The sequence below is a fragment of the Papio anubis genome, chromosome 6 (genome assembly GCF_008728515.1).
Source record: "Papio anubis isolate 15944 chromosome 6, Panubis1.0, whole genome shotgun sequence".
NCBI lineage: Eukaryota > Metazoa > Chordata > Mammalia > Primates > Cercopithecidae > Papio > Papio anubis.
In genome coordinates, this window is record NC_044981.1 from 71,938,444 (window position 1) to 72,010,532 (window position 72,089).

The window sequence follows — 72,089 nt, forward strand, 5'->3', positions numbered from 1 at the left end:
GTTCTGTATTTCCTCCTGTCCTCTTATCTCCTGCTGGTGCCTCTCATTGTCTGAACTCAAACATCAAGGGAGCCCAGATGAGGCAGTTCATAGATGTCACCTCTCAGAGCACAGAGTAGGTTGGAGAAAGGTGGGAAGTGGCTGTTGAGGACAAATGGAAAATATCTACTCCTCTTGTCCGTCAGCCACCATTCTTATCTAACTAGAAGAAAACACAATTATGTAATCACAGAATGATATCACAAGTTTTAACCTCACATTTTACTTAATATATTAGGGCTACCTGCGCCCTTCAGATATACTAGAAGAAAAAAGGGGGAGGGGAATAAATGATCAATTTACATAAAACATAGCTGCTATTGTCCACTCTTAATGTAGTTTGTCTCAAGGATTAAGTCAATAAATAGCTCTTTGCTTCCACGACCCCTTCTGTCTTTCTTGTACTCTCTACTAGCATGTTGACTGGTTGGATCTTCAATCTGGTGGGATGATTAAAACTTTTATTCACAGAAGATCTGAGTCCTTAGTGGTCTTGTATTTATTAGTTCCTGTAGCTCTCTATTATCAATTGAGCATGGAAGTACCACAAGCTAACCTAGTGAATCCTCTGGATTTCAGAAATAGTAATCCTTGAGTCTATTGTGCAATTTCTCCTTGACAAAAAGGATTAATCATCACTTCTAACTAAGTGACCTTGGTTTCTGCCAATTAGTTTAGCAGCAGGAGGAACCTCAAATAGCCAAGGTACACTGTGGTTGGCAGAATAATGTCTCCCCCAAAGATGCCCATATCCTAATCTCCAGAATCGTTAAATATGTTAGGTTACACAGGAGAGGTTGTAAATGGAATTAAAGTAGATAATAATCTGACTTTATGATAGTGAGATTATCCTGGATAATCTAAGTGAGTCCAGTGTTATCACAATGGCCCTTGAAAGTAGAAGAGGGAGGAGAGACAGAAGGAAATGTGACTATGAAAGTGTGACTAGAGAGATGCAGCATTGCTGACCTTGAAAATGGACAAAAGGGGTCAGTCATAGGACTCACGCCTGTAATCCTGTCGCTTTGGGAGGCTGAGGCAGGCAGATAGCCTGAGGTTAGGAATTCAAGAACAGCCTGACCAATATGGTGAAACCCCATCCCTACTAAAAGTACAAAAATTAGCTGGGCATGGTAGCAGACACCTGTAATCCCAGCTACTTGGGAGTCTGAGGCAGGAGAATCGCTTGAACCTGGAAGGCGGAGGTTGCAGTGAGCTGAGATCATGCCACTGCACTCCAGCCTGGGCGACAGAGTGAGACTCTGTCTCAAAACAAAACAAAACAAAACAAAAACAAAAGAAACAAACAAAAAAAGATGGACAAAAGGAACCATGAGTGAAGGAATGCATGTAGCCTCTGGAAATTATAAAAGTTAAGAAAAAATTATTCTTCCTTAGAGCATTTGTAAAGAATGCATCCCTATTGGTATATTAATTTTAGCCACATGAGATCTATGTTGAACATGAAACCTACAGAACTATAAAATAATAAATTTGTGTTGTTTTAAGACACTACATTTGTGATAATTTGTTACAAGAGCAAGGGATAATAGATATATTCTTACTTCCAATTTAATGGATCTTTGATTGTGTCTCCTAGTACAAGTATTTCTCTCTTGAGGAATAAGTACTCTAAATCCACTGAGCTCAAGGTTGGTTGCAAAGCAAGGAATAAAAAACTTTTTCAGTGGAATGAGCCATTCTGGCCTTTGGTTTTCAGATCCATGAATTCTGGATTTGGGAGAATAATGACATATATTGGTTCCTGGCTGAAGACATTTTTCATATTCTATTGGAAAATGCCTTTTTTTTCAGTTTTATTTCTTAGCTGACAAATAACAAAGGCTTCAACAGGCCATTCCATTGTTCTATCAATTCAACTGCTCCTGGAGTTGATACATATTTAAGACTAGCTAATACTCTCGCTGTAAGCACATTTCCATGCTTTCTTCACTGTATAATACATTCCTTTGTTAGAGGTAATATTGCTGCAGTTTTTTAAGGAATCATGTAAATCTAGAAACGGCAGTGCTGTCATAAATTTTGTGGGCAGAGAAGGAGGTATAAATATTTAATATGTATCTCCTCCCAGGAAGACAAACACAAGACCGTTTTCATTGTGGAAGGAGTTCAATGTAATTAACATGCCTCAAAGTGTCTGGCTGATTTTGACCTGGAATGCTGCCATAACCAAAGCTTAGCAGTGTCCTTTGCATTTGGCAGTGTGGATACTTATGATATTTAGACCAGCTCTGTTGAACTCATAAAGAGCTTTTATCTCTGCCTTTGCCTAGTGATTATCCTCTGAAATGTGTGTAAATGTTGGTACTGAGTAATAAATATAAGTGTGAATCTGATTTTACAATCCACTCCTTGTGCTATCACGCTCATCTTCAAATATTCTTTTATGTGTTCCTGACCAACAAGTTAGACACTGCATCTGAGTAAGTGTAGATTTGTATCTCAGAGTATTTCTTCCTATAAATACTAAAATAAATATAAATATAAAATATCCAGTTTTTATATTCCTATAAATATAAAAACTGGAAGCCTACTGTTTTATTTCTGTATTTTAGGGTTACCCTAACTAGAAAGATAATGCAGCAACTATTCATTTCTAGCTGGCTCCACATTTCCCATGCAGACCCATCTGTATTGCTGGCCTTCACTTTTCTTCCTTTCTCCATGAGGACATAAGTACTTATGAAGCTTATTTTTGCCTTTTGGAATAGCTGGGGCCAGTTGCCATACAGTGGGATGCTGCTCTGCACATTAAATGTTATGATTTGATGGATCAATAACACCCAGTCCAGATAGAGAATTTAGGTGATATAGTTATTTGATGTGCCATGATCCAACACTGAGTTTCTACCATTATCCACTTTTCAAATAGAGAATAGGTATGAGCAGAATATGGCATGGCCTCACTCTAAAACTCTAGGGATTTGTACCATGATTCAACTATCAGGGCCTGGAAGAAATTCCACAGAACCTCTCTGTCTAGACTAGACACTGCTCATACCACCAAGTCTGTTGGATCATAAGGTCCAGGCGTTAGGGCAGCTTGCCAGGTAGTCTAGACCTGCTATACAGCCCTCTTTTTCTTCTTTTTTCTTTTTTTCTGTGTGTGTGTATGTGTGTGTTTCTTTTTTCAAAACTAGAAGCCTCACTGGCTGTCCAGTTAAGGGATCAGAAAGTCTCTGACCATTGTACTTTTAAAATTTTTTTACAGTTTGGCATACTCCTATGGTGGCCTTCTACTTCAGAGAAGGCTCTTGAGAATTGTGGGATTTTCTAACTTCTATCTGATAATGAATCAGTGTAAGTTCTTTGAGATGAGAAGAAGAGTGTATTTTTAATAGACTCTATAGTGACAGGGGGTAAGGGTTGTTATTGACTTGAAGTATGATATTGAGGGTGTATTGCTATCATGGACATAAGAAGGCAAGGTGCTTCTGATTACCCTTACCAAGCGGTATAGAAAATAAACATTTCATAGGTTAATAGCTGCCACTAGCTGCCAGGAACTGAGTTGATTTGCAATTTTGTTTTTGCTCAGCAAAAACTGTAGTTTGAATTGGCTTTATCCACCTGATTAAGATTACCAAAATCCATAGTTGTTGTTTAGGAAATGAACACATCTCAGTTTTCCAGTGGTTAAAACATGTATTGAGTAGGAAAATGACATCTATCACCACCTCTGCACCCTTTGAATCTTTGAAAATGGCAATAATCTCTGCAATACCCCCAGGAACATAGTGCTGATTTTTAGTTTACTTTGATAGTGATGTGGGTGAAGGTTAGTTCTTGGGACATCCTTCTGTTCCTTCCCACAAAATTAATTATGACTCCGTTGGTGCAGGAATGAATGCAGGATTCTGCCAGTTGCTAAATGTATCTGTTCTCAGTATGAATTCCGGGAGTAGTAACTACAGGAAAGTTCTGTAGTCCCACTAATATTATTGTGAGATGAACTAAGGCCAAAACTCCATCTGTCATCTAACTTCCATAAGCCCTAACTCTGACCCTGTGGTCCGTGATGGCTTTTTGTTTTCTCTGGAGACTGGAAGAAGTTTGGAGCCAATATCTAATGTCTCTTAAAATGTTTGGGTTTTGACCTTCCCCTAATGCATAGTCACCTTGGCATATAGCTGCAGGTCTCTCTGGGGAAAGAGTATAAAAAGATTTAAAAATATATACATTTTAGCATCCTTCATCAAATAGACATGCTCTAATTTTTAACTGGAGGAGCTTTAAGTTGTGAACTGGGAAAATCTTGAGTCCTTACTACTGTACTTGAACTTAGATTTGTCTACTAAATCTATAATTTTTCCACTAATTTTTGTCAAGAAACACCTTCATAGGCTTGGTAGTCTTGACATTTATTTTATTCAATGATCACACAGCCATTGCCACAGAAGCCCACTATTCAAACCACTCTGATTATCATTTTCCCCATGGCCTTGGTCAACCCTTCTGGCTGTGATTGCAATTGCTGCTGTCTGGCATCTAGTACTCTAAGATCCTCTTATTTTTACTGAAATTGAAGAAATAATTTTCACTGCACTATACACCATCATCACTATCATCTCAAACCTGCAGAGCTCTTCAAGGATGCTTGTGGCCTCTCTGCAATACATTTCTTAATATCTTAGTAAGGTTAGTATCCTATGGGCTCTCCCATGAGAAGAGATTAGGAGGTGATTGATTGGATTGCATACAATGGATACATTTTATCTCTCTGAGCTATAAGACTTTTCTCTGAGATGCCAGGGGAGTTCTGTCATCTCAAATAACGGTAGGCACTGTTGGGTCCAAGTTTCACTTACCAGTTCAGCGGATTGTTGACACTACTACCAGGTCCTTTTTTTTTGAGACAGCTTCTCACTCTGTGGCCCAGGCTCTAGTACAGTGGCATGATCATGGCTCAGTGCAGCCTCGACCTCCTGGGCTCAAACGATTTTCCCATCTCATTCTACCAAGTAGCTGGGACTACAGACATATGCCACCACACTTGACTAACTTATAAATTTTTTGTAGACACAGGGTCTCGTTATGTTGCCCAGGCTGTTCTTGAACTCCTGGGCTGAAGTGATTCTCCCACCTGGGCCTTCCAAAATGCTGAGATTACAGGCGTGAGACACCCACAGCTCCTGCTTGAACCAAGACATTAAGTCATAAATCCGTAGTAAGTGTACTCGTTTACATAAATTTGACCTAGTATTTTGTTTTCCTTATATTAAGGAAAACATTGTGGTGTAGGAAGACATTGTGGTACATGTCCGACAGATACAAATTGACAAGATCTTGCCAATTGAGTCTATAAGATGTGTCCATAAAGAATATGTCTTATGTATTTTCTGAGTAATTTTGGGTTCTAATTCTGTTTATGAGCCTGGAGGCAAGGAGTGATAATGAAGGCCCCCAAGGAGAACCTGTATGACTTTTAGAGACAAATTTCCCAGGTGAAATCAGTGTATCATTTTTTTTTTTTTTTTTTTAGATTTTTAAGGGCAGGAGGTATTGCTTTCATTAGCAAGGATGTTTCTTTCTTTAGCACAAGAGTCATTGAAAATTAAATTGATGCCAAAACTCTGTAACTCTTTTAATTAATTAATATGTGAACTTGATTGTCATTCACAAGTAATTTGCTGTTACAGACAATAATATGTTCCTTTAAAGCTGGCATAGTTTTCCTGATTTTCCATTTGTGCCTTTAATTTTGAATTCATGACTTTCAATAGAAACTTTTCTTTGTGTGCTTTCTCAAGTGCAATCAGAGCAACCAACTCCCTACAATCATAATCACCATTGTCACCACAGTGACCATATGCTGCAGCCCATAAACTGAACAACCATGATTCGAGTCTGTGCCACAGACTACCAGTATAACCTCAATGTGATCATTGAAGACATGTGCAACCAAACCCCAGAATTCCATTTTGATGGCTGTTTCCTCCCTCAGGCTACTTCTGGTAAAAATTACTTTATTGATTAGGAAGCCCATCAGGAAAGAAATGGCACAATTGTAAAGGCAGAGAGAATTAAATACAGCAACAATTTGATCAAATAGTACAAAACTGCAAGACGAACAAGTTCTGGGAATCTAATGTACAGCATGGTGATGATGGATGTTTTAGCTAATTTGGCTGTGGCAATAATCACACTGTGTACATATATCAAATATGTTGAGCACCTTGAATATAAACAATCTTTATTTGTCTATTAAGTATTCTAAAATAAAAAAATTACAGAGACAAGTTGCAAAGGTGTGGGAAGGTTAAGGAAACAAATAAGTGCTTGCAACGAAACTAGAATCTTGCAACAGCTGGAAGCTATGAACACCCCTTAGTTTGAAGACCTGGAGGCAATACGCAGTTGTCAGAGTCTAATGCCTTAAGAGAATAGCATCCAGAAAATAGCTGTGTTTTGGGGTAGAAGAATACTGTTATTGTCATGCCTATTAATGACGACTGAAGGGAATACATTCTCTGATTTCTTTTCTCTGATCTACTGCTAGAGTATCCCATTCAAGGATCCTACCAGAAGCCAGAGGACAAGAAAGTCCAGATGATACAGTGCATTCTTCCCACACCTCAGGCCAGAGAAAAGGTTCATTAGGTGGAAAGTGAATGTTGAGGGAACCAGCAGAGAATATGGAGAATGCCCTATTTCAGTGAATCTAAGTTGTCATTGAGTGTAAGACTCATTTGAGTTTTAGAGATATTAAAATGGGAAAGATTAGCTTTAAATGTGTGTTTAAACTTAATAAAATACCATAATACAGAAATACGCAAGGATACAACATTTAAAATTATTTACATGGTTTAAAAAAACAGCAGGCCCTTGAGGTAGTTATTTATTTAATGGTACATTAAATGTACCATGTTTTCTGACAGTAGCAGAAAATTGAGTACTATACTTTCAAGACAGTAGCAGGGGGAAAAAACCCTTGAGCAATACAAATTTTATTATTTGATGAAATGAAGCAAACAAATTAATCTGGAATTTTTTTCTTTAGGTTAATCTATTGAAGAATTAACCATATCAGATCTTTGTTTTAAGGTATAATGATTCTAGTCCTAATGTGAAGTAGATCCTTCAGACAGGAATTTGGATATGAGAGCATTTTCAGTAGAAAAAGAATGGCTTTAAGCAAGGCTAATGAGACAACTCTTGTCTGTGACTTTTTGTATTTTTATACATTAGAGAAGACTGTTATTTGATTTTATTTCTATGTCCAGCTCAAGGTAAATTTGGGAGTCACCTTCATGTGACCACTTTCACCTCAGCTTTCTTAATTTTACCATTATAAGATAATAACTATAAAAATTTATCTTGATGAAAATCAAATAGTGGGAAAAGGGAGATCTAAATAGGAAGTTTGAGAAACTGCAAAATCTATGCCGGCTGAGAGACTAGTCAAGATGTTGGCTTATAAAATTAATAAATTGTTAGAAGTGAGCAGAAATATAATTTAGAGAGATTTGGCGCTCATCGTATACCACCAAGTACTGAACAGGAAAGATACTTTCGTACTGGGAACAAATTGCAGTTTCTTTAGAGGAAAACATAAAAGCACCCTCAGGAGAAGGAGTGTTGAAATCAAATAATAATTTTAATTTATGTTGCTTTTCATTTGAAGAACTCAGTCACATTTGCTTATCAGCTTTCAGAATGTAGTTGTAAATCGTGTTTGAATTATTTTAATCCTTTTTTTGTTACAAATAAATTGAGGCATAGATAAATTGATATGTAGTAACTGCTATTGAGGTTATTTAAAGAGGGTGATTTCTAGGAATCATGCTAGTTTTCGTGTCTGATAGAATAAGGGACCTTTCAGACAGAACCTGTCCTTTCTAGAATCCCTATTCATAATGGAAGCTTTAGAAAGTCATATTTTTACTATGTACTCTCCTTCCTTCTCCTCATACTCAGCCATGTCTGATTATATCACCAGTGGGTACATGATCCAGGGATAGGTAGATTTTGACTGGTAGCCTGGTCAAGCTGGGATGATCTCTTTCCAAGCAACGCTTCTGGTAGAAATTGCTAGAATCAAGATATTAGAAGTAAAAGTAGAACTGATGAAACACATGTAGAGTAATTGTGGTACTCATTCATAGTATTTGCAGAAACAGCAGTAAAATAGACTTTCCAAAGAATTAAAGATGAGATCCATTCTTTAATTATTTTCATATTTTTAAAATTAAACCTCACTTAGTACATTAAAATACACATATCAGAATGTCAAGGGTCAGAGAGTTTATTCAATTCCAAGGCAACATGTTAGCCTGCCAAAGTTCATGGATGCTAGTCAAATACATGAAACTCCTGGAATAGAGAAAAAGGTTTATTTATTACTTACAGCAATAGCAGTAGGTAGAGTATCAGTATTTTTGTGCTAGCTTGACAAGTTGCAATTCCTACAAGGTGACATTAAGGAAGCAAGATGACATCTGTGTGTGCAATGGATAGCATGACAGAACTCTGAGCTGAGGAAACTTGAATCTTTTATAGTGGGCAATGCACATACCTGTCCTTTTTTAGGAGGCAGACCCTGCAAGCTGTAAGCAAACCTGTCCTTGCTCCAAGGGCGATACTATCTCTGTCTTCCATGGCTGTTTTAAATGCAAACATACTTAGAAAAATAGTCTAGAAAAAAGACAGATAGTGCCTTTGCTCACAAGTTGTACAGAAACATGAGATACCACAGAGAATTGTCTCTCAATATAGTTTAGCAGATATATAAAATTATTTATTAATATATGAGATATAAAAATCAATGGAAAATATTAAGAATCTTAATCTTTGTAATACATGTAAACATTTCATATACAGAGAAATGGTAATTAAGTTAGGTTTTTTAGTATTACCAGACTATGTACTTCAATTTATTTCTAGATGCATGAACTTATTAATGCAACTAATGTAATATGTAAGATCTTTAGTCCTAAATGATTAAACTTTGCTTTAATTTTTTTCTGTGCTTATTCCACTAAGTTTAATACCTAAGTTTTCATGTTTCTAAATTGTACATAATACATTTTAATATGTAAAATGCTTTGATTCTGAAACATACTTCTTCATGTAATGATCAAGTAAATAGATTAAAAAAACATAATCTGCATAGACATTGATCCACTCAAGGATTCTATTAAAAGTTATATTGCTTGAATGTATAGTTGATATTTTCATTATTACTCTCTTTGAGTAATCCTGAGTTTAGGGTCTAATATCCAGAAATGTAGCCCTCCAATTTATTAAACATCATAAAAAATTTATTTTACTATGATGAGTAGATGTTATATAGTTTAGGGTATTATAATCTGTATTTCTATGTATGTCTATTCAGGATGCTCTAGTGGTTTCCAAAGGAGATACAAATAGTTATTTCAAGGGTATTGAGATACTCCTTGCTGCTCAGTTTATATGACTGTATCTTCTGTTTTCAGCAACATGTACAAAAACCCATGAACTTGATTTTTTATTTTGATAACAGTAGTCAACATTTTAGCATTTTTAACTAAATCTAATCCTGAGAATATGAATTTATTTTGGGGGAAAAATGATTTAATGGATGCAAGATTTGTCCATATCACATTTCCATAAAGTTTCTTTCCAAAATTTGTCTCCTGAACATCTTCAAAAAATTATCATCAGTCCTAACAATTCCAAATGGTCTTGGCTAAAGCCTCACCTCTCAGGTGTGCATATTGTTTGTTTTATCTTAGTCATCAATCTGTTGATTTATATTGGAATCTAAGCATGTCCTGCCATATAAACATTACTATCAGGAGAACTTAATGTATAATAGAATATTATAGAACTTCGCTCAATTCATTAAGCTCTTACACCTTATTTTCCTAGTGAGCTTGGAAGGTATCTCCACAGTTATTCTCCACAAACACCGTGAGTGTACAAAACATTCATATCTCTGTACTCTTTCTCGGCACTCTTCTGAAGCTAGAGCCACCCCTATTATCTCATAGCTTGTTTTATTTGTTCTTATTGCAGTGTCTTCTGTCTTACTAAGCAGACAAATTATTTTTACTGTCATATAACACTTATGTTTAGTACCACTATTTTAAATTGGAAATTGTTATCCTGACATCTGCCCCTTTATATAAATGAGAAATATTTCTCAGATCTCCAGGGCCCTCTGTGTTTAAAGGTAATTAATCCCTACAAATGAGTCTAAGATCATTTTATCTATCTATACTTTTCAAATAAATATTAATTGTGGATTTTTTTTAACAGAACTTGTCTCCACTGATTACTCAAAATCACAGAATAGTTAGGATTAAGGTGAGCCTAAACTTGTTCCCTCAACAATTCAATAAATTAGGTATCTTAATCTTCTGTAAATTGATATTTTCTAAATTATAATTTGATTCTCATTACTGTTGAAATTTTCATTTTTTTCCTAGACCTTTCCAATGTACAGAGTTAAATAAATATAAACTCTATTTGAATCATTCAGATTATAATTTAGATATTCTGTTTAGTATTTGCTGCTCTTATATAAAGTATTGGGAAAATGTGTGGTTGGATAGCAAGCATTCTTTTTACACTGTTGTAATGCTATGATTAAAAACATTTTAATTATGTGAAATTTTAAATATGCACAGACATATACAAGAGTAGTATAAGTCCTCTGTGTACCCATCACCTACCATCAATTCAGTGACATACTTGGTTTAATTATATCCCTACACTCAGCCCATCTGTATTGTTTAGAAACAAATTTCAGACATAGCATTTTTCATCTTTAAATACTGAATGTTTTAAAAAGATAAATACCCTTCAAAAAGTATAATACCATTCACCACCTAGCAGTAAATAATAATTCCTTAGAATAAGTTTGTGTTCAAATCATCCCAATTGCTTTTTTTTTTTTTTTTTTTTTTTTTTTTTGCCAATTTACTTTTCATTACTGTGACTTTGCTTGGCATGTTCCTGGGTTCCTTGCCTTTTCTGTAGATAGATAGATAGATAGATAGATAGATAGATAGATAGATAGATAGATAAAGTTTTATTAGATTCAGGTTTGATTTTTGAAAATATCATGTGGCCAGAATTACTTTATGAATGGAATTTTGTACTTCCATCGGAAGGTACCTAATATCTCACTATCCTTCATTTTACGATATTAAGAAATATTGATAATAACTCTTTAGATTAATTATAGAATTGCAAAATGGTAATGTTCTAATTTTATTTTTTTACTTCCTTTCATTAAAAAGCTGGAATACTATTATAAAGAGAAGCTTCTTGCTTATCAATTATTTGATTTAGTTACTCCAAAGTTTTGTAGATACAGAGAAGGATAAATGCTTAATTATTTCCCTCAGTGTGCCAACTTTCATCACACTTAGTTGCTTTCCTAGAATCCTTCTAAGGAGCTGACCAAATGTACTTTTAAAATATACTTGTAAACTCATATTTAGTTTGTTTCAGTCCACTGTAGTTATTATACTTATCGAGGCTCAAATAACCCCACCTCTATCTAGGGGAAAACTCTTCAAGTTGAATCTCTGATCTTTTTGATGTTTTAATATTTTTATTACTTTCTGCTGTGTTCAGATGTCCCCAGACTCATCTTGTATATTTTCTTTTCTAGCCTTATAATTACCTATTTCTTTATGAGATTTTGGTATAATCTAGGCAGTAGGGATGCTCTTTACTGTTGGAATTTTCATTGTTTTCTAGACCTTTTCAAAGGACAGAGTTAATAAATTAAACCTTTTTAAAACATAAAAAAGTTAAGTTTATACTAATATTTCGGACTCAAAATTTTATTACTTGTTTTTACTTGAATTTGCTGATTTTATATTTATTTCTCTTAAACCATAAACTTTGATTTTTTTCTAATGATGCATACATAATTGTTTGTCTCACCATTTTATATATAAAACAATTTCAAAGATGTTATTTTGAGTGATAGTCTTCCAACTCTGCAGAAATTATTAAATAATGCTTATTATTTTGAACATCCCCACCTGACACAAACAAAAAATCACTAAGTAGGGACTTGGAAATGAAGGACATGGTCTATGATGCCTTCCTGGCAGAGCATTAAACTTTAATTGCCGTTCTTGGTTATATTCTAGAAGCCACTATGACTTTGGACCATTGGGATAAAAAAGGCATTATTAGGTCAGTTTTTAATACCTATGTTGCTCATGACTACAATGCTATCTTTGCTTACTGTGTATAAAATTTATATTTTACCAAATATTTGTTTTGTTAAAATTGCTCTATATCCTTTTGTGTGTCAGCTAGTTAACTCTTTTTTCACTATAAAACCTATGAAGACAATAAACCAACCTACGTATAGTAAAATACAAATTGTGGGATCTAATCCCTTTGTGTATAGCAAATAGCTAGGAGAGGTTGGACTTGATATTCATTAGAGAACTTTCAAGGAACCATGTAATTTTGAAGAGAATGCTTCTTGATCGGAAGGTAAAACAACTAGAATATTTTTTAAAATTTGATATTAAAATTGTGATGAAACAACTAGAATATTTCTTCAAACATAAGTTTTCTTCCTGTGTTAATCTTCAAGCCATAACTTTATTTCTTAATGTGGTGTACAATGGAATTCTGAAATCTAGGCAAGATGTTCCATTCAGCCATCCCAGGTCCATTATGTTGATGTTAAGAGGTTTTTCTTTTTTGGATAGTTTTGAATTAGCAATTATACAACCAAAGAGAATGATTACTGCTTAATCTTGGGACTGTCATTATAAACTTAACAATCTATCTCACTTCTTCACTAGGGAACATTCTTTTTTTGCTGCTTGCGGGTAAAAATAAAATCACAAATGTGTTTAGTGCTTTCTTGTCCTTCACATTTCGTTCTTTTTACGTGAGAGAGAACAATTGACTTGGTATAATTTAATTGAATTTTAACTTTCTAATAATTAAACATTTAGTTTTGAGCTAAGAGTTTTTATTACTATGGTTTTATTATGCCTGACGCTCTTCATAGGCTGCAGATAAGTCTTTAGAGGGACTATAGAACTGTTACAGGAAAGCAAAAATATGAACAGCAAATGAATGATTCTGTTGGTCTTATGACTTTTCTTTCAACATTACTTTCTCAAATAAACTGAAGAAATAGGACTATAAAATTTTCTTTGTAGGATAATAGCTGTAACAGCTTGACTAGTTGAATAGGTAAATTATATTTTAAAAATTCATTTTTGTAGTCCAAGCAGGAGCTTTTGATCACTATAGTAAAACAGAAATATCAGTGTTTTCAAAATTAAGAAATCACTCATATCACAGGTCCAATCCTCAGCAACACTATGATATCCTCCTTAAAATATTCATCTGCTATCTCAGATGTCATATTTTAAAATTAAATTTTAAGCTAATTATCCAGAAAGTATTACTAGAGCAAATGATGATAATACCCTTGGGATGAAGATGGAAATGGGACAGATTTTATTTTAATAGGGGATCAAATATCTGTAAGTTGTCTGAAAATGGAACTCCAATTTTGAAATTTTGGTCAATAACCTCTAAAGGAAGGTTTTTCCACCTGGCATACTTCAGATCAAGTACTCTTAGCACTAATATGAACTTTTTTTTTTTTTTTTTCTGAGATTGAACAACTGTGGAAAAACTAAACTCATCTACATAAACTTCTAGTACCAGGACTTTTAACTGCTTCATTTTGTTTCATCCATTTTGAAATCATATGTGTATTCACTTGATTTAATAATTTTACAATGTATACATATATCAAAACATCACATTGGACCCAGAATTATATACAATTATGTTCTGTCAATTAGAATTTAAAATAAATAAATAAAGAAGAAGACGAAGAAGAAGAAGAATTTTTTTTAAATGTATTGTTCCTGCTTTGGCTTATGTCATACTAACTCTCAGGACTTTTTTTTTTTTTAAAAGGCATTCTATACATGAGTATGACTAATCCATTTGCTAGAATTGTGCAACAATTAAATATTTAATTTAAGAAATAGCTGATCTTTTTTTCTCACTAATAACTTGGAGGACTTGAAAAAAGAGAATTTTCTCATAATTCTCTAAACACATCGTAGACACAGCTCAACAGCATAATGGAAAACCACCATGATTCAGCCTTACGGTTGGAGGTAGAGATACGGCTAGTGTACCATGTGAATGGATCAGTTTAGGGGCCTTTTAAATCCAAGGAATGGGTGAGATTTAAGATAAATTATTTTAATTGAATAAATTTAGTTGAGTAGGGGCAATGGAAAAAATTAAGATCTACAAAACCAGAAACATCCTATTAACCAATAAAACAGAAAATAGTGAGTGATGGAAAGAAAAGCTGACATATTATCTAGAACTAGAAATTAGAAAAAAATCACATTTACAATAGTTCCCCCCCCCCCCCCCCCCGATTTGGAGTCTCACACTGTTGCCAGGGTTGAGTGCAGTGGCACTATCTCGACTCCCTGCAACCTCCACCTTCCAGGTTCATGGGATTCTCCTGCCGTAGCCTCCCAAGTAGCTGGGATTGTAGGCACTCGCCACCATGCCTGGCTACTTTTTTGTATTTTTAGTAGAGATGGAGTTTCACTATGTTGGCCAGGTTGGTCTCGAACACCTGACCTCGTGATCCACCCACCTCAACCTCCCAAAGTGCTGGGATTACAGACGTGAGCCACCACTCCCAGCCTACAATGGCATATAAAAAATACTTAGGGATAAATTTAAACAAAGAGATAAAAGATGTGTATGTACACTGAAAACTAGAAAACATATATGAAAGAAATTGAAGGCACAAATAAATGAAAAGATACCCCATGTTCAGAGATTGAAAGAATTAATGTTGCTAAACTGTCCATACTATCCAAAGTGATCTACAGATTCAACTCAATTTCTATCAAAATCCCAAGGACTTTTTTTTATAGAAATAGAAAAAAATAATTTTAAAATTCATATGAAACCACTAAAGACCGCAAATTGCCCATGCAATCTTGAGCAAAGAGAATAAAGCTATAGTAATCAAAACAGCATGGTACTATACAAAACAGGCATGTAGTCCAATAGAACAGAATAGAAAGCCTATAAACAAATCCTTGCATTTATGGTCAACTGATCTACAACAAAGTTGCCAAGAACACACACTGGGGAAAGGAGAGTTGCTTCAGCAAATGGTGTTGAAACAACTGGATATTTATATGCAAAATAAACTAGACCTTTATCTTAAATGTAAGACCTCAAACTGTAATACTTCTAGAAGAAAATGGGATAAATGCTTCTTGACATTGACCTAGGCAAAGATTCTTTTTTTTTTTTTGTATGTGACCTCAAAAGCACAAGCAACAAAAGCAAAAATAGACAAATGGAATTACAGCAAAGTAAAAGCTTTTGCACAAGAAAATAATCAACAAAGTGAAGAGACAACCTATTGAATGTGAGAAAATATTTGCAATCCATACCTCTGATAAGGGGTTAAATATTCAAAATACTTAAGAAACTCAAACAATTCAATAGCGAGAATGCAAATAACCCAATTACAAATTACAATTAATAATTGAGTTATTTGATTTCCTTGAGGATTTGGCAAAATACCTAAAATAATTTCTCAAATAAAGATATACAAATGGCCAACAAGTACATGAAAAAAATTGTTAATATCAGTAGTCATCATGGAAATGCAAATCAAAACTATAATGAGATATTACCTTATACTGTTAGGATGGCTATTATCAAAAGGACAAGAGATAAGTGTTAAGGAGGATATAGAGAAAAGCACCCTTGTACATTGTTGGTGGGGGTGTGAATTAGTATAGCTATATTGGAAAATAGTGTGGAGGTTCTTCAAAAAATTAAAAATAGAGCTATCATATGACTCAGCAATTCCACTTTTGGATGTATCTAGAAAGGAAATGAAATCATTGTGCTGAAGAGGTATCTGCACTCCCACTTGCATGGCAGCATTGTTCACAGTAGCTAAGGCATGGGAAAGACCTAAATGTCATGGATGAATGGATGGATTAGGAAAATGTGGGAAATATACAAAATTTTTAAGATTGAATAATATGCAGTCTTAAAAATGAATGAAATTCTATCATTTGAAATAACATGGATAAAACTAGAGGAAATTGTGCTAAGTGAAATAATCCAGGCACAGAAAGACAAGTACTGCATAATCTCATTTATATGTGGAATTTTTAAAAGTCAAATTAATAGAAGTAGAATGTATGATGGTAGTTACTAGAGGCTGCAGTGTAAGATAGAGAAGATGTTCAAAGGATACAAATTTTCAGTTAGACAAAATAAAAAGTTCAGTAGAGCTATTGTAAAACATGGTGACTACAGTTAAAAACAATGTATTGCACACCTAAAAATTGCTAAGATAGTAGATTTAAATGGTCTCACCACAAAAAAAATGGTAAATATGTAAAGTAATGGATAGATATGCTCATTAGTTTGATTTAACCATTTTACTATATATATATATCTCAAAACATCACATTGTACACCATACATACAATCTTTGTCAATTAAAAATTAATTAAAAGTCAAAAAATGAAAACCAAAATGACCCCCTAAACAAACATACAAACAACAAAGGAATAGCTGACTTTCATATATAACCAGACCACAAACAAATTTTAAGTTTAAAACACCATAGCTAGGGTTTTGTTGGGTTTCGTTTACTATCTAAGAGTCTAGGTCCCAAACTTACATTCCTGCTATTTAGTACATTTGAAATTCCACTATTAGAGACTCATTTGGAATGACAGCCAGGACAGGTTTCGAAGAAGTAAAAAACAAATTTGTAAAATTATTATTGATCTACATGGGATTTTTTTATCTCTTATTTTTGGACTGGTAGAGTGGTTAAGGGGGAAAACATGTTTGTGAAATATAGCCTTCCTCATTTAGCAGTTTAAGTGAACTGGAGGCCAAGGATTACTATTCTCCAAGGAAGCAAATGCCAGTATTTGGAGAGGGAAGTGGGAAGAGGAAAAATCAAACTATTATCCTTCCTAGAAGGTTGCTCAGGCATCCTGCAACAATTGCTGCTTGGCAGGCTGAAGCCAGATATCCTTAAACAGAAGACAACTTTGCATTTCACAATTAGAGATGAAAGCTTACAATACAAACAAATAGAACAAGCAGAGTTAACACAGAGGAAATTTGGTTTTTTTCAAAGTATAAATGTATTTGAATCTTTCTCAGTTTAACAAGGAGATTTAGAAATTTGCTTGCATTTGGAATGGAGAGTTACAGATGGGGACAGAGGAGAAGAAAGAGGTTGTAGAGAATTTGCTTCACAAATTTATCTGTGCAGCTCCACTCATTTTTCTTGGTCAGTGATATATCCAAACTATGGCTAGAATGCACGTAAGCAGGACTGAAGCTGTTAAAGTACCTGCCGAAGAAACTAGTGGATATTCTTAACCATATTTAATCAATACAGAAAAGATACTTGATAAGGTGATATGAGAAAAAATATCATAGACTTTTCAAGAAGAAGAATGAGGAATGGCTCTTGGAAATTACATTTCACCTATATGATGCTTTTCTCTTCTTGCCTATAGTTAGGGAAATGTAATGTCTTTTTTCTTTTGTTACCTAGTTCTCTGTCTTCCATTGATCTTCTTTATATCCATAAAGTCTATACTCTTTACCTAATCTATGCCATACATATCACTTTCTTATACTAGGTCTTATTTAATACAAGATAACCTTTGTTCTTTGAATTTACTCAGCTCCTGGATTTATATAACTTGTTTGGATAGTTGTGTTCACATGGTAAAGGATGCTGTGATATCTGAATATCTGAATCTATTTGGTTCCCTTTAGATATGGGACAGTGAGAGGTTTGGATAATGATGAATTTTTCCGAAAACTTATTTGAATCTATGTGAAAATAGAAAATAGAGTTCAACTAGTAATCATTAATTGCAGTTCTGAAGAATTCTTAGTCCTCTTGTCAGCAATTTGTCAGTGCTCATAGTGTGTTTGCCGTGTTATTGGTGGTACTGATGATTTCAAAACAGTGAGCTTAGAGAGAAAACATATCCTACCTGAATAAAGACTGGAATTTAAAAGCAGAAAAGCATGTGTAGCCTGCCCCTCCCTTTGTCACCAGCCAGGCTTCTCTCTCCAGCCAGACAGGCCTGTAGGATACTCTGAGGATGTGGGATGAGGGTCTGGGTCAGCAGGCAGGCAGTGACAAGGTTGAACTTCAGCACTGTCCCCAACTGCAAGGGGAAGAGCAAGGAGTCTTACCTGGCCTTCTTCAGGTTCTTGGGGGTCGGCCAGATGCCAGGAGTGGGTGGAGAATTGTAGCAGAGAAGAGACTTAGAAGATAGAACACTTGATCAACTAAATAAACATTATCAATTATGTGCCAAACAATTTGAGAACTCTGTGATCTGTAGACCTTGTATTTACAGGGTAGTTCTTTGAGATAACGCAATATCCACACAATGTGCTCTTACTAATCATTTAGACAATCCACATAGTAGACGCAGAAAATGAATAAAAGAATTGAGTGAAGATGAAATCAGGACATGGAAGGGGCCGGGCGCGGTGGCTCAGGCCTGTAATCCCAGCACTTTGGGAGGCCGAGACGGGCGGATCACGAGGTCAGGAGATCGAGACCATCCTGGCTAACACGGTGAAACCCCGTCTCTACTAAAAAATACAAAAAACTAGCCGGGCGAGGTGGCGGGCGCCTGTAGTCCCAGCTACTCCGGAGGCTGAGGCAGGAGAATGGCGTAAACCTGGGAGGCGGAGCTTGCAGTGAGCTGAGATCCGGCCACTGCACTCCAGCCTGGGCGACAGAGCGAGACTCCATCTCAAAAAAAAAAAAAAAAAAAAAAAAGGAAAAAAGAAAAAAAAAAAAAAAAAGACCAAACTTCTCAACAGGAAAAGGAAATAACATAAAGAAACTAGTAACAGCAATGCTCAGAATCCCAAGTGCGGAAGGAGTTGAGGACATTTTATCTCTAACCCTTGAAGAGAAGCAAAACAAAGAATACCTAAAATTTCGATTCGAAATTTGTATTCTTACAGGAAAGCAAAACATACCTCTGTATAAATATGAAGCTGATGAAATCCCAGGTCTCTTTTCTCCTGATAACTTCTACGAACTGCTGGAGTGGCTGATAAATTCTGGCGAAGAGGTCCCGAGAAAGCACTTTGAGACAACTGCAGTTAATGCACTGTTCTGCTAAGAAACCCATCAGAAACAGATGCTAGAGATCTGCGAGAGCTGTATTCAGGTAGAAATGTTCAGGGAAGTGAGAATCTCACTCTTCTTTCCCTTATCACTGTCAATATAGAGGACATAGTGGGGGAAGAGCATCACCTGTGTTGGCGAGGTTTGTCCATGAATCTCATAACCTGAAAGAGGATTTTGTAGGCTTCCCAACTTAGGAAGTTATGCACAAATTTTGGCTGTAAAATTCCACACTGTGGCAACTGAGAAGTGGGGGCTACAAATAGAGTATTGTTACAGGCAGGCTTCCATTCTGTCCACTGAATTTTCTTCTAAAATGAAAGTAGTTGCTTCTAGACTTTTACAAAAATATCCCCAAGATATCGACAGAGGAGATATCTCTCTTCTCCTTATGCCTTAAATATGTGGTTGGTGGAATCACTGACTGTTATGGGGAGTTTCTGTTGCATTGGGAACAATTGAAGTTTGTTCATTTTTTTCTATCAATCAATTACCACAACTGCTTTTAGAACTTGAAATGTAATTTTTTTCTTTTTCTGAAGAGTGAAGAAAGGGGTAAAGAACTGAAGGAAATTTGACATTCACCATGGACAGGAAGGCAGGATGCTTTTGAAATTTTAGTGGGCCTCATGAAAGCACTTGTTTTATGTTTGCATGGTACAAATAGTGACAAATATTAGATGCAATAATAATGCATTTGTACCGTGAAGTACAGTAACAGGTTTTGATTTCATTGTTACCATTGTTGTTCTTTAAAATGTCCTTTTGTTTGTTTGTTTGTTTTTGTTTTTTACAAGAGACTTTTGGAAAAATCTCTAGGGGCAAACCTCTGAGGTCTTGTCTGCAACCAGTAGCTTGACTGCAATACTGGAGTCACTCAGTAAAGTGATGGAAAAAAAATTGAAGTTTATAATGAGTTTTGGTTTGAGGAAGTCATAATATGACTATCCAATTTGATATTCAAATGAAATTCCCTGAGAAATTCCACAGAATTCAGCAAGGTAACCTGAAATTCCAACTACCCTATGAGAGTTTTTATAAAGAAAAGCCATGTTCGGCCAGGCGCAGTGACTCACGCCTGTAATCCCAGCACTTTGGAAGGCTGAGGCGGGCGGATCACAAGGTCAGGAGACCGAGACCATCCTGTGAATGGTGAAACTCCATCTCTACTAAAAATACAAAAAATTAGCCGGGCATGGTGGCGGGAGCCTATAGTCCCAGCTACTCGGGAGGCTGAGGCAGGAGAATGGCGTAAACCCGGGAGGCGGAGCTTGCGGTGAGCCGAGATCGCACCACTGCACTCCAGCCTGGGCGACAGAGCGAGACTCCACCTCAAAAAAAAAAAAAAAAAAAAAAGAAAAAGAAAAAGAAAAAGAAAACGCATGTTCAACAGTGGAGTACATTATTCAGGAACTTAAAGGTGGGTTTTCAGAACAGCACCTCAAAGCTCGTAAATGCTTATCTCTGTTACCCTCAGTCACAGGTCAGCTCAAATTTTATACATCAGAGGAACACTATACTGGCGTGTGTAGAAGTGACTTACCCCGTCCCAATATGCTCTCAGCCAAACTGCATTGTTGAAGAATCAAATGGAAAGACAGAGGGAAAAATATAGAGCTTCCATCCACCATTTATGAAACTCTCCACTTGACTAAATCAAGATTTTACTAATGTGTATGCGTTGCTGAAGGTCCTGTGTATTCTTCCTGTGATAAAAGTTGAGAATTAGTGGTATGAAAATGGACAAAGCATCTCAAAACATACTTGAGGAACCCTTCGACAGACCAAAGGTCGAGTAACTTGGCTTTGCTTAACATACATTTTGATCTAAAGCATGTTCTGGATTTAATGGTGGACACATATATCAAATATTATCCCACTAAGTCAGAATTCCCCACAGATAATTCAAAAATCATTACAGATACTTAAAAGCTTCTTTAAATGGACTTTATCTTACATTTGATATTTGGAAGGAAAGCTGTAAGGTGTATGCAGGTCACTCAGTCACTGAATATCTTTGCCTATAGGCTTCCCATTGAATACATTAATTACTGATAATCTTACTATTTAAATGGCTCCTGTTTGAAATCTGATGCTTTGAGGACCTATTTTTTCTTCCAGAAGCTAGCATTGAAAACACCCTGTTTTATTTCTGCATGATCTCTGCTACTGGCACTCTGGAATTGTTTTAGTTAAAGCATTTTAGGTATAACATTTATTATCACTTTGGATTTGATTGTTGGATATTGAGTTATCAATTATTTGAAGAAATATATTTTGAGGAGGTGTAGGAGTAAGGAGTACATCTTATAATATGTTAAAATAAACCTTATAATTGACCTTTGACTAAGAAGAGTTTCAGGTATGTTGTTAAAACTCTGTAATTGACAGTTAAAGAATGACCAGAGTGAGAAGCTTGTGAGATCAAGAAACAGGGACTTTAGAGCAGGTTTTGTCTTAGTAAATGAACTTAAAGGAACAAGTTACAGTTGAAGTTTGAATGGAAAAGCCTGCTGTTGTTGTTCCACATTTGGCTGTTACTGTTTATATTTCTTTGTTGAAACTACATCATCATATGCTTTTTAACAGGAGTATGTAGAACACTTTATGGTCAAGGCAGAATCAGAGGCCGTGAATACTGACAACTGACTTGTATGTTTTCTTCTGTCTTTTTCCATGACTATATCTTCTGCCTCATCTTGATTTGTAAACAAAAGCTGGAAAACTACAAAAATAAGTGTTTTGTATTTTTTCTAGAAGTATTACAGAAAATATTGCTATTTTTGGTGAGGAAAATCAATTTTGTATAATTTAGTCTAAATAAAATGTAAATTGTGTTTAAAAAAGAAAAATATTCTGTATATTGTTTTTTATTATATATATGTGTGTAGCAAGTGATATTTCTTTTATTTCACCAAATAGATTCAATTAAATTAAACTGTTTTCTTCCTATTTGAAAAATGGCAAGTGGGAATGTCAAAAAGAGAGAGAGCGCGCCAAGCTTTCTTTATGTGCTTGTGAAATTTTTATTGAACAAGCCCATCAGGAATTTCCTTGGCAGTGTTTTGGCACATTATCTTCCCTACCCACTTCTCCTGAAAATCATCTACAAATACATCTATAACTGCATTGCTGATTCAGAAAGAAGTCAAATAAATCCTCAAAAGGGAAATATATAGTGAGGATCATGAATCTAGAGTTGGGTGAGCAAGATTCAACTCCCTGACTGTTCTAAGGAACTCCATTTATCCATGGTTTGTTCCATAAACTTCATTTATATGGCTGTCTAGCACTATAGAGTCAAAAGACAAAGCCTAGGTCCTGCTGTGTCAGAAGTTTAACAAGAGAACCTCTGCATAAAGTCAGACCAGCGATGGTTACACTGTCTGTAAAATAATCAACAAGGAATAATTACTCTTTGCAGAGGTTCTGGGTTCAAGGGTAAAATATAATATCTCTTGAGACAATCTAACTATAACTCTTGTGAGATTTGCGGTCAAACCAAAGATCCATCCTACTGAAACTGAAGATGATCAAAGATAAAAAAGAAAATCTTAGAAGCACCCAGAGGGAAAAGACAGATTAAATACTGAAAACAACATTTAGATCAGCCAAATATTTCTCATCCTCAATAACGGAGCCAAAAAATAGCAAAATAACATTTTCAAAATGTGATACAAAAATAAATCTTAACCTAGAACAGTATAACCAAGGAAGAGGGAGATAAAAAGGCATTTTCAGTGAGAGCTAAAAAGAGAGTTTATTACTAATAGTTTCTTACTGAAAGATTTTCTAAAGGATACACTCTGAAAGACTAGAAAATAATTCCACAGTGAATATCTGTAATTAAAAAAGGAAAGAGTTACCAGAATATGTGATAAAAATGGATAAATTACCACAAATGTTGTTTGAAAAACCAAAAGCAATAAAATATGATTTGTGAAATAATAAAAATAACTAAAATAGTGGAGAATAATAGCATGTAAGTCAATGCTTAGATGTTAAATTATTTTGTTTGAGAGGATAAAAATAATAGTCTTTGAAGAGTTAAATATGTTTCTAACATTTTAGGGTAAACACTAAGAGTAACTTTCAAATTCACAGAGAGAAAAAAATGGGATAGGAAGAAAGTTCTCAATCCATTCAAAGAAATAGAAGAAAGGAGGAGGACATGTACACGTATTACAATTTGCCAAGCATTATGGCTCCTCTTGTTGTTGACAATTATACTTCTCCACCACCTTGATGTCAGATTTATTCCTGTAATTTGCTCTGACCAATGGAATGTTATTGAGGAAGCTTTCTGGGCCAGGTAATGATTTGGCATCTTCCTTCTACCTCTGCTGTGAGACTGGCAGAGGCTGCTTCTGAGTCCTGGAGGTAAGGTAAGTGGAGAGACTGTGCATGGACTTACAAAGTGAGTGTGAAACACATCTTTGTAGTGGCAGGCCCCTGTGATTTTAAAGATTAATTGTTGCCAGAAGTACAATCTATCCTATCCTGACTGATAAGGGAGGAAAATCTTTCATAACGATCTTTGGAGCTAATAGCTGTGTGACTTTGGGCAAGTCACTTCACCTTTCTGGGTCTTTATTTCCTCTTCAGTGAAATGATGTATTGTATAGACAGAAAAATCTCTTGAAGATATAAGGGAAAAAGAAAAAGCAGAAAATATGTTCCAATTTATGTAAATAAAACCTTCAAAACCATAACCATTTCAAATCATACATGTGCATATCTGCATCTATACCTACCTGTTTGTAAATGTAGAAGAATAAATCCAGATGGATACAAACTGAATTGTTGACAGAGATTATTACTAGAAGGGGTGGGAGGCTTGAAGGAAGATAAAGAAGGATGTAATTTTTAATTCTATTAATTTATTATTTGAACAGTTCATACTTGATTTTTACATATTCAGTATAATTTCTTTCACAAAGTGCAGTAAAATGAATGTTGGTTAAAAAACAGCGATCCATAGTGATTAATGCATGAGAGAGAGAAATATATCTTTCAGGTAATATCAATGGTTGGATGTTAAAGTTATATTATTTCATTCGAGAGGATAAAAACAGTTAATCTTTGAAGAGTTAAATATGTCCCTAAAATATTAGGGACATAATTAGGGCGAACACTAAGAGTAACTTTCAAATTCACAGAAAGAAAAAATAAATGAAATAGGAAAAAAATTCTCAATCAATTCAAACAAATGGAAGAAAGAAGGAGGATGTGCACAACATGTATCACAATTTGCCAAGCATTATGGCTCCTCCAATTAAATGTTTCCCTAAGTATTTTGTACCTTCAGGGTTATACTGATATAAATGAAGAATTGAATGGCTATTTTGAGACACTTTGTTTTATTGCTTTTTTCAATCATATTTTTCTGAAAAATAGTTTCAGAAAAAATAGTATTACGCTGAACTTCTTACATTTTTTTCCTTTGCCCACCTTTTTGAAAAATATTTTTTTCCAGTACAATGTTTTAATTAATTAATTAATTTTTTATACTTTTAGTTCTAGGGTACATGTGCACAACATGCAGGTTTGTTACGTATGTATACATGTGCCATGCTGGTGTGCTGCACCCATTAACTCATCATTTACATTAGGTATATCTCCTAATGCTATCCCTCCCCCCTCCCCCCTCCCCACAATAGGACCCAGTGTATGATGCTCCCTTCCTGTGTCCTTAAGAAGTCATTCCTTCCCAAAGCTCAAGTTGATTGAACTTGAGACTCAACCAACAATTGAGCAATTTGAAATTAAGATTCTGGTGTCCAGAGTCGACAATATCTACTTTTTAAAAAGTTCAAGTAAAGTCTTATTTCTGTCTTATGTGCTGTCAGTTATACATGTACAAAAGTGTTTCATGTCCAGAGTGCTTGTGAAGACACATGCTCATATAGAAACTGTAGCTAGCAGTTGCACTGTTACTGTAAATTTTGGGAAAGGAAGGCTGAGAATCTTGTAGATAGAAGTGTGAATGTTCTAGGGTGGTTGACTGACATACTGTCTTTGAGGAATATTGGAAGAAAATATAGAACCCTATTTCACAGAAACAGCATTATGGTCAGTAGGAAACATTTTGAATTTAGTACAAATATGGCAAAGGATTATCAGGGTATATTTGTGCTAAAAATATCACAATTAATTCAGTATACATTTGGCTAGTGCCCACTATATTTCAGAGTAGTTCTGAAATTGTAGAAATTATTATGATGTGGTACCTGCGCTTAAGGAACCTATAGTTTAGGAGAAAAAGCACTCCTAGTGAAATAGTTGTAATTATAATAATCTGATTCATACTCAACTTAAAAAATTTAACTTGTCTTTTGAAATAAAAATGTAAAGTTCACCTAAGAGGAAGTCATCATATAATTAAAAGACAAGATCTAATTTTTAATTTTATAGCATTGTAATTATATATATATATATATATATATATATATATATATATATATATATATTTTTTTGAGACAGAGTCTTGCTTTGTCACCCAGGCAATCTCAGCTCATTGCAACCTCTGCCTCCTAAGTTCAAGCGATTCTCCTGCCTTAGCCTCCAGAATAGCTGTGACTACAGGAGTGTGCTACCATGCCTGGCCAATTTTTGTATTTTTAGTAGAGACAAGGTTTCGCCATGATGGCCAGACTGGTCTCGACCTCCTGGTCCCAGGTAATCCAACCACCTCCTCCTCCCAAAGGGCTGGGATTGCAGGAGTGAGCCACCATGCCCAGCCCTACAATTTTAATAGTATAATTCTACATATATCCAAAGTCATCATGATTTCAGAAAGAGTAAAATAGAACTGAAAGACTGTCATAAGTTTTTTAGTTATCTCTATAAATGAGTTTATGCATTCTGAACCAACCACAGAAAAAAGGAAAAAAATGAAACAGAGAATGTATCTCTGCTTCTTGATATGACTTCCCTATAGCTATTTTCATGGCCTAAGTCAATTAAGTGCTGGCCTAAGTATTGTGTGCCTTCAGGGCTATACTGATATGAATGAAGAATTGAATGGCTATTTTGAGACACTTTGTTTTTTTACTTTCTTTGATCATATTTTTCTGAAAAAAATAATTTCAGAAAAAATAGTCTTATTCTGCTGAACTGCTTACTTCTTAAGTAATTCCTTCCAAAAACTTTTCAACATTGTGAGGATCATATATTTACTTAGAAGAATAATTTTTATGAAAGTGATGGAAAAATGCTTCAATGAGTTTACATTTCAGATACTTTTCTGAAATGAACACTGATCAAAGCCTTTTTGAAATTATGACAAATTGAGAAGTCTTCTAGGTCTTGACTATTGATAATTGAGTTTCTCTGGTGATACACAGAAGTGGAAAGAGGAAAGCAGGTATTTAAAATGCATGTACATATAAAGATAATACAGAATAAGGGAATGAGCTGTGGACTGAGAACAGAAGTTAGGTAAGTTATTCTCACTAGCTGTGTGCTTGGAAAAGTCAGTTAACAATGCTAATTTCATAATTGAAATGGGGAAAGTGTCAATGGGGTCTCAATGAAAGAGAAGTCACACTCTGATGAATTATTTATAGAAGTATGGTCAGGGTTAAGAGAATTAATAACAGATATCAACACATCTAAGACCTAAATATCATGGAAGCTATTACCACACTAGGCTTGAAAATTCAAAGGGAAAAAAGTGTCACTGGAGCCTGGTGAGAATAGAAGCCACTGAGGAGGGGGACTCCCATCAGATGCTGAGGCCATAGATGGATACAGCACTGCAAGAAATGTGGTACCGACATAGTGAGGGAGCTGGGGAAGAATTATTCCTCCTCCTGCCTTCTGATTTCCCAGTCATTCCTCCCATTGGCTGAATCCAAGTAGAAGCTAGCTCAGATGGTATAATCAGTAGAGTTCATTCTTTTGGGTCACAGGAAACTGAGAAGGGTAGACATTGAATGTTGTGGGAGAGGTTAATACGGAACATCAGGAGAAGGATATTAACGTCTGTTACTCATAATTGGTTCAAATTTAAGTGAGATTTTGTACATTAAAATTCTTTGTGAACCATGATAGTGCTGGCAAAGTCAGATGAGATGCTAATACATTTAATCAGTTTATAAATCCCTCCACTACCATTAATGAATAGCTGGAGGGACTGTACTGTCCCTTCTCCAGAGACAAAAGTGTTATACTCTTTTCCTACTTCTTTTCTTCTTCAAGGCTGCCCTTGAGATTTGTTTTGAGCACATTATTTTATTGGATAAAAATATTGAGTGTGGGAAGAAGGTTACAGCTTACACTGTGATTTGTCCTAGCAATCACACACCATAGTCCAGAAATGACCCTAATTGTAAATGGATTTTTTCACAAAGTATCTATCAGTTATATTGCATTTTCTTCCTCTAATGCTTCTGAAAAGTACATTTTACAATGAAATAACCTCATGATATGTTATTTATCATCAATTTTGTTCTGCTGTAAATTTTGTTCAGCTTAATAAAGGTTTATATTTCATAAAAGCCAGTAGAATCATAGCATGAGAAAAATGTTAATCTGACAGAAATACTTTATTGTCAGAGTTTCCTCATGTGAATCACAGATACTCTCCATTGTTTTTCTGCCAGATGTGCCATGGCAAACCTGCTGGATCCTTGCAAAAACCCTAATTAGTGTCTTACTCCCATCAAAGCCATTTTCTGGGATGTTGCATATGCTACTTTGAGACCCAGTGCATAATAGCACAGTGACTTTTGTACTGATAATAAGTGAGTCAATAAACTGTCACATTCTGTGTTGACCAAAGAATGAGAGCTAATCTTCTATTTAGTTTCCAAGATTCCATTTTGTGTGAACAAAATGTACTTAAATCATAAAGTTACTTTATTGTGAACACTTCCTCTTTTTATTTACTTCTGTTCTCCCCTGCATCTGTTTTCATGGGCCTAAGTCCTAGACCATGATCTGTGATCTAAATTAGCCCCTTAATTTCTTCTTTGGATTCCTAAAATCTTAATTTGAATGTTGCACTGTTAATATGAATGTTACATTTTAACTGATATAATATCAGTTAAAATGCTCTAGGCTGCAAGTACAAACTCCCCAATTAATGGTGACTTAAACAACTATTATCTCAAATAATAAGAAATCCAGGGGAGGGTGATTTGAGGGCTGCTTCAATAACTAAGTTAAATAATCAGATACCCACATGCATTTTACATTTTCCCTTTTTGCTATTTGTGTAGGTTATAGCTCTTTTCATTCTCACAGATGGCAATAGCAGCTCTGAGGCACACACACAAATATATATATACATATATATACACATATATACGTGTGTGTGTGTGTGTGTATATATATATATATTATCCAGAAGAAAACCTTATTTGATACACTCCCAGTATATTTTTTTCCCTATGTCTCATTGGCTAAAACTGGGGGTCATATAATCACTGTTAATCTAATCACTTGCAAAGGAGTTTTGGATTTTTGTGACTGGCTAAGATGAATTATAATCTACCAAGGGATACCTACCTTCCATAAGAACAAGGCTACAGATTACTGGACAAAATCACTGCAGGAAGATGGGGACGATCATTGTTGAGTAGTCAGAGTGGTGTTAGACGTAAGTGATATTTGTCGCCCTGTGGCTTTCCATTGCTATAATCCCTTTTTCATGAATTTTGTCTCATTCAATTATCTGTCCACATGGAACTAGTTTCACTCTTCCTGTCAAAGTAGTCTTTAATCTGATGGGAGCCATCCACTTCTACCTGTGATTCTGAATATAAATTCTTAGACCAGCATTAGGAAAGAATAGTCAAGAATTGAAGTACATTAAGAGTTAGAAGTATCTTCTCCTCCCCCAGAAAATACCACTAAATCCACTGCTTTGGCAGCTATTGAAGGCTTCTTTTCTGTTTCCCTCTCATTTATATATATATATATATATATAAATGTATACATTTATATATAATATATAAATATATAATATATAAATATATGTGTGTGTGTGTATATATACGTTTTGTATACACACACACACACACACACACACACACACTGTTGTTGTTTTTTTTTTTTTTGAGATGAAGTCTTGCTCTGTCACCCAGGCTAGAATGCAGTGCAGTGGCGCAATCTCGGCTCACTGCAAGCTCTGCCTCCCGGGTTCACGCCATTCTCCGGCCTCAGCTTCCCGAGTAGCTGGGACTACAGGCGCCTGCCACCACGCCCGGCTAATTTTTTTTTATTTTTACTAGAGACAGGGTTTCACTGTGTTAACCAGGATGGTCTCAATCTCCTGACCTCGTGATCCTCCCGCCTCGGTCTCCTAAAGTGCTGGGATTACAGGCGTGAGCCACCGTGCCTGGCCTGATATTTCTTTTTTGATTTACTATATCATAGAGACTGGAAAGTAAACTTCATTTCCTTATGACAGTGGATGATCATGGAACACATTTCTGGCAGGTAGTTGTGAGTCCAAGTATTTGAGGAAGTCTTGCTATCCTTAATGAGAAGGCAAAACTTTGCTAGTACAGTTGGCTTTACTTATCTGCAGGTTCTGTATATGCACATTCAACCAACTACCAATCAATGATATTCAGAGGCCAGGCACCGTGGCTCATGCCTGTAATCCTAGTACTTTGGAAAGCCAAGGTGGGTGGATCACTTGAGCCTAGAAATTCAAGACAAGCCTGGGCAACATGTTGAAACCCCATCTCTACAAAAAATACACAAAATAGCCAGGCATGGTGACTGGCATGCCCCTGTAGTCCCTGCTACTCTGGAGGATAAGGTGGGAGGATCATCTGATCCTGAGGAGGTTAAGGCTGCAGTGAGCCAAGATTGAGCCGCTGGTCTCCAGGTGTCAACAGAGAGAAGCCCTGTCTCAAAGACAATTAAAAACAAACAAACAAACAAAAATGTTTGAAAAAAGCCAATAAGACACACCAATACAATAATAAAAAATATCACAAGTAAAAAGAACAATACAGTATAAGAACTAGTTACTTAAAGTATACTGGAGGATGTATGTAGGTTACATGCAAATACAATATCATGTTATATAAGGGACTTGAGCAATCGTGGATTTGGTATCTGTGGGGGATACTGGAGCCAATCCCCCTGCAGATACTGAGGGATGGCTGTATATAGTGACTGTATGAGTCTTTTGTCCTTGCTCCTTTATTCTGCTCAGATGCCAATGCATGACTGGAAATGCAGCAGCCAGCTTGCAATTTAAGGTCAAAAGGCCCTGCTAAGGTTGGCAAAACTGGAAAAAGAGTTGAATGAGTCCCTGGAGATGTCATTGAGCCTCCTTCCTAGCCTTGGATTGCTGAAAAGTGATTAAAAATCAGATAAGCAAACAGTAAAAAATTGTGTCATTATTTAAGTTATTTTTTAAGTCTTTTAGGCAGTAGAACAAAGTTCCCAATGGATATATTAGTGGTTGAGTCTGTCTGTTTACTTATTTAGTTTTGTTGAGCTAGTTGTGTTTTCCTGAAATCCTAGGAAACATGCTCCTATTTTCAAAGCTTGGTCCATTATTTCATCACACTGGAACCAAATTTAATGGTTTTTAAAATGCAATTTTTGGAGAGCTGATTGGTCATTTCTCTTTTCAAAATACTTCTAAGATAAATGGCATCCAAGGTCTCCACCTTGTCACCCCTGCTTTAGTGTCCAGATTTATATCCTACCTTCTTGCTACTTACACTGCAGTCATGCACAGTTAGCTTCCAGTAGCCATAAGCACTATTTTCCTACCTGCTGCTTTTCTTATTCATGGTCTTTTCTTTGCTTAAAACATATTTCAGTGTTTTCTCTAACTGTTGAAATTTTTTCCATCTTTATTACTTTATTCAGATGAAGAAGGCTTTTAGTGCCTAGGAGAATATCCTGCTCATAGTAAGTACCAAGTAAGTGTTAGCTATAATTAGCTCTCCTTCCCTTGCATTATGTAAAACATACATTAATTAAATATAAGTTGTGCTGTTTAAAATAGTTACTTTCATATATAATTACTTTCCCCAGATGATTTTAAACTAAGGGTAGACTTGACCTGCATTGTAAGTGTTCAGTTGATAAACTATACTCTACTTAGGTCATTTGAATTGGGTGACATAAATACTCTGAATTCTTGCCTTAAGAGAATAATTAAAATTAAAATTAATCCATGATGTAGGAATCACAAGCACATTGGAAGTGCAATGATGATTCTTATACCACTTTTCACACAAATACATGTAAATATCCATAATTTAGTTTCATGCAGGACATCTTTATGATTATATTTTCTTGGACTCTTTCTAATTCTATTTATTTTTCTTTCAAAACTTAATGCATTACATACTATTTTTTGGTTCTTCACTATAAAATATATCTATTCTAAGGTCCCTGAAATAATAGATAGCAAATTGTCAATATAATAAAAGTGATAATAACCAGCTCCTGGCACTGGCAGACCACTTGTGGGAAAAATACATTAATACATTAACTAATTGAAGGTAATGTGTAGATTAATAACAATGCTATTTTTTGTATTAATAAGATAGTACTAAATGACCATCAGTAACATGAAAGAGAGACTTTCAGGAGAAATAATGCCTTTGCTTTTAATTCCATTTCTATATCTGTGCCTGTATCTGGTACCCAATATGCACAATTAGCTAAAGCTATTTGGGTAAGATATTTCTTCATTAGAGAGAGAATTTTTTTTTTTCTTATATGGTGATGAAGGTCATCATCTTAATCTACTGATGCATTTCTTTTATAGATCAATAGTGTGGATTAAAGAAGAGCAAATACTTTTTTTAACTTGTTAATATGAGCATAATACATATATGTGCTTTTTCATGCATAGTGTTTCATAAGTGGCAAGATAGCAGCTTTGCACTGTTTATGTCTGGAAGTGGTGATGTAAAAGTTTAGACTGAGCTATAAATGTATTTTGCTCTAGTTTTCCTGGGATTGAACAGCATATATATGTAAAACGTGGTTCAGGTAGATCATGACAGTGGAATATTTTGCTTATCTGTGTGAAACTCATGATCTATGGTGAGAATTGCTCAGGACTTAACATAATTCTAGATCTTCCAAGATAGCACCGGAATGCTGTTCTCCAGAAGATGGTTCTGTTCCATTCCTAATAGTTTTGTATTCATACTGCCACTGCCCATCCTTTTCAGCATTGTGTAAATCTCTGCTGTTAACCTTTCTTGGGAGCTATGTAGCAAGTGAAAACCCAGATGCTGATGTGACACTGAAATAAGAGAATTCCTAATTCACCCTTCCAACATCCTGGTTCTCTAATGAGCAGTATTCACTTCTTCAAGGCTCCTTGCTTGGTTTTCATTTGTCGTTTTGTGAAGCACTTAAATTATTTGTTGTACTGCCTCCCATGCCACCTCTTCACCCACGAATAAAATCTTGCTCTTACCCCAAACCATTCGATGTAGGCCTCAGAATCCTAATAGTCCCTTTCTGAGACTGGATGGCTGGTACCGTTGCACATTATCCACTCTCCCAATAGTTACACTATGGGTCTGGGTGAAACTATGTCATCAAACTTTTTATATTTTATGCCAAACGATTTCAAGTAGGTCTTCTGATTCATTACAAAGTGGCCAATACTCACTCTCAGTAAAAACAGTCAGAGTCACCATCTGCTTGACACTAACTAACTTTCCAGGATCTGGCTGGCTGGCAGGTGGTCCACAGGGTGCCAGTGTTGTTATTCTTAGCTTTGTACTTCCCATTAGCTGTTTTCATGACTATTTGTGTGACAGCCAATGTCTCCTGGTAAGATCTGGTCACAGTTGGGCATATGTTGTCCAATTGCTGAGCAGAAAGACAGAGTTTAGAGAGCTATAGAAGTTACCAAAGTGAGTCTTGGTATCCTGATCTTTTTTGTTAGCATCACTGTAGACATGATCTAGGCCTAATAGTCTTGATTATCTGGAGAAAAGTATCTGAGCTCTCCCCAATTTTGTTGAGATCCTAGAAAATTTTCTCACCTTTGTGGACACAAATTAGAAATCAAGGGAAGGGGACACATTGATTTTGTTGCCCTGGAAACTTTAATACTACGTTCAATTAAATCCAGAGTGTTAGCCAAACCCATACATTATATGGGTTCGTGATTTTTTTTTCCTCTGGGAATTACTTACAGTGGCTTTTTGCTCATGTTATTTTCCTTTTTTTTTTTTTTTTTTTTTTTTCCAATTTTAAAACTTTTATGTAGGTTTAGGGACACATGTGCAGGTTTGTTATATAAGTCAATTACATGTCATGGGAGTTTGGCATATGGATTATTTCGCCACCCAGGTGATAACCATAGTAATGGATAGGTAGTTTTTCCATCCTCACTCTCCTCCCTCCCTCTACCCTCAAATAGGCCCTAGTATCTGTTGTTTCTTCTATTGCGTCCATGTGTAGTCAATGTTTTGCTCCCACTTCTAAGTGAGAGCATGCAGTATTTTCTGTTCCTGTGTTGGTTTGCTTAGGATAATAGCCTTCAGCTCCATCCATGTTGCTGCAAAGGACTTATCTCATTGTTTGTTATAACAAGGCTGCATAGTATTCCATGGTGTATATGTACCACATTTTCTTTCCTTTCTTTTTCCTTCCTGCCTGCCTGTCTGCCTCCCTCCCTTCCTCCTTCCTCTCCTCCCCTCCCCTCTCGTCCCCTCCCCTCTCCTCCCCTCTCCTCCCTCCCTCCCTCCCTCCCTCCCTCCCTCCCTTCCTTCCTTCCTTCCTTCCTTCCTTCCTTCCTTCCTTCCTTCCTTCCTTCTGAGTTTTAAAATGAACTCTAACACGCAGGCATTACTAAAAATATATCACATTAAAGATGCTATGGCAACACTTTTAACAATGCCAGTTTCTCTATTCCAACTGTCATAGTCATAACAAGTCCCTCCTAAAAGTTTAGGCTATGCATTTGGGGTAGCTCTGATAAGAATAATTATTTTAATGAAAATTAACAGCATGTTTTTTTTGTCTAACTTCTAGTTTGCACAGATGATTTTAGCACTTAGAAATAGACCTATTCAATATCTTCAGGTGCTCAAGCAGAGGAATGAGTTACATTATTAATATTTATGGTTATGTTAGTGATGTATGGTCATTGTAGAAAACACAGAAGTGGGGCGCAGTGGCTTACGCCTGTAATCCCAGCACTTTGGGAGATCGAGGCAGGCGGATTGCCTGAGCTCAGGAGTTCGAGACCAGCCTGGGCATCACAATGAAACCCTGTCTCTACATAAATACAAACAAATAGCTGGGTGTGGTGGTGTGCACCTATAGTCCCAGCTACTCAGGAGTCTGAGGCAGGAGAATTATTTGAACCTGGGAGGCAGAGGTTGCAGTGAGCCGAGATTGCACCACTGCATTCTAGCCTAGGTGACAGGGCGAGACTCCATCTCCAAAAAACAAACAAACAAACAAAAAACACAGAAGTAAAAATTTCCCACAATTCTAACAGATTTCTACTATAAATCTGCCTCATTGTATTTCTCTATAGTTCTATCTCTAGTTATGTTTGAAATTATGATGAATTAATGATATCCCATCTTTTAAATTCATATTATAATGTAAGCACTTTGTTTTTAAACATTTTTATAGACATGATGGTTAGAAATTTTCTTATACTTTTAAACTTTAAAAAGAGGTACACCTGTTAACCCTCAAAGTTAATTCCACTAATTCAATATTTCTAATAATGTTATGATAGTCATAATTTTACATTAACCTTCATTACATTTCTATTTTTTTCTCTTAGGATATATTCTTAGAAGGAAAATTGTTCTTGAAAGATATAAACAATGTAATATCTTACCATATATTTGTTGGATTGTTCCAGAAATGTTTTATAACAATTTATAATCCTTGTATTAGCATATGAGAGTATGTTTCAGCAAATCCTTCAGCAGTATTAGAAATTTCTTGTTTATGATTAGGATTATTATTCTTTCTCAAGACATAGTAACAAATAATCATGAGCCTGAATTATCAGAGGTTACCCTGTCTATCCACCATATTCTGATTCTTAAAGATACTTTATTCTGATACATAAAGATACTTCATTTTTGCTATAACCTAACCAAATTGTAAAACTGTGCCTATGAAACTAACAGCTGTCATAGTGATGAAGTGACAGTAAACAGAAACTGAAGTTATTCTGCTTGGCAAGTTATTCAAATTTTATTGAAGAAAGGGTTACTAATTTATTTTCACCTTTAAACCATATCACAAACTTAGACTGCTAAGGAGATAGCCTAACTAACCTCTGCCCTTCTTTATGAAAGATAGAACGTTGATTGATTTCTAATTATCCATATTATGGCTTAATATATAACAATTAAGCACTATAATACTGGTTTTGTCAGGCTTCTTCAATAAACTCCAGAATCAAATAGAAGCAATGGTCCAAAGGTTAATTAGAAATACATTGTTATTCTGGGGTCATTTCTTGCAAGTTCTGGGACTGTCATTTCAGTAGAATGGTACAAATAATGAACCTTTACCTGCCACGGGCCCTGAGCTGCCCTGTGAGGTCCCCAGGGGCCTGCCTCTCTGCCCTCTTCACTTCTCAATAAGCAAGCAGATTTGAAGTTGTCTGTTGACCAAGATGGAAAGCTCCACAACAGTTCAAAAGTTTTAGTTGCATCCTACCTGAGGGCACGATTTGTCTTAAGGAAATTTTCTGCCACAGCATTTGAAAAACCAAAAGAAACAAAACCTTTCTCTTGTCAATGAAAACAAAACTGAAAGTAAATGCTTTTAACGTCTAAAGAATTTTTCAGTTGCAATGTTCGAGTCCTTTAGCACATCTCATTGAATACTATTCATTCAGATGACTGAATTTGGCAAAGTTATCATCAATTTCAGATTACTTTGACTCTTAATCTCATTTGTCCCTGATGGAGTTGCCATCTATCCCTTCTTTCCCCCAAGATCTTTCTTTTCTCTTCAGATCTGTATGTAATGATTACCGTCTTGTAGTTTTCTGACCTTCAATCCAATTTGTTTGCCCCTTTCAAATTGTGAGATACCTCAGGGGGGAAAACCTCACATATGAACTCACTTGAATCATACAAAGAGGATAATACAGGGAAGGTTCTTCCTCATTGCTGCCTCATCTCTTCATCATTTAACATAGAAACTATATTTGTGCTATTCCCCTTTCTTCTTTTCTCCTAAACTCACCTAACCTCTTGTTCTTATTATTTTTTTCTACCTGCTGAGCGTGCTTATATAGGCTTCTTTCTGTGAGAATTAAGTTTTTTTCCCCTTCTGGGTTAGACTAGGTTAGGTTTTTGCCTCTGTACTCTATGTTGCAAATATAATTTAAATTTAAGAGGGCTACTTATCTTATGTGTTGTTCTCATTGTTGGTGTCATAGTGTTCTTAGTCTTCCATTGCACTGCGTATTAAAATGGGGACAATAATGACACTCCTGTATTATTCTTCCTATACAGGTTATATTTATTAATATGTTTCTCTGAGAATATCTACAATTTGTCTTTTCTATCTTATGAGAAGAGTATAATCTTGATCTTTGATCGCAGACTCATCTTTCATGGGAGGCCTACAAAGGCAACCCTCATCATGATGTGGGTGGGAATGCCAGATGACCCTTTAAGAAGGAGAATCATTTTAACTTTCCCTGGCCACCTCCCCTTGGCTCACTGTATTCCGCTACCCCCACATCAACGTATTTTGTTTTACTCAAAAAACTTTGTGATTAGCAACACCTCCTATAAAGTAAATTTCATTACATAAGCTGTGCTTAGTGACTATATTATGAATAAAAATATTTTTATCGAACTTACTGCAATTCCTTAATCAAAGGAGTAGACTATTTTCAGATGTTTGACATTTTGTTCTAACTGCTTAAGGGGTTTTAAAGACTCTTGTTGACACCACATGGTGCCACATAAACTTCTTAAGATATGGCAGCCAAATTGGTATTCATAATGTTTTTCTGTAGGGGGAAGGAGGTAGGTTTCTGGTACAGTAGCAGTTTCTATTCTCAGATATTTATCAATCACCTTCCATATGCAAGGATCTATATAGGACACCAGAGGGATATTAAACTGTACTGAAGACTGTGTGTGTGTGTGTGTGTGTGTGTGTGTGTGTATATATATATGTACAAAGTTACTCAGAAAAAAGCCTTCAGTTGACAAGATGTGTGTAATCTAGAGTCTGTTCACAAAGGAGAAAGATGTTAATCAAAATATTAAAACATAAATAGAATTTAGGAATGTGAAGTACTATGGAGGGAAATTCAGTTATACTTTGGTCCTGAATTTCAAGTTATCTGGTGCATAAACAAAAAGTAGAGAGTGTGATCCTTAAAGGTATGTCTAGGAATCTTCTTAAGGCATAGGAATGATTGACTATATTGGAAAATGACATTGCAGTCAGTTTATTTGAATATGTCCACTCTGAATCCTGTAGGACAATTAGCTGCTTGATCATTCTGTAGCTACTCAGATATAATCATTTGGAGGTAAAAATGTTTTAACATGACTCAATAATTACATTATATAAATTTATTAAAAAACACATAGAAGTCACCAAGACTTATCCTTTAATTTTATCCTTCAAAGTGACCCAGAGAGGTAAGCTTGCTCAAAGTTCTATGTTTGGTAGCGGAATTAGAACTAAAAATTTGCTGATGTTTTTGACTTCCAGATTGAGGAGGAGGAAGAAATGAAGCAGTATTTTTTAGACATGCTGAGTTGGATATGCTTGTGAGATTTCCTAGATGATGTCTAAGAAATACTTCGTTAATTATGTTGGAACTTTAGGGAGATAGTTCAAAAGATAAGGATTTCAGACCTGTAATTATATAGGATGATGTGAAGGATGTCTGCTAATGAAACAAAAAATTGTGAGTTATGCCTGGCCATTAATAGCACTTTATCCTTCTATCCATCCAGCTTCTGCCCATTGCTATGATCTGAATGTTTGTACTCTCCCAAAATTACTATGTTGAAGTGTAATCACCAATGTGATAGTATTAGGAGGTGGAGACTTTGGGAGGTGAGTAGGTCATGAGGGTGGAGACCTCATGAATGAGATTAGTGCCCTTATAAAAGAGACCACAGAAAGTTAGTTTGTTCCTTCCACCATGTGAGGACTCAGCTAGTAGATGCTATGAATCCTCAAAAGACACCAAATTTGCAAGTCCCTTGATCTTAAACTTCCCAGCCTCCAGAACCATGAGAAATAAATTTCTGTTGTTTGTAAGCCACTCAGTTTATGGTAATATATTGTAGCTTCTTGAACAGATTAAGATGCTCATCATCATACTAATACACATTCCACAAGGCTGTTCACACCATTCATGTGTCCATTCATTCAAAAATATTTATTGCTAGACCTTATTGTAGGTATTAGGGATAAAATGATTAACAAAGCAGATAAGGTTCCTGTTTTCAGATAGTTGATATTATAGTGGGGAAAAGAAATAGTTTCGGAATTTAAAAAATGACTACACAAAGGAAGACCATGGTAAGTACTGTAAAATAAATAAATAAATAATTAATAAATAAATAAATAAACGGTAGTGATGTGATAAACAGTGCTTGGATTGGGGCCTACTCTCGGAAGTCAAGGAGAGCCTCACTGAAATGTAACATTGGAGGAGACACCCTAATTACTTAAAAGAAGAGCATTCCAAACAGAGAAAACAACAAGTGAAAAGTTGTCAAATGAACATGAATATAAAGCATTCAAAAGAAAGGAAGAAGGCCAGTGTGGAAGAGCAAAGAGAGCAAGGGGACAGCAGCATGAGATGAAGTAAGTGGGAGGGACAGGGAACTGATTGTGTAAGGTCCGTCAGGCCATGATAAGGGATTTGGGTATTATTTCATGTGCAATGGAAAACTATTAGTGGTTAAAGCAAAAGAGTGATATGTTCTGATTTATGTTTAAAAAATATGAGTTAGCTGCTCTGTTGAAAACGGGCTGTAGGAGGCAGGAGTAGAAGCATAAAGACCAATTAGGAGCTATTGCAGGAGTCCCCATGACAGACTATGAACTTGAACTACAGGTTTCACAGTGGTGGAGAGGAGGATGGAACTTAGGTATGTTTTGGTAGAAGAATTGAGTCAGCTTTATGATAGATCATATGAGTGTGGGTGGAGAGTCAGGGGTGATGAATGAGAGGAATTGAGGATTATTCCTAGGTCTTGGATTTAGAAAACTTGTGGATAGTGGTGCTGTTTATGAAGATGAGAAGGAATTGGCTTTAAAGAAGAGATCAAGGCTTCTATTTGGGCTACCTTAAGTTTGAGATATCTATTATATATCTATATAGAGACGTGAAGCAGGAAATGCATGAATATATGAGCCTGGAGATGTGTGGAAAGACTGAGACAGGGGTAGTAGGACATATGCTACTGAATGAGTGGTCCTAGGGAGACAGTGTAGATGCAGGAGAGTTGACCAAATTTTCAAGGTTGGAAAAAAAAAAAAAAAAAGAAACTGAGAAGACAAAGTCAGGTCAGAGAAAACACAAATTATTCGTAGGGAGACACAGGCACAGAGCTTTTGATATTTTTTATTAATTGTTACTTGCCCAATGTATTTTTATTTTGGTTTGTGCTACTGGCATCTCGGTCTGAAATATCTGCTATATAGCATTTTTAAGTTATACAAGTAACATTTTCACTGTTCTGGGCTGAATTGTGTCCCAGCAAAATGCATGTTGAAGTCCTAACCCTCAGAACCACAGAGTGTGACTGTATTTGGAGATAATGTCTTTAAAGAGGTAGTAAATAAAGTGAGCTTCTTCAGTTGGGTCCTAATCCAATCTGACTGGGATCTTTATCGGAAGAGGAGGTTAGGACACATACATGTGTGCACACAGAGGAAAGACCAGTGAGAAAGGTGGCCAAGAACAAGACAAGAAGAGATGACTCAGAAGAAACAAGCCAGCTGACACCTTGAGTTTTGGCTTCCATCCTCCAGAATGGACAGAATACATTTCTGTTGTTTAAGCTACGCTGTTTGCAGTATTTGTTATGGCAGCCTTAGCACACTATACACACTCCCGTCTTACTTCATTTTTCTACAGCATTTAAAATGGTCAACTATCCATTGAAAAATTGTTGTATTTTATTAGTTCTGATAGAAAATTTGCTAGAGTAAAAGAGTCTCAAAATAACAGATACTCATACTTAAGAGTCAGAGTGTAAGTCCAGGGCTAGTGTGGTGACTCTGTGGTGTCAGGGACCTAAGTTCATTCTAAGAATTTGCTTTGAAATCCTTGGGGATTGTTTTCCTTCATGTGATTCCAAATAGATTACCTCCATGTCTATCTACATTTCAGGAGGGAGAAAGAGCACAATCAGCCCTGTAAGGAATGACCTGAAAACTGCCCACATCTCTTGTCCTTACAAACCATAGGTTAGGAATTAGTCACATAGGCATGCTAGCCTTTAAGGGAAGCTGAGACCAACTAAAAAGTGGGGATTCTAAAACCAGAGAGGAAAGAAAAATTGATTTTCAAAACAGTTTTATATATGGTAGGCGCTAAAAGTGAATTTAATCTGTCACCTTGATTTTATTTTATCACTAGTATAATCTCTAACTATTCCTATAAAACTTTAGAAAGTTTATATTTCCTAAATTTATTTCTCCTATATAGTTTAAAGAATTGTATTATACATTTTTCTTTCTCTATTTAACCAGTCATAATGTACTAGAAAGCAAAATAAGACTATACCACTATTTCCTAATTTTCTCACTTGTAAAATTAAAAGATTTAGTTAGATAATGTTCCCTCAAGATAAAATTTCTATGAATGTATGCCATATAACACATATATTCCATATTTTAAAAAATAATTTTAAAATAAAATATATGAATGTAGTTGTCATGTGTAATAAATGTTATGGCAATTATTTATTTCCAAATATTCACCCAGTTCTTAAACAGCTCTTTACTATTAAACAAAATAAAACAAAACAAAACAAAAACTTTTCAGGTCTGTTTATACATATTTAGCCACAAGGTGGCAACAGTAGAGACATTTCCCTTTTATTTTTCTCTTGCTAAGAAAACATCATGTTTAGAATAATGTCATCAAGTAGGTACTGTTTCTTCCTCCCTCAGTTTCACATGTACATACTCACCTGATAAAGCAAGAGGGGCAGGAATTTTGCTTTGTGTGCATCTAATTTTAGTAGGAAAAGGAAATAAAACCTATTAAATGTTGATAATTGAGTGCAAAAATTAGAATATCTAAAAACTGCAAATATTTGCAAAATTTATAATTTTAGTATAAAAAGGAAATAAAACCTATTAAATTTTGATAATTGAGTGCAAAAATTAGAATATCTCAAAACTGGAAATATCTGCAAAATATATAAGCAGATGTTCATGCAGTCATAGAATACCCAAAAGCAAAAATTTCAAATTCCCATATATACCATACTTATGCTTAACCTATAGTCGTTTAACAGCCTGAAAAAGCTTTTCTACTTCTTCAAAGTATAGTAATTTTCTAATCAGCAGTACATTCAATTACTGTCTAATCTGTATTGGAATAGTAGTTTTTATAATGTAGACACAGCATTTATTACTTACCATAATGTATATTTCATAGAATAAAGTAGCAAAATATTTACTCTTTCCCAAAATTTAAAACTGTATTCTAATTAAATCTAAGATGCAAATAAACAAATATTATTTTCTATAATCAAAGACAACTTAATCATTTGAGAATGTGAAGATATATAAATCAACTGTAGAATTTTATCTTAAAGTTTACACTATGAAGACATACAACGATATCTGTCAATTGAAAAAGAAAAAGTTTACATGCTGTAAATGCAAATAAAAATCAAAGCACACTGACATAATTAGGAATCACAAGTAATCTAAGTTTGGGGAAGCTGGTTTTTCTGTTATTGGAATTGCTCTTCATTGAAAATGACTAAAAATCTAGTCACCAAAACTCCTTCTTTCCCCTCTCGGAGGCATGAACCCTGCCTATAGTCAGAGGCCCATCTCTCAGCTTCCCATTTCCCCAGATGGCCAATGTGGTCCTGGGCTTGTGATGACTCAGTAAATCTTAATGTAGGCAAATATGCTCTCTTTCTGTGATGCTCTGCTCTGACCTGGGATTGTTGTGCTCTGGGCTGCAGCTGCTACCCTGCTGTGTCTGGTGAACGTGGTCACCTGGGAACTGTGCTACCTGCCAGGCAGCTTGGTGCATCCTGCAGATGCCTCAGGTTTGCTCTGCCATTGGTATTGCAGACAAGAACATCCACATTCCTGCTGCCCCATCTTGGCTGATATAGGCCTCTTTATCCTCCATCTCCCCTCCATGTGCTTTTTCTCACTTGTTATTTAAGGAGCTGCCAAAATCCTTGAGAAAGTATCTTGTCTTTCTTTACCTCAGATTCTGAAAGTCCAGTGCTCATCTTGAGGTGGTGGTGTTCAGTGTGAGAGTGAATAGTCATAAGTTAATTCTGCTTCCCATTTCCCCTGTCCCACTCCATCCACTGAGGACTCACTATTTCCACTCCACCCCAACTTTAATGCAGAACTTGGCTTTCACTCTCCTTCACAAGAAATCCAAGCAGACTAGATATATTGCCTTAGTTATCTGTTTTTACATTAAACACACACACACACACACACACTCTCTCTCTCTCTCACTCAGTCACTCACTGGCTTTGGCCTGTATCAACTATTCGAAGCTGAAACTCTCTTCCCCATTTGTTTCAGAGCTAGTCTTAGTCACAAGAGGCATTTACATGAGACTGGGAAGGGGGTGTGAAGCAGCAGCTCTGATTGTGCTTGGGAGGTCAATGTATGGTTAGATGCTGCTGCAGCTCCTCTGTTGTTGTATATCCACCAGCTCCTCCTGCAACTTCCTCCAGATGTCCTCATTTTGTTCCATGACAAAAGGCATCGGGTTCCCTTGCATGTCACCCACATATAGGAGGCATAGAAAAGATGAGAGACCAAGGCAGCTTCCAGGTTATCCTTGAGGTTCCCGTCTTATTCTCAGAGACTGCTACTTTTTCTTACTCCACCCTCCCTTTATCCACCTTCCCCCACCACACACCTTACATCAGTCTATCCTTATACTCATATGTCCTTTTCAACTGCCTACCTTACCAACTCCAGGCTCTAGCTCAGGTGCAAAAGCAATAGTCATATATGAAAACTTTAGTAGGTTCTCACAATACAGTAAAGCCAGTTTCTATGATAGATCCATTGTTTTGTACATCACTTCTAGTAGTTCTTTTTCTGAAACCAAGCCCTGACCAATAAATAAATCTGAGAAGCAGTTCCTGGGGAATTTAACCCTAAGTATGAATTCTCTAAATTTGGCTAAGGGATATTTAGAACAGGCTCTCTAATTTGGTTACACTTAAATTCATTAATAACCCCTTTTTTTGTGGGAAAGGTAGCACTGGTGTTCCAGGACACACATGGAAAATATTTATTTAAATTATCATCTTTAGGCACTTGTAATCAAGAACATATAGTATCTAATCAATAACATATGTTAAAGTTAGGGCATTAATTGAGAAAGAGGGGGACCTTGTTAATTGGAAATGAGTTATATGATCATATTTTGATGAAGCTGAGGACCTTGAATGCATACATTTTTGGTCTGCTTTAACAGTACAACCTCTTTTCCCCGTGTGAGAATTTGGTTTCCCTTTGCCCAAAGACACTCTAATAGCCTTTCCTGAGGTAGTTACCTTGCAGTAAGCTAATGATCTTGCTCCTGACCTACCTTCATTCCTTCTCATTATCTCTAAATCTGTAATCAGACTAAAATCCCAACAGGATTCAGGGGGTGAGGCACAAGGTGTGACTAGTGAGGAGGTATGATATACATTTAAAAAACTGCAAACTCTTTGCCAACTTAGTTCCATAGAGGTCTGGAGAACAAATGTGGAAATGGACCCTGGGGTGTGGGATCAAGTCTGAAGGAATATAAAATTGGATGCAACCAAATTCATTGAAATTGGCAGAATTTGTAGATTCCCTGCATTCACCTGAGGAGCCGAGAATGGCTCTAACAGCTTATGTGGTTGCTTGTTTAAAACCTGGATGTGTTTGTGGCCTGTACTGAAATAGATCAAAATACCAGACTTCCTTGTTATACTAAAAAGAAAAATAGAGATGTTGTGATACTGGAGTGGATGTATATAGCAAGATCTGTATGCCCTTCCCCTAAATCCTCCAGAAAGAGTGTATTTCTTTCTCTGAGTCTCTCAGAAATACATTTAAGAGGGAATCTTTAACATTATTGAAGAGCTCCGTGATAAATATTTTCTGTAGGCCAGGAATGATAAATGGGCTGGATTCCTTGGATTCAGTGGAAGGGATGGCATTCCCGGGTGGCAGGAACCAAGTGGCCAAATGTGACAGACAGTGTAGGCCTGGTAGCTGGAATGGGTGATAGACATAAAGCGGTGATAAGAGGCCCTGTGCGGTGGCTCAGGCCTGTAATCTCAGCACTTTGGGAGGCTGAGGTGGGTGGATCACGAGGTCAGGAGATCGGGACCATCCTGGCTAACACGGTGAAACCCCGTCTCTACTAAAAATACAAAAAATTAGCCGGGCGTGGTGGCCGGTGCCAGTAGTCCCAGCTGCTTGGGAGACTGAAGCAGGAGAATGGCGTGAACCCGGGAGGCGGAGCTTGCAGTTAGCCGAAATGGCGCCACTGTACTCCAGCCTGGGTGACAGCGAAACTCCGTCTCAAACAAAAATAAAAACAAAAAACAAACAAACAAACAAAAAACCCCAGTGATAGAATGGTCTGAACAGCATGGGTATTTGGCTTTAGTTGTTATGATCCCCTTCCTCTTCCTCCTCTTCCAATTCTATGAAATCAAATGGCAGCCTACTAAAGTCTTAAATGATTTGTGTAAAGCAAAAAACTTTTAGATATAGTGAACAGAAATTGTGACCCCTGAATGAATTTCCAACAATAAGCCAATTGACAGACCCAGAGACCTGCAAACGAAGGAGAGGCCAGATCTTCTTGAACAAGGACGTGTTACCAGACCAAAATTTCTAAGGTAAATCTTCCTTCTAACCCTAATTTTCCCCCAAGGTGATGTGAATCCATTTCCTGGACTGACCATTTATAGCAGAAAGGAAATAATCAGATATTTAAGGAATTATTAGACACTGGTTCAGAGCTGACACTAATCGTTAGGCACCTAAAATGTTACTGTAGTCCATCAGTCAGATTAGGGACTTACGGAAGTCAGATGATCAGGGGAATTTTGGCTTGGGTCCATCTTACTGTGAGCCCAATGGGTCCCTGAACTAACCTTGTGGTTATTTTCTCAATTTGGAATTCATATTTGCAGTAGACATGTTATTAGTGTCTGAAGCCTCACATTGTTCCCCTGACCTGTGGAGTTAGAGGCATTATGGACAAGGAAGGGTAAACAGAAATCACTATAATTGTCTAGACCAGAGGTCAGCAAACTTTTTCTGTAAGGGTCCTGTAAATTAGTAAATATTTTAGGCTTTGTGGGTCAGATATAGCCTCTGCTTCTTCACCTCTTCCTCCTTCTCTTTCTATTTTCTTTCTTCTCCACTTACTTCTCCACTTCCTCCTTCTCCACTTCCTCCTTCTCCTTTTCTTCTCCTTATCATTCTTCTTTTTATTATTATACTTCAATTTCTGGGGTACATGTGCACAATGTGCAGGTTTGATACATAAGTATACATGTGCCATGTTGGTTTGCGGCACCCATCAACTCATCATTTACATTAGGTATTTCTACCCTAGTGCTATCCCTCTCCCAGCCCCTCACCCCCCGACAGGGCCCAGTATGTGATATTCCCATTCCTATGTCCATGTGTTCTCATTGTTCAAGTCCCACTTATGAGTGAGAACATGTGGTGTTTAGTTGTCTTTTCTTGTAATAGTTTGATGAGAATGATGGTTTCCAGCTTCATCCATGTCCCTGCAAAGGACATGAACTCATCCTTTTTTATGGCTGCATCGTACTCCATGGTGTATATGTGCCATATTTTCTTAATCCAGTCTATCATTGATGGACATTTGGATTGGTTCCAAGTCTTCTCATTTCCCTTTTTCTTCTGCTTCCTGTTCCTCCACCTCTTCTTCTAGTCATTCTCCTTCTATCTCTACTTTCATCTCCACTTTTCCTCCTCATTCTTCTCTTCCTCCTCTGCTTCCTTCTTCTCCTCCTCCATCTTATTTTGCTTCTCAATCCTTTAAAAATGTAAGAACAATATCCTTAGCTTATGAACTGTATAAAAAGGAGGGAGACAGCAATATTTAGCCTATGGGCCACGGTTTGCCAACCCTTGCTCCTGTGAACTGAGTCATGTTAAGTTATCTCACCAAGGAAAAGGACGGATCGCTGTATCTGGTCCCTTCTATCACCAAGAAAGAGGCCCAGCACTTTGTGTTCTTCCTGAAGAAAACAGATCTCAATTGGTTATACTACTCTGACTAGGTAACAGGTAAACCAAAAAGCTGCCATTTTTGACTGGATCCTGGAAAAAGAGCAGGTCATGAAAGAGGCCCAGGCTGCCATGCAAGCTGCTCTGCCATGTATGTCATATGAACCAACAGATCCAGTGGTGCCAAAATTATTTGTAGGGGATAAGGATGGACTCATGCCCCATCCTCCACCACTCCTCCCTCTCACCTTGCACCTAAGGCTTCATAGGGGGTGGTCTTTGACTACTTGACTGAGGAAGCAAATGATTCTGCACAATATACTGGCACTATCAGAAACCAGGCAGTGGCAGCACTACAGCCTTACCCAGAAGTGGCTGTGAAATGCTGTGGTGATGCAAAGTCCTCTCAGTGGGCAGAACTTTGAGGAGTACACCTGGTTCTTCATCTTGCCTTGAAAAAAATGTAGAGATATACATATATGATAACTTATGATCAATGGTTAATTTGGTTCTCAGCTACCTGGCCTCTCTTCCCTGCTAGCCTCTTTCATCCTTATTCTTTTTAACTTCTTTTCTCCACTTCTTCCTTCCTGCTCCCTGTACCCTACCTCTTGTTTTTCTGATAAAACCTCTTTATCATCTGATTCTAGGGCCCTACAGTCTTTCTCTACCATTAAGAAATACACTCTCAACAGAGTCTATCTTTATTATGTTGAATCTATCTCTCAACATCACGATAACATCTGCTAAGAAAATACAAATTTCTCCAGTTTAGATGCATATGCAAGTGGCAGGAAAACAATGTTTTCCATACTTTACTCATGCCTCCTTATAGGGTTTAGATGCTTTTGTCCCCTCCAAATCTCACGCTGAAATGTGTCCTCAATGCTGGAGTTGGACCTAGTGGGAGGTGTTTGGGTCATGCGGGTGGATACCTCATGAATGCCTTGGTGCTGTGCTTGCAGTAAGGGGGGACTTCTCACTGTATGAGTTCACATGAGATTTGGTTATTTAAAAGAGCTGCAGCTCCTTCTTCTCTTTCTTTCTCCATCTTCGCATGTGATACACTGTCTCCCCATTCACTTTGTGCCATGATTGTAGGCTTCCTGGGGCCTCAGCAGAAGCTGAGCGATGCTGGTCCATGCTTGTGCAGCCTGCAGAACTATAAACGAGATAAACCTCTTTTCATTATAAACTACCCAGTCTCAGGTATTTGTTTACAGCAAGGCAAATGGCAGAAGGCATCTCCTTTTCTGGAGGCAATTAATCTTCAGTTGATATATTCAATAGCAGCATGATCTTAATAGGTTTTTAGCAAGACATCCAGGTCATTTATTTTTGAGAGAAAGAACAACAAAAAAGCATTTGTTTTTTCATCTTGATCTGTTTAAAATTCAGCCATTTCTCCACTCACTATATCTATTGAGGTTGCCAAGACCACTTCAAACTTGATGATTCACTAGAAGGACTTACAGGAATCAGAAGCTGTTATACTCATGATCATGATTTATTACAGGAAAATAATATAGGTTAAAATCAGCAAAGAAGAAAACCTCAGGGGGAGAAATCCAGAAGAGAAGGCACAAGCTTTCAGGTACCCTTCTCAGTGGAGTTGTACAGGATGGACTTAATTTTCCTAGCAATAATGTATGACAACACATGCAAAGTGTTTTCAACTAGGGAAGCTCATCAAAATCCTGGTGTTCAGGTTTTTTATTGGGGGTTCAGTCACGTAGTGTGCAGCATCTAGTGACTGTCTTCAGCTACTCAACTTCAGCCCCTAGTGCAAAAACAAGTGTTTACCTTAAATCACATTGGTAACATAAACTCTTCGGTCAAACTGTTATAGTGTGACACAAGGTCTCAGGCATACAAAAACACTTAGGCAGAGCATTCCAAGGACTCAGAGTTCAGTTGTCTAGAGTCTGTGAAGGAGTACTCCTGAAAACAGGTCTTTCTTGAGAATATAAGGATTTGAGAACCTGAAGCCTGCTTTTCTGCACACCATGGGTGTACAGATTAGGACTACTGACTTGAGAGTGTCTGTGTTCAGCAAGAAAAACCGGTAGAAGAAAAATAGCATCAGACAGGCATTATAGGGTAGAGATCAAGAGCCCTGGCTTTGATTAGACAGAGGAACTATGACATAGTTTCATGACTGACTATTGGGAGGTCACTTAACTTCTCTGTTGCTATTTTCTTTTTTTAGTTTGTGGAATTGGGCTATTTGGAAAATCTACAACAAAGATTTATTATGAGGATTAAATAACCTAAATTATGTAAAATATTTACCACAGTAAGTGTTCAATACATCTTAACAAAAGACCAAATGACCATGGACACCAACTGCTAACTGTGTAGTCTCTTGCCTCTAGAATGTTTAATCTTTTCCACAGTAAACTCTACAATGCAACAGCTCAGTGCCATCTGGAAATTGATGTGTTACAATTTAGCACAGAATAGGCTGTTGTGTTACTGTTTATTGTGTTTGTAAGAACAGAGTTTGGGAAAAAGCAGATTCACAGGTTGTGTTATATGAGAAGTGGACTCTAGGAGGCATTAGCATGCAGAAGTTATGTTAGGGAGTGCTCCTCAGACCCACAACTGTGAAAGGCAAGGGAAGGGAAGAAAAGGGAGGAAAAGAAGTCTGACTGAGAACAGGGAAAAGCTGAGATGTGAAGTAATCTCAGGGGAGTTCTTAGCCAACTCTACCACAGCTCTGAAGCTGGCATGGCCCTACAGACTTTGGGTGAAAAGACCAGAACTTTATAATCCTGTGTCAGTACAATGATTAAATTTTGTCCACCTTAGAAATAGACACTGCCCTGGGTGAGGCAGTTCTCTTTTGCTGAACCATCACTGCTGGTGGCTGACAGGTAGGGGCAAGGGCAGTTTTATAGGCATACAACTTGTCCAGACTCCCTGGGCCTCATGTTAATGAGGGCCCAACATTTGGTTAATGCTCTGCTGCCACCACATTAAAATTCTTAACAATATTTTAACAAAAGGTCTCACAATTTAATTTTGTATTGAGTCCAACAAATTATGTAGTTGGTCCTGGCTAAGGGCCGTCTGTTAGTAGCACTCTCAGTAGCTGGGATCTATTAAAGGAAAACAAATATTTAATGATATTGTTAAATAACAAGAATGACAAATTTATTCATGACCATTGCAACAGGTATAAAAGCCACCTTTATACCTGTTGTGGTTTATACCTGTGGGGTGCAATTGTGACTTGAAGTCAACCCAGTGTGATCAGACATCACCTGTGGGATGGTGGAGGATAAGAAACTTGATCACATATCAGGGGTCACCAAATATCTGGGATGGGGGATTCTTGCTAAACTGACTTAGCAGAGTTCTTTGCTAAAACTGGATTTTACAAGGAAGTACACAGATGGGCCTAGGGGAAGTTTCAGAAGCCCAACTAAAGTTTGGACAAGCAAATAATCTTTGTCAGATTTTATGTCTATATTTCCAAAGGGGAATTTGGGTGGTACATCACAGTACCAACTACTTCTGGTATATTAATGGTGATAATCACTTCTAATAAGAAATTGAGTAATTTAAAATAAGCAAATAGGATACATTAACTGATTAAAAAGAAAAGCTTTACCCAGGTGTGGTAGCTCATGCCTGTAATCCCAGCACTTTAGGAGGCTGAGGAGGGAAGATCACTTGAAGCTCGGAGTTCAAGACCAGCCTAGGAAACAAAGCAAGACCCTGTCTCTACAAAAACCAAACAAACAAAAATTTAAATAAAACATTTAGCCAGACATGGCGACATATACCTGTAGTCCCAGCAACTTGGAAGACTTAAGTAGCAGAATATTTTGAACACATGAGTTTGAGGCTGCACTGAATGATTGCACCACTGCATTCCAGCCTGTGTGACAGAGAATCTGTTTCCAAAAACAAACAACCCAAACCAAAACAAACAAAGAAAAATTTTAATTCCATGCCTATAAATTGAGGAGTTCTGTTCTATTCTCTGCTTTCCTGAAATATACATTCTGATATTTTAAATTATCATACATCTATTTGAATTACTGTTTGGAGCTTAGAACTTAAGTAGACAACAACAACAATGAGTAGTTTTATACATCCTGAATTCTCTGTCAGAAAGATTATGGCCTTGTCAACCTGCAGAATGGGAGAAAATTTTTGCAATCTACTCATCTGACAAAGGGCTAATATCGAGAATCTACAAGGAACTCAAACACATTTACAAGAAAAAAACAACCCCATCAAAAAGTGGGTGAAGGATACAAACAGACACTTCTCAAAAGAAGACATTTATGCAACCAACAGACACATGAAAAAATGCTCATCATCACTGGCCATTAGAGAAATGCAAATCAAAACCACAATGAGATACCATCTCACACCAGTTAGAATGGCGATCATTAAAAAGTCAGGAAACAACAGGTGCTGGAGAGGATGTGGAGAAACAGAAACACTTTTACACTGTTGGTGGGATTGTAAACTAGTTCAACCATTGTGGAAGACAGTGTGGTGATTCCTCAAGGATCTAGAACTAGAAATACCATTTGCCTCAGCCATCCCATTACTGGGTATATACCCAAAGGATTATAAATCATGCTGCTACAGAGACACATGCACATATATGTTTATTGTGGCACTATTCACTATAGCAAAGACTTGAAACCAACCCAGATGTCCAGCAATGATAGACTGGATTAAGAAAATGTGGCACATATACACCATGGAATACTATGCAGCCATAAAAAGGATGAGTTCATATCCTTTTTAGGGACATGGATGAAGCTGGAAACCATCATCCCTCAGCAACCATCACAAGGACAAAACCAAACACCGCATGTTCTCACTCATAGTGGGAATTGAACAATGAGAACACTTGGACACAGGAAGGGGAACATCACACACGGGGGCCTGTTGTGGGATGGGGGGAGGGAGGGATAGCATTTACATAATGTAAATGACGAGTTAATGGGTGCAGCACACCAACATGGCCCATGTATACATATGTAACAAACCTGCAGGTTGTGAACATGTACCCTAGAACTTAAAGTATTAAAAAAAAAAAAAAAGAAAGAAAGATTATGGCCTTGTGCCAGTCAATTGTTTGGCTCAGAGTCAACACAAGGAGAAAGCAGTGTGGAGAAGAGAAGCAGACGTTTGCTTTTTCTGGGTAGTCAACTTGCTGGGAATTATTTTACATTGTTCAACATGGGAAGAGTACACACACTAAGAAAAGCAAAATAATAATAATAATTATTTCTTTCTCCTTATCAGCTAAAGACACTTTTCTTAGATTCTCAACTTTGAATTGAATTTGACTGTTGATGTATCTTCTGTTTTCCTAAGAATAATTTTTTGGAAAGTGCTGTAAATTTAAGATACTAAGCTATGGTCTTCAGGAGAAAAGAAATGTGTAATAGGACAAAATAAGGTTCCCAAGATATCTTCTCGTAAATACATATTCAGTAACTTGCTATGTGGAAAATTTGCCAAAATGAATATTTTGAACAAATCTATATTACTACTGAATTCTTTGCCAGTTGTTTAATCTCTCGTTTTGAGAAAGGAGCTTGACACAGGTGTTTATAATAATAAAATGCCAGTCTTCATTCAGACTAAATCCTTTATTCAACGTCTATCTCAGATATATCTATTCTTTTTGAGGTTCAGACAAATTTTCTTTTATTTTGGGACAAGACAGCATCTCCTGTCACCCAGGCTGGAGTGCAGTGGCACAAACATGGTTCATTGCAGCCTCGACCTCTTTGGCTGAAGAGATTCTCCTGCCTTAGCCTCCTGAGTAATTGGGACCACAGATGCGTGCCGCCATAGCTGGCTAATTTTTTAAACTTTTTATAGAAACAGGGTTGCACTATGCTGCTCAGGCTGGTCTAGAACTGCTGGGCTCAAGAAGTCCTCCCACTTTGGCTTCCCAAAGTCCTGGGATTATAGGCATGAACTACTGTGTCTGGCAAATATTTTTAATATTAATCATAACAAGAGTATAATACATTTATTACTTTTTAAAAAATGAGTTCGATGTTAAAAAATTACTGATTTTGAGAACACATGCTAAACAATAGGTGACACTTTAAGATGTCCAAAAACTGGCAAGAGAATGATTTACAGCTTAAATATCATATTTTCCATGAAAACTTCCCTGACAATAAGAACCTGTAGGTAACCTGTTCTGTGATGTCAGAGAAGAAAGGAAGCAATAGGGTCAAGCAATGGCGTTGGTATATAGTTAGGGATAGAAAATGAAATACAAGACAGTGGCAGGGACAGGTGGGAAGGCAGAATGGTGTGATGACTAGAAGTACTAGACTCCTGACTCAGACTGCTGGGTTCAAATCCCAGCCCTCCCACTTTGTGAAGTTGACAATTTAGTTAGCCCTCCTTTCCCCCACCATGTCTTAGTTTTCTCATGTATAAACAAACATGATATTTACCTCATTGGTTATTGTGAATATGAAATGGATTAATAGGTGTAAAGTACTTAGACTAATACCTGACATGTGAGTGTCTTTATTGGCATTTTAAAATCATTAAAGTTAAAAGATCCCTAATATACCATACACTTTGCACACCCTGATTCATATAATTCTTTCAATAACTGAAATATAAATAGTATTATTTTTGCTCTACAGATGAGAAAACTGAGGCTTAGACAGATTAAATAATTTATTTATAGACAAGCACACTGCGAATGATAAAACAAATATCCAAGTAGGGTCAACCCAAGTAGGACCATTGCACTTCTTTGCTTCTAACTCTTCAGCGATTCCCTACACAGAGCAAGGAGGTTCAGGTGAGAAAATGCCAAAAATACAAGTCCCATTACCACTGGCCTTAAAGGATATAAACAGCTGCTTATATTAATATGGGTCTATAGGTTTATTTTGTTGCATTGTGGACTTTTACACAAATCTTTTCAGTTGTGCAGATTAATTTGAGATAAGTATCAGTCAGGCTTCTTACAGTCAAGCACTGCCTGACTGAAAATAGGGGACCTGTGGCAGGGGGTGAGTACCCTCAGAATTGCCATGCAGTCTGGCTCAGGCATGCTTCTTGTGGACTGCTAGCTAGCATGTCCCTGAGGGAGGCCGGGAAGCTTGGCCAGACTAACACCAGAGAGGGTTGCTGACCACTCTCTCTATGCTGTCTCCCGCTTGTCAAAGTGAATATGTGCTGGACTGTGTAAACTAAAACTGTCAAAGATGTTTCAGTGATTGGTGGAGTGTACCCTGAAACACCAGCTTTTAACATTTGTCTCATGATTTCTCATAAATAACATTGCATATGGGTATTATGAGCATAATTCCTAGTTTTCCCAGGACGATACTGGTTTATGCCTATTGTCCCAGTGTATATTTATCCATGGCACTGGCTTCAATGCACAACATTGTCCTGATTCCAATGACAAATTCTACATATCTGCTACATATAATGATCATTCTACATATCTGCTATATATAATGTCATTTTGCATGTCCGTTGTATATAACATTTTCTGTCTCCCTTTCTAGCTATCTCTTCTTTTGGTCTCGTAAACATGGTGAGTCCCTTTCTGCATATTCATTTATCTGCAAACTGTTTTTTTTTTTTTTTTTTTTTTTTACTTTTCAATTATTGTTTATTACCTACTTCAACTTGTTTACATTGCTAAACTGATATGTTTACCTGTGAAAATTATTTGAGCATCTCGAGTGGGAATAGTTCCCCCTAAAATTAATGTTCTCCCTAAAATTAATGGAAATGTATTTTTCATTTAATAATTTTTCACTTGTCAGCAGTGTTTTCAGGAATGAATTAAATGTGTTAAATTAGGGACAGCTTTATTTCTGGTACCTGGCACACTGTGGGCACTCAAAGAATGAATATTAATTAAATGTTAAATGTATAAATAAATGAATCCACAGATCCCTGTATATCTTCACAGCAGGAATTCCAGCAGAATTCTGTAGACCTGTTACTGTGTTTTGTACTCATCGTCTTCTCATATAAACACATTATATTGCATGCACCCATTGTGGCTGTTGCTTTGAATTTCTGATGATTCTCAATCACCATGTTACATTGTAGTAAGTATTACTTCTCTTCACCAATATCTGATTCTTGTCTACTTCTGGGTACATGTGTGGATCACTATTCTCTATTTTATTGAAGTTAGGTGTGACTACATATCTTCCCTTAAAAGATGAAGTGGGCTGTATAAGCAGAACTGTGGATAAGCATTTATTGATGGTGTTCAACACTCCACACTGCCTTTCATCTGCTTTCATTGTTCACAGAAGCACATCATAATACAGAGGTAGCATAAGATCTAAGCAACTTGGAGCATTAAACCAAAACAAGGAGGAGAGGTGTTCTGGAGAACTGCTTGAAACTGCAGTGGACTTTGCAACAGCAGCAAGTAAAGTGGTGGTCTGGCAGTGAGATTTGAGGATTGTTTGTTACAGAAGTATATAACCTAGTCTGTCTTAACTGATACACACATGGAATACCATGGAGATTCAGTTAAATTATTCAAGTGCATTTCATAATTTTAGATTGTTTTCACCAATTAGGCCTAAAGACAACATCTCTAAGACTTGACAATGGGACCATTAAATCAAGAGCTTCGCACAGCAAAACTACCATCAGAGTGAACAGGGCAACCACAGAATGGGGAGAAAATTTTGGGTAACTACTCATCTGACAAAGGGTATTACTATCCAGAACCTAAAGAACTCCAACAAATTTACAAGAAAAACAAAACAACCCCATCAAAAAGTGGGCAAAGGATAAGAACAGACATTTCAAAAGAGGACATTCTACAGCCAACAGACATATGAAAAAAAATGCTCATCATCACTGGCCATCAGAGAAATGCAAATCAAAACCACAATGAGATACCATCTCACACCAGTTAGAATGGCGATCATTAAAAAAGTCAGGAAACAAATGTGTGCTGGAGAGGATGTGGAGAAATAGGAACACTTTACACTGTTGGTGGGATTGTAAAACTGTTCAACCATATTATGGAAAACAGTATGGCGATTCAAGATCTAGGAACTAGATGTACCATATGACCCAGCCATCCCATTACTGGGGATATACCCAAAGGATAAATTATGCTGCTATAAAGACATGTTTATTGCAGCACTATTCACAATAGCAAAGACTTGGAATCAACCCAAATGTCCATCAGTGACAGATTGATTAAGAAAAATGTGTACCATATACACCATGGAATACCATGCAGCCATAAAAAGGATGAGTTTAAGGCCCTTAGGACATGATGCAGCTGGAAACCATCATTCTAGCAAAACTATCACAAGAACAGAAAAACCAAACACCGTGATGTTCTCACTCATAGGTGGGAAACTGAACAACGAGATCACTTGGACTCAGGAAGGGAACATCACAATAACCGGGCCTATCATGGGAGGGGAGGGGGGATTGCATTGGGAGTTATACCTGATGTAAATGACGAGTTGATGGGTGCAGCAGACTAACATGGCACAAGTATACATATGTAACAAACCTGCATGTTATGCACATGTACCCTACAACTTAAAGTATAATAATAATAAATAAATTAAAAAAAAAAAAAAAAAGAATTTGGACCTATGTTTGTTCACACATATATGTCTTAGTATTGTAACTCTGTAAAGCAAGAATCCTGGAGACTTAGAAGGATGCTTACAGGTTGTGTGTCTCATGGCTTCCTTTTACAACTGTAAAATTGGTATCTAGAAAGTGAGGAATGCCATGCTTAGTATCACATAGATGGCTAATGGTAGAGACATGATTAGAGTGTAATGTTCTCATCTATATATTTAGTGTTATCTCTGTTACATTTAACTATATCTCATATTCATGATAATTCTTTCAACCAGAAACCATAGAACTGGAAATTTCCACCAGAATATTCAATATGGATTGAAGCTAGGCACTAAACTTGAATGTCTGTTAAAAGTTATACTAGGAGACAAGATCAGTGGTTAATACTCATTCAAGTTAATAGAACCAGCCAGCAACAGTAATTCATAGAGCTCAAGGAATGAAATAAGAATTAGAGGCATTTAGTATAGAGAAAGCTTGATGATTAAAAAGAGGTCTAGAAAATAGAAAGAATTGATCTCCAAGGGAGCCCCCTGGAGAAGTGCCAGCAACTGAGGACCTTGGGGCTTACAGAGTGCAGTCCACTGGGCAGAAAGTCATGCAGAAATAGGATCGAGGAGGGGTAGAACATGCCATCAAAAGGTTAAGTATGGTAGTTAATTCCAAGTTTTGGTAAAAATTAAATCACTTATTGGTTAAACAAATTCACTATAATTATTACCCATTGGCATTAAATCACACGTCTTTTTTTGTTGTTGTTGTTGTTATATATTCTCTTAATTGGATTTCCTTTGGGCACATGTATCTCTCTTTCCAAACTGCATTAGGCAATACTTTTATTACAGATGTTTTCAGCAATTGGCAGGGGACAAGAGGTAGGATTTCTAAAACAAAACAAAACAAAAAATCCCGCATCTTGCTAACTAGTGTCCTTTTTGACATCAAGTTTGACTAATATTACATATCTGAAAACCATGAACAATTTTTCACCAGCCTATTTTATATTTAGCCACAAATTCTTCACATATTTCTACTGGGATTAAAGAGTTATCAGCTATGGGGAAATATTAGTGTATAGCTCATTGCAATGGAATATATTATTATAAAAATCTAAGAAACTATATTGGTTATAGAAAATGTACAAAGGTACATATTAGCATATGTTCCTGCTCCAGCATTAATTCTAAAAACATTTGAAAAATAGAAAAACTTGCTATTTCATTTATATCCCTGAAGGTGGCACTGATGATACTGAAACCTTATTGGTTTGTGCAATGTACCTGCAAGGGTTAATCTGTGAGATCTGGCCATTTCCTTTGATACCAGGGGGCACTGTCCTATTCTCAGGGTGTGATCTGCAAGAAGGGAGTGGAATTTGTAGAAACTGGTCTGATCTGGATTATCTGTCTCTCCATCGCACCAGCTCCCATAGTTTTAATTAAACTCAGTGTATAGTAATCTCTTATACTTAATAAAGCAGTTATTGCATTTCTGATTTCCTTCTAAACATTTATAAACTTCTATTCCAAGCTCTACTTTAGCATCAAAATGCTTTTGTAGGAATTTTGAGAAGAGACAGCAAAATCTAGTGTCAATGAAATGAAAAGAAAGTCAATAGAAAAAAATGGCCCCTTTGACCTGAGCTGTGTGGCATTTTATTTAAAAAATAGTGGGTTATTAGGAAATGTGGCCAATATTATATATGCTAGAAAATGGCCAGAATAAATCACTGCCTTTCCACAGAAGTGTGGTATTCTGGTGTAATGAAGGGCTTTGCACTCAGATGAGGTCAACTGGTGAAACTTGGCTTTTAGCATTGCCTTTGTAATTATGTGACCCTTACTTTTCCTGACTCTGTATTTTCAGTCATAAAACAGGACTAATAATACCTAAATTAGTGAACATATGTGCAGAACCTAACAAATAGAATGTGTCCTCAATAACTTCTAATTAACCTTCTCATCCAATTCTTCCAATAATTGTTAATATTTCTTGAAATATCTTGCCAAGAACATTCCTATTTGTATGATCAAATAATACTTGGAAAATACTAAAAATTTTGAATAAAATAAAGCTTAAATCCTAGCAAAATGTAGACATTGGAAGGTGAATGTTTCTAAAAGTACAATCATAACTGTTCTTTCTTTCAAAATATAATGAATATAAACTTAAAAAAACCACAGAGGTATTTGCTAAGAAATGAATCTGTAAGTCACCACAGAATGTTAACACTGCTTAGCATAGTCCTTGGCACACAATAATTGCTAGTTTAATGTGAAGTTTAGTTGCTAAGTAATCATTTATTTTGTTCAACCCATTCAAGTGAAAAAAACTGATAGAGAAAGTAAGGAGCTGACACAAATGTATCCAGCTTATTGGTGTTTGGGCTGAAATTAGTGGTAGATGTTATGCTTTTTGGTTAGATGTCAACTATGAGCTCACAACTGCTGAGCACTCCATTATAAAAAGGAGAAGGGATTTCTTTCTTTCTCCAAAGTGCTAATGTGTAAAAATAAATATGCATTTTAAAAGTCAGTCCTTGCTTAGTGTGCAATATTTTGGATGGTATGCAAAAGTAGTGGAAAACACAATTAATTTCAGAGTATTAGTATTATGTGATGAGAGGATACACAAATACTAGAAGATTTTTTAGGTTGGCGGACACCATAAGCAAATGACGAATTGAGCATGGGTTGAATATGATTGGAGGTCATGCCTTAGCTAGGGAGAAATGTGAAGCAAGCCTACCCCAGTATGTCTGATTTTCTGTGTTTCTGAGAAAGGAGATCATACTGTTGGCATTGGAGGTACTAAGCAGATGGAACAAAACCTCATAGGATCTCCTTTCTTTTCATAAGAAGCAACTATAATGGACAGGAGTAAACTCATGTTGGATCTCATTAATAAACCATAGAATGTTGAAGCAACAGAGCCCAAAGATTATAGTACTATATGGAGCAGTTATTAAGAATGGAGAGGTCCCTGTGGTGTCCCACATGGAGTCTTCACAGTCAGCTGAGGCGAATGACTGCTCCAGAGAGTTTCAGTCTGTCACCGTCTTGTGCTTTTTCCCACTCCTTCATGGGGCTATGTTTGCTCAGTGAAACCATGTTGTCCCTCTTTTAATCAGTTGTTTGTAAATGACAGTGTGGAATAAAAAGGACTTCTCCAAGCTGAAAGGTACAAGGGATAGAAGAATCAACTCAATTTCTGCTTGACTGATTTCAAGAAACGGAGTCCACAGGAGAGAGTCAGATTCCTGTTAGAGCAAAAGGCAAAAAGAATGTCTACAGAAGTGGTTGACATTAAACTTTCTTTAAAGACTAGGCTTTCACTGATGATTGACCTTGAGTTCATAGACGAATTAGAAAAACTTTCAGGAGATTAGTCATAAAAGAGGACAGACAGAGCCAGATGGAAATATAATCTGCTGGAGATGAAGGATGTCCAGTATTTCTTGATACTGAAAATAATAAGAATGAAGATACAGAAGTTTACCTTAAGTTGAGAGGCTCGAGGAAGTGTCTAGAGGGCAGCAGGTCTATTTTGTCTGAACGTGCAGATTCCTTCTTCATTTCTGACATGGAGGCTTTGAGAAAAGCAGATAAAAATACAAAATAAATACATGAATTGAAATATTTATCATTTGATGGGTAAAATGCTTTATAAAATCATATATATATTTATATATGTATACTAAAGATCATACCATGTATAATTTTCTATTTTACCTTTATAACTTCTACTTTATATCATAAATATGCTGGTAACTACTCTTCTCAGACATAATTTTTAAATGGCTGGATATAGATATAGAGTGATTTATTTAACCATCCCCTTATTGTTGGAGAGTCAAGTTGTTTCCATAAATATAGAATACATTTTACCCAAGCAATGTATCACTGAAAATACATTTAGAAATGGAGTTGTGAACACTGGGGAAGGTGCCAGTATTTACTGTCAAATTTAAATAAGTATTTTAGATTTAAGACTCTTTAGAGGCAAAAAAATTGAAATGAGACCTATAGAAGCCACACTCAGAATGGTTCGAGGTTAGTTATTTCCTTACTCTTTTTGGGAGTCAAATTTATCTTTACATCTAAGAATGGTCATTCCAAAGAAAATGAACCCCAAATTCTGTATAGGTCAGGGTCATAAGTGAAAGAGACATTGTGAATTAGCAGTATTTGGAGTTCAGAGACGCTGACCTCAGAAGTTTTCTGATGGTCTGTGGAATACGTAGAAATTTTAAGTGGAGAATGCATTTACTTTTTATTCCCCCATTCTACCTCTGGGAGCTACAGGGTTTTACTGTAGACCAAGTAATTGTATCCAGAAAGGAATACATCAGTGGTGGTTTTGAGTTATATTAATTCTTTGGGACCTTGGGATATAATTTAATACCTGGAAAAAAATGAAAATGAGTGGCATATATGTCATTAAGATTTTTATGAAAGTCTATCTCCAAGCCTCAACTCCTCAATCATTACTACAGACTGTTCATGAACAGAATGATATATCCATGCATTAACATAATTGAATTTAGGTGGAATTTATGAAACATTAATAAATTTGATCTAGATTAGACTTAGACCTTCTCCATATGGGGGTTTAAATTACTGAATTTGCAGAACTATCTCATCTCCATATGTTATCAATAAACAACTTGTTCTCAACCAGGGGCACTTTTGGTTTTCTCCTTTCAAAAAGCTATTTGGCAATATTTGTGTATTTGTGACATGTTTAGCTGTCACAACTGGTAAACAGTACTACAGGCATCTAACAGGCAGAGGCCAGAGCTGCTGATGAACATCCTATAATACACAGGCCCATCCCAACAATAACAAAAATTTGTCCAGTTAAAATGTCAATAATGCTGAGACTGAGAAGCCATGCAATAAGCAGTCCTGTGTAACAGCTAGTGCTCTGGAAGGTTCCAATGCCGTTTTAGCTCATTACATTATTTTAGGAAATCTTAAGCCTTCTCAATAGGTATTGGAATGTCACTGCTTTCCTTCTTATATATTTAAAATATATTTTGTGCTTTTATATGTATAGATGCTTTAATCTCAGTGATAATTGATATGTGAAAGGTAGGAGGTGAGCTTGCCCCTCCTGAACACCTCACTTACACAATGTATTTTTCTGCTTACACATAATGCATTCCACAGATTGGGAGAAGAAAGGGGTTCTTCCCCCATACTTTCCAAAGCATAGACTTTAACTTTTTTCCTTGGAACAGAGACCATACCTACCAGCAGAGGCTTCTTTATGACTCTAAGAACAACAAGCAGATTCATAGCTGGAAGCAAAATACTTTCCTTGGAAAAATCTTTTCTAATAAATTGTGCTTTGTCCTTGCCAGGACAGAAAACAGTTAAAGTAGCAGAAACAACTTTCCCCTGGCTGGTGGGGAAGGAGTAGAGCCTAAACTAACACTCACTTCTCAATCCTGACTGGTTTCTTCTTTTACTTTCTTTCTTCCTCTCATATCCTCAGGCTTTTAATGTGCAGACTAGGTGGAAATTAATGACAAATCTTGGCCAAAATCTTTCAGCATAAAATTCAGCCTCTCTAGGGACAAAGCTTTTCATTATCTAGCCTCTGCTGGTCTCTCCCACTTCTCATCTGTACTGGGTTCCAAGCATAAGCCCTAAAGCAGTAATTCACAAACTCAGGTGGACATTGAAATCAAAATGGGTGGGCATTAATGTAAAAAAAATTGGGGAACACTGATATGGAGTCTCTGGATCCATATTTTCCATAAACTCCCTAGGCAAATCTGATAAACCCCACTGGAATGTGCAATCCATTGCTTAAACATGCCAGACCTTCCCATTAAGTCTTTTCCTCTGTTCAAGTTCCTCCCTCTGCCTAGACTGTATTTTTAACCTCTGTGGAGTTCTTCTTGAGCTTTCCAGGCCAACTTAACTACTCCCACCTCTCTCCCCATAACAAATTGTTTATGCAATAAGCATGTTGCTTATTGATATGGTTTGGCTCTGTGTCCTCACCCAAATCTCATCTGGAATTGTAATTCCCACGTGTGAAGGGAGGGACTTGTAATCCTCACATGTGGAGGGAAGGAAGTGATTAGATTATGGGGGCGGTTTCCTCCATGGCATTTTCATGATAGTGAGTGAGTTCTCAGGAGATCTGATGGTTTTATAAATGGTAGTTTTTCCTGTGCTCTCACACACGCTCTCTCTCACCTGCTGCAATGTAAGATGTGCCTGCTTCCCCTTCCGCCATGATTGTTAAGTTTCCTGAGGCCTGCCTGGCCATGTGGAACTGTGAGTCAATTAAATCTTGTTTCTTTGTAAATTACTCAGTCTCGGGTATGACTTTATAGCACTGTGAAAATGGACTAACGTGATGTCTATTATTAAAACAAATAGAATAAGACATAACAATTCATTGTGCTACTTTCTTTTCCTAGGTAGTTTGCAAGCTCCTTAAAGGATAAATATTTCTTAAACTAATCAATACACAAAATACAGTTCACAAAGCTAGTTGTATTGGTCATCTCAAACATCACACTGAAATCCTGCAGGGTTGAGTTTCTAGCTGTAGAAAAATTAAGAAATTATATATATTTACAATTGTACATATATAATTTTATATATACACACACACACACACACACACACACACACACATATATATTTTTTTTCTGGCCAGGCATGGTGGCTCACACCTGTAATCCCAGCACTTTGGAAGGCTGAGGTGGACAGATCACTTAAGGTCAGAAGATTGAAACCAGCCTGGCCAACATGGTGAAACCCTGTCTCTACTAAAAGTTAAAAAAAATTAGCTGGGTGTTGTAGCAGACGCCTGTAATACCAGCTACTTGGGAGACTGAGGCAGGAGAATTGTTTGAACCCAGGAAGTGGAGGTTGCAGTGAGCCAAGATCGTACCACTGCATTTCAGCCTGTGTGACAGAGTAAGACTCAATCTCAAATATATGTAATATTTCCTAAAAGTAAACTAGTCTTTAGTCATTTATGAATCACTTTGTTTGTTTTTTATTCTTTTCACAGATCAAAGGTAACTATTCACATTAGAATTTAAAGAAAGATCTGAATACCTGAATACCTGAATATCTGAATATATGAGTAATAAATAACATTAAATAATAAATAATAAAATTGCTATGTAAAATAATACATACACACATATATCAATGACTGGAATGAAATATACCAAGATTGCACAGTAAGATGAATTGAATTTAAGATGGATTTGCATATTGTAAGAACAAATGCAAATTAAAAGTAAGAGGCTTAGTTCTCCCCATTAAGAATGAGGTAAGAGCTTTTCCTCCCCTCCTTTTTCTTAGAGCACTTATCTTAGAATATCTTAAATACTTTCTTGGGTCTTTGAAATGTATATAAATCCTTTTGAAGACTGGATAGGCCTTTTGTCACCTCTGTGACCTAGGAATGTCTTTCTCAAGAACCTGGGAGCGATTTCCTTGAAATGCAAACATCAAGGGAGATAGCGCCTCTATCTCTCAGTTTCTGTGGTTAAGGTAGGAGCCTAACTTCAGCTGGAGGGTTTCAAAACTACCTCCTCTCATATAGAGATGAGGAATTTATTTTTCCTCTGGATACAGCTAATTAGCTAACACAGATGGTCACCTCAATGATCAGGTAAAGTGAGGATAAATTATGTGTGACAAATGTTCTTGTCAAGGACTAGTCATTGTTTATCTTGAAAACATGTATGTAATAGGTTGTATCTGCTTGTCTACATGAAGGGGCGAGATTTCCGTCTTTGCAATCTCTTAGTGGATTGATGGTGATGTGTGTCACAATCTGGTTTAGAGCTTATCAATAATAAAAGTGTTTTGTTTTGTTTTGTTTCCACTACTACTTTTAAGGGAGGATTTCTGGGTTGGAAAAGGCTTTGTTTTAAATTATATTTCCCAAAAATATTGATGTCGAATTCATACATGTTCTGTAATTAACTGCTCATTTAAATTTAAATCAAGAAATTTTCTTAAAATATTTTTGCTGCATGCCAAGAACAGCCTTTTGTTCTTGAACTTTTGAACTAAAAGATATCAAGAGAAAGAAAGTATGCAGAAAGAAAGCAGACCGGGGGAAGAAAGGACAATGGGAAGAGGGTGGGCAGTCATATATTTATTTAATATATTTTGATTGCTAAGTATATGTAATGTGTGGTGTGAAAATGTGGGAATAACAGTAGAAATCATGATGCCCCTGGAGCTCAGAAAATAATAAGCCTTCAATGAATAATAAGCCCCAAATGAAGCCTTCAGCAGCAGCCACAGAAGCAAAAGTTTTTCCCTGACCTTCTCTTGCCCTGCTGCCCCTCAATCTATTCTCCCCGAAGGCTAACCATAGAAACTAGAAATCCTTTTCCCCAACAATTTTCATAGAAACCAGAATCCCTTTTCCCCAAAGCCAGCCATAAAACCTAAAAATATTACTTTAACTTTCCTTCTGATTTTCCGTGTGAAAACTGGCCATAAAGAAATTATATGACCTAGTTGTTTGACTGTAGGTTCTGAGACCCCCATTCCAGAAAGGGTCCTGCCCCACCCCCAGAGGGAAGAAATGACACTCAGAGAGGCTAAGAAGAATCTAGACAGACTGGCTTTGCTGGGCTTCCCCACTCCATCTATTTGTATGAGATTATGCCCTTTTTGTTTAATCATATTTACACAACTGTCCACACTTTTTTGAACCTAACCATAAAAATAGACAATTTTTCTTGTATTTTTGGGTCACCATTCTGAAGGATCCCTTGTATAGATGTTAAATAAATTTGTTACATTTTCACCAATTAATATGCCTTTTATGAGTTTGTTTTTTTTTTTTTCCAACAAAACTTCAGAGAGCCGTCTTAGTCCCGACAGTGCCCAACTCAATCCAGAAGCCCATGGTAACGTTAGTTTATATGCCCAATGTTGTACAACTATCACGTCTATTTTCAAAATATTTACATAATTCAAACAGAAACTCAGCATCCATTAAGCAAAATTTTCTATTCTCTTTCTCTTTAGCCTCTCTTAACCTCTAATTTATATGTCTCTATGAATTAGCTGCTTATAGATAATTTCCTATAAGTTAAATCAAACAATATGTGTGTTGTTTTCATTGCCTGGCTTATTTCACTTAGCATAATGTTATCAAGGTTTATCCATGTTGTAGCATGTGTCAGAATTTCATTATTTTTGTTGCTGAATAACAGTCCATTGAATGTATTTATCACTTTTTTTTTTTTAATGGAATCTTGCTCTGTCACTCAATCTGGAGTACAGTGGCTTGATCCTGGCTCACTGCAACCTCCGCCTCCTGGGTTCAAGCTATTCTCCTGTCTCAGCCTCCTGAGTAGCTGGGACTACAGGCACCTGCCATCATGCCTGGCTAACTTCTGTCTTTTTAGTAGAGATGGGGTTTCACCATATTGGTCAGGTTGGTCTCGAACTCCTGACCTTGTGATCCGCCCACCTCGGCCTCCCAAAGTGCTGGGATTACAGGTGCAAGCCACGGCACCCGGCCACTCACATTTTCTTCGTCCATTTATTCGTTGATGGACATGAGTTATTTCCAACTTTTGGCTACGTGAATAGTGCTACAGTGAATGTTTGTGTACAAGTATCTGATTAATCCCTGTTTATAATTCTTTTGCGTATACACCTAGGAGTACAATTATTGATCATATGATAATTCTATGTTTAATTTTTTGAGTGACCACTAAACTGTTTTCCACAGCAGCTGCATCATTGGACTGCCAGCTACATATGAAGGCTTGTTTCCCCAAATCCCTGCCATTACTTGTTGTTATTTATCATTTTTATTGTAACCGTCCCAGTGGGTGTGAAATGATACCTCACTGTGGTTTGGATTCTCATTTCCCTAATGACTAATGAAGTTGGAAATCTTTTCATCTGCTTATTGGCTATTTGTTGATGTTCCTTGAAGAAATGTCTATTTAAGTACTTTGCCAGTTTTTAAATTGAGTTGTTTATATGTTGTTAAGTTGTAGGAGTCTCTACATATCCTACATGCAAACTCCTTATCAGATCTATGTTTGGCAACCTGAGCAATGTTTTACGGGAAAGAGCAGGACCAGCTGTTGGGCTTACTTCTGTCCTTGCCTTCCATCCAAGATCACGAGTTCAGGATTCCCGACTATCTTTCTATTCATTATGTTTAAAATGTCATCTCCCCAACCCCATAAGACTGTCAGAAATTCAATCAGCTTCTTAGCTGCTGTTTACTGCTAGGTATTTAGCCTCTTGATTCTATGCCACTTCCAAATTGGCAGTCTTTGAGGAGAAAAGCTGCTTGGAATGTCTGGCTTACTTCCATGAGCTTTCCTTCTCTCCAGTGCCTTGGCCCTTTATTCAAACACACACACACACACACACACACACACACACACACACACACACACACACATATTTATGTGTTGTCTAGCATATCTATTATTCTCAGTGGGACTGTGGTTAGCAAAAAGTTACTCTTCTATTGCCAGAACTGGAAATATTTGCCTCATTTTTTTAACTGCTTCACAATAGTCCATTGAATGAATATCCCATATTTTAACTTGGCCTGTATTGCTGGAATTTAGGTTGCCAGTCTTCTGCTATTGAAACAATGCTGCAATGCCTAAGTTATCTCACAAGTGTAAGTGAATTTGTACTTTTGATATAGTACCAATTGCCTCCCCCCATTGCAGTTGTAACAATTTTACTCCTACCATCAATATGTGATAATGCCTAGACCACCACCTCCTTGAGAACAGATTGTGTTCTCATACTTTTTGATGGGCAAAAATGTTATCACACTGCAAAGATATTTCTAATAAACTAGATTTTTTAAATAATTTAATACAAATAGCAAAATGATGACAATGTTTACTGCATGTTAGGTGTGGGCACATTTCTAACTGATTTGTAATTCTTAAATATTTTAATTCCAGGCTTACCATTAGGGCAGACATTGGTTTATTCTTCTTCTACAGGTGCTAAAACCAAGGCAAAAAGATCAATGGACCCCAAGGTCCTCAGAAGTTAACAAAATAATTACAACACAGGATATCTGACTTCTGACTTCAGAGTCCGTGCCCTTAATTGGATGACAGGAACCCAGATAATAATTCCAGGTACAAATTCAAAATAAGAATGCCTTTCCTAAAGTAATCTGTCTTCCTATAATTAGAAGCCATTTAGAACGTCCACATTGTAGTAATTTCCTAGGGCTGCCATAACAGATTACCACAAGCTAGGTGGCTTAAAATAATGGAAATTTGTTCTCTCATAGTTTTGGAGACCAGAAGTCTGAAATCAAAATGTCTTTGTCAGGGCCACACTGCTTCTGAAGGCTCCAGGGGAGAATATGTCCCTTGCCACTTCCAGCTCCTGGTGGCTGCTGGCATGCCTTGACTTATGGCCCCATCACTCTAATTGTCAGAGTGATTCATGATCACCTTGCTTCCTCTTCTGTGTCTTTTCCTCTGTGTGTTTCTTTCTGTTCTACCTCTGCCTCTCTTTCTTATAAAGATACATGTGCTTGATTTAGGACCCAGCCAGATTATCCAGGATAAGTTCTTCCTCTTCAGATCCTTAACTTAATCACATATTTTACAACTATTCACTCTTTCTCCATACAAATTAATATTCACAAATTCTGGGGATTCAGACATGGACAAATATTTTGAGGGGGCATCTTTTAACTTACTAGATACATTTTCCATTCAGTAAAATATTTGAACCCCTTTCTTCCTTTATTCATCTATCCATTCATTCAAAAATATTCATTTAAGGCTTGCTATATGAAAGACATTGTTCAAAGTGTTAGGGAAAGAGCAATGAAGAGAAAAGATGACAACTCTGGCTTCATGGCACTCATAGTTGAAGAAGCCAAATAATATAAGAAATAAGTAAATATATGGAAAGTCACCTGGTGATCAATGCCCTGGAAAAAAATAATAAAGCTGAGAAAGGAGACAGGAAGTGCTGTGGGAGAGGATGGGTGACATTTTAATTGTGACAGTATGGGAAGGCCTTTATGAGACATGACTGTGGTAGACTGACAAACATCTTCACCATAGGAAACAGGTTCAGCCTCAGAATATGTGAATGTTAACATATAGGCAAAGTTTCCTGATGTGATTAAGTTAAAGATTAAGACATGAGGAGATTATTCTGTATTATCTGGGTAGGTGCTAAATGTTATGGTAGGTACCTTTGTAATAGAGAGGCAGAGAGGATTTTATAGAGAGAGAAGAGGAGGCAATGTGACCATAGAGGCAGAGATTGGAATGATGAGGGCAGAAGCCCCAGCTTCCACCAGAAGCTAGGAGAGGCAAGGAACAGATTCCCTGTAGAGTCTCTAGAGGGAGTGTGGCCTTCCCAATACCTTGATTTGGCCCCAGTGAAGCATTTCATTCTGCCCTCCAGAACTGTGAGGGAATGGAATTTCTACTGTTTTATGCTACCGAGTTTGTGGTAGTTTGTTATAGCAGCCATGGAAAAAGAATACGATGATATTAACACAAATTCCTAAAGGAGTTGAAGGAGAAAGCCATGCATATATCTGAGAAATGGGAACCAGGCAGAGGAAGGCCTCATGTCCAATCCACCTTGGTGGAAGTGAGTACCCGGCCCGGCATGATCGAGGAGACATTAAGGCAGTCACTGAGATTCCCTACTGTGAGCAGGGTGAGGGCAGTAGGAGATAGGATCAGAAAGATCAGAGGATTTGAAGACCCAGTCAGATGTTCATTCTTACTTCTGTGAGGTGAGGAGTCAGTAAAGGGTTTTATGCACAGGATGATAAGATCCGACCCTTGCTCTGAGCAGTTCTAGATTTCTACCAGAAGGAGCCAGAACCACTGTTTATGATATTGATAATAGACTACAGGGGGCTAAGGACAGTAACAGGAAACCAATTAGGATGCTATTGATTATGTTTAGTAGGCCACTTATGCTGAGTCTGAAGTTTATAGGAGAGGTCTGGATTGGAGATAAATACTTCTGAGTGTTATGATACTGGAAATATGCTTTAAACTATTTCAGCATAGAGATAGGAAGTTATATATGTCTTAATTCAATTTCACTCAAGAGACAGTTAATTTTCCTAATAGGGAATGCTTTATACACATGCAGGGTAATAACATTTAATCAAAAGGCAACTATAAGTGTTTTAGCTGTTATCCCTGATCAACACCAGAGGCTTTGTGAATGGATGTTAGAAGAGGATTTTCACTGGTGAATTTAGTGGCTTTTTATGAGAATAATGAATATTCCTGTAAATTGTATGTGAATTTAGTTGTATTCAACATACACAGATATAACTATGGTAGACTTCCCCCACTGCTTGTATAGGATAATCAAGTCAGGAAAGCATTTTCCTCCTCATCTTTTAGAATGTCACTGAAGGCAGGATTCTAATGTAGTTACAGGTTAGAATATTCCAGCTGGCTGTTTCGAATATTAGGTTAACTAAATCCTGCCTCTAAAATATTTTTGGGCTAGAAAATTTTTTATGCAGGAAATGGTTGCTTTATCACAAAACCCAGAGAATTGGGACTTTATCAAGCTGACAAAAGCAGGTTGTGTAAGTGTTTTTGTGCCTGCTTATTAATAAGAGTTGGACTTACAAATGGCAGTATATGTGGCAGAATTTAATCTGTAATTTGCTTTTATTTAAAATCTGGCACAGTGATTGTAAGCAAGTAGGAATCCTTCGTTTTCCTAATCCTCATCTTCCAGCAGCTTAGGTCCAACAGAATATTTACACTATGGTTTTAGAGCAGAAGTTCCCATGCTGAATATCTACAAACTAATTTGGAATAGAAAGAGTCTCCTTTCTTTAGCTCAAACATGTAGATTTAGAATTTATTTCCTTTCCCTTGCTACCTACCTATTAACTAACATGTAATCCATTATATTTCACTTCTGGTCATCATCTAAATGATTTTTTAACCATATTTTGTATAAAACTCCAAAACAGAGTGTTCTTTCTTACTATAAAGCATCCTTTATACTTTATGGCATGCAAAATATTAGAGCATGGATACATTTTCCTCGTGTCATACATGAAGCAATAACTGTCTAGAATAAATGAATAAGTAACAAAACTTAAAAAAAACTTTTCTGCATAAAAAGTGTTCCAGAACATTTATTCTTTATACTGTATCATAAAATCAATATAGAATGTTGAGTATAATATTTTGAAACAATAATGAAGTAAATAACAAATATAAAGTCCAGATATATAGAATCATTTTGAATAGTCTCAGATCCCAGAAAAGGTAAATTCTAGCCATTCTCTACTCTTTCTTGCTTTATACATTTGAATCTGAGATAAATGAATAAGGTTGTTGGGAAGGTGTGAAAGTAGGCATTCTCTGCACTGTATTCTTACATGCAGAAACATTTCACTAGTCATTTTTCACTCCAGCTTGGGGGGTCTTTGTAATTTTAGAAGTTTGCCTTGAGACTCAGTATTATTTGCCATGTGAGGAAACTTGGGTTAAGGCTGGGTAAATAACTTGCTCAGGTACATGTAGTTACGAAGTAAGAAAGTCAGAACTACAACAGAATTCTCTCTGAGTTGTGTATCTGTGCTCTTTTTATTGTCATACTGCTTAATTACAATAATCCTGGGAAGTGGATAGAGAAGTTAATCATATTCATAATCCATACATGGAGAAAGTGAACATTCTTCTTAAGTGATAGAGCCAGTTAATAGTAGAATAGGCCTTTAACCAGACCTCTCTGCGTGGAATTCCCTTGTATGGACCTCTCAGAGGTCCAGTTTATGATGTATACTTTTGCTTTTCTTACCATGTCAAAGTAAGCACCCTGCAAAATTCTCCCTTTAATTCTCACTCCTGAATGCTTATGAATAAAATGACTTTTTAAATCTCTATATCACTTTCTTACTCATTTTATTTTCTTATGCCTTGCAAATTTGAGAAAATCCATTAGACAAATACACTGAGTAAAGTCACTTTAATCCATTTTGTTAAAAAAGAATTTCTATTGAACAGAGAAGAGAATTGGCTCCATCAAACTTTTATTTCACTGTATTGTGAAACCTCTAAAAATGTTCCGAATTTCCTTAAGGAAATTGGCTTACAGATGGTTTACTTTTATATATATAAAATCATGAATAGCTAAGAAGACACAGTGGTTTCTTTTCTAGAGAGTAAAAAGTAAACTCCATCTCATTTGTAGTGTACAAACATATAATCTACCATAGCATTTCACCAAATTCTGTTTTATGAATAAAAATTAAAACGTTAGCCTAATTTTTCATAGTCAAAGATTAAGTCTCTTGCTTTTTGGCAATTTATGTAAATTAATTCCATTTGGTATTTTGTTGATGAAAAGAAGATGAAGCAGGAAAAGGGGAAGGAAAGAAGAAGGAGAAAGAGGAAAAGTACAAATAAGGGAGAAAGACAAGTAGAAGGAAAAATAAATATATATATTTACATGTATTATATATACCTACATATGTAGATAGAGTATAGTAATATTTTAAACTAAACTAATGTGATATAAATTTTTATAGTTTATGTATTATATAAATATATATGTGTACATCCATATGTTAACACACTTTTGTATCCTGGGCAATATGGTTGTCTGAAAAGCATCTGTGATTGTGATAGGCAGAATTCTAAGAGGACCTCCAAGATTTCTGGCCTCTGTATTACACCCTCTCCTTGAGTTTGGGTGCAACTTCTGAACATGATGGGATATCACTGCTGTGAGTAGGTCATGTGATATCACAAAGGTGAGAAGATTTTGTGATGGAATTAAGGTAA

General features: G+C 36.5%; 1 long non-coding RNA gene and 2 pseudogenes across 1 annotated transcript; 2 read left to right on the plus strand and 1 right to left on the minus strand.

Moving 5' to 3' along the window:
* Positions 1–8,289: 8,289 nt before the first annotated feature.
* Positions 8,290–18,678, minus strand: LOC103883802. The gene is made up of 3 exons (XR_001901913.3): positions 18,295–18,678; positions 8,576–8,694; positions 8,290–8,373 (listed from the first exon to the last, which is right to left on the minus strand). It is a non-coding gene; the product is annotated as an uncharacterized LOC103883802 (long non-coding RNA).
* A 223-nt stretch (positions 18,679–18,901) lies between these two features.
* On the plus strand, positions 18,902–20,367 carry LOC108585494 (annotated as a pseudogene).
* LOC103883804 lies at positions 20,190–22,041 on the plus strand (annotated as a pseudogene).
* The last annotated feature ends 50,048 nt before the right edge of the window (positions 22,042–72,089 follow it).